This window comes from Rutidosis leptorrhynchoides, chromosome 4, assembly GCF_046630445.1.
Source record: "Rutidosis leptorrhynchoides isolate AG116_Rl617_1_P2 chromosome 4, CSIRO_AGI_Rlap_v1, whole genome shotgun sequence".
Classification (NCBI taxonomy): domain Eukaryota; kingdom Viridiplantae; phylum Streptophyta; class Magnoliopsida; order Asterales; family Asteraceae; genus Rutidosis; species Rutidosis leptorrhynchoides.
Window position 1 is genome coordinate 339,326,041 of NC_092336.1, and position 71,460 is coordinate 339,397,500.

The 71,460-nt window shown below is 35.1% G+C and overlaps 2 protein-coding genes across 2 annotated transcripts; one reads left to right on the plus strand and one right to left on the minus strand.

Annotated features, from left to right (window-relative positions):
• The first annotated feature begins 32,229 nt into the window (after positions 1-32,229).
• Positions 32,230-35,233, plus strand: LOC139843725 (UMP-CMP kinase 4-like). The gene is made up of 9 exons (XM_071833871.1): positions 32,230-32,309; positions 33,364-33,420; positions 33,516-33,570; positions 33,739-33,856; positions 34,052-34,208; positions 34,310-34,390; positions 34,645-34,752; positions 34,837-34,908; positions 35,038-35,233. Exons 2-9 carry the CDS (start codon positions 33,391-33,393, stop codon positions 35,041-35,043), a joined length of 627 nt encoding a protein of 208 aa, XP_071689972.1. The 5' UTR covers positions 32,230-32,309; positions 33,364-33,390; the 3' UTR covers positions 35,044-35,233.
• An 88-nt stretch (positions 35,234-35,321) lies between these two features.
• LOC139841735 (uncharacterized) lies at positions 35,322-38,231 on the minus strand. Its single transcript, XM_071831940.1, has 3 exons — positions 38,222-38,231; positions 37,940-38,121; positions 35,322-35,853 (listed from the first exon to the last, which is right to left on the minus strand). Exons 1-3 carry the CDS (start codon positions 38,229-38,231, stop codon positions 35,458-35,460), a joined length of 588 nt encoding a protein of 195 aa, XP_071688041.1. The 3' UTR covers positions 35,322-35,457.
• Positions 38,232-71,460: the final 33,229 nt, after the last annotated feature.

The window sequence follows — 71,460 nt, forward strand, 5'->3', positions numbered from 1 at the left end:
AACGAACTTTAACGATCGGTATGTTGCTCTGCTTGAGCCGTTTAACTTCACGGTCCATGATCTCGATTGGTTCTTCTATGAATTGTAGTTTCTCGTCAACTTGAATTTCTTCAAGAGGAATGGTGAGGTCTTTCTTTGCAAGACACTTCTTAAGGTTTGAGACGTGAAATGTATTATGTACTCCAGCGAGTTGTTGTGGTAACTCGAGTCGATAAGCTACCGGTCCAATGCGTTCGATAATCTTGAACGGGCCTACGTACCTTGGGTTCAGTTTACCCCTTTTTCCGAAACGTATTACACCTTTCCATGGTGACACCTTTAACATAACCATGTCACCGATCTGAAACTCTAATGGTTTCCTTCGAACATCGGCGTAGCTCTTTTGGCGACTACGGGCTGTTTTTAATCTCTCCTTGATTTGTACTATCTTCTCAGTCGTTTCGTGTATGATCTCGGGACCAGTTAATTGTTGATCTCCTACTTCATTCCAACAAATAGGAGATCTACACTTCCTTCCGTACAATGCTTCGAATGGCGCAGCTTTAATGCTCGCATGATAACTATTATTATACGAGAATTCTGCTAATGGTAGATATTTATCCCATCCGTTTCCAAAATCGATCACACATGCCCTGAGCATGTCTTCAAAAGTCTGAATCGTTCTTTCACTCTGACCGTCGGTTTGCGGATGATATGCGGTGCTCATATCCAAACGAGTTCCTAGGGCCTCCTGTAGTGATTGCCAGAACTTTGAGGTAAATCTACTATCACGATCAGATATAATGGAAATAGGTATTCCATGCCTTGAAACTATTTCCTTTATATATAATCGTAATAATTTCTCCATTCTATCCGTTTCCTTTATAGGCAAGAAATGTGCAGATTTGGTAAGACGATCAACAATCACCCAAATGGTGTCGTATCCCCAGGCAGTCTTTGGTAACTTCGTGATGAAATCCATGGTAATACCATCCTATTTCCATTCTGGGATTTCTGGTTATTGAAGTAACCCTGACGGCTTTTGGTGTTCTGCTTTGACTTTGGAACAAGTTAAACACTCCCCAACATATGTTGCAACGTCTGTCTTTAAATTAGGCCACCAATAATGTGTCTTAAGATCTTGGTACATCTTTCCAACTCCAGGATGTATCGAGTATCTTGTCTTATGTGCCTCGTTCAATATCAACTTCCTTAATCCACCCAACTTCGGTACCCAAATACGATTTGCAAAATATCGAATTCCATCTTCCCGTATAACGAGTTGCTTCTCATACTTCTTCATTATTTCATTTCCTATATTTTCTTTAGTAAGTGCTTCTCGTTGAACTTCTTTGATTTGTGAGTTGAGATTCATACGAATTTTTATGTTCATCGCTCGTACTCGAATTGGTTCTCGTTCCTTTCTGCTTAGTGCGTCAGCCACCACATTCGCTTTCCCAGGATGATAACGAATTTCACAATCATAGTCATTTATTAACTCGACCCACCTACGTTGCCTCATGTTCAGCTGTTTCAGATCAAAAATATGTTGAAGGCTTTTATGATCAGTAAACACAGTGCATTTAACCCCATACAAGTAGTGTCTCCATATCTTCAATGCAAACACGACTGCTCCCAGTTCTAAATCATGCGTCGTATAATTCCGCTCGTGAATCTTCAATTGTCGGGATGCGTATGCAATAACTTTCTTCCGTTGCATAAGAACGCAACCAAAACCTTGTCGCAAAGCGTCACAATATATTTCAAAATCATCGTTCCCTTCTGGTAACGATAAAATAGGCGCCGTAGTTAACTTCTTCTTTAGTAATTGAAATGCACTTTCCTGCTCAGAGGTCCATTCATATTTCTTCCCTTTTTGCGTTAACGCTGTCAACGGCTTAGCTATTCGGGAAAAATCTTGAATAAACCTTCTATAATAACCGGCTAAACCCAAAAATTGGCGTATCTGCGTTGGTGTCTTAGGAGTCTCCCATTTTTCAATGGCTTCAATTTTTGCTGGATCAACCTGAATTCCTTTGCTACTAACAACGTGGCCAAGAAATTGCACTTCTTTCAACCAGAAAGCACATTTAGAAAATTTAGCATATAACTGTTCTTTTCTCAACAACTCTAATATCAACCTTAAATGCTGCCCATGCTCTTGCTCACTCTTGGAATAGATAAGAATATCATCAATGAAAACGATAACAAACTTATCTAAATATGGACTACAAACTCGATTCATGAGGTCCATGAATACAGCTGGCGCATTCGTCAATCCAAACGGCATGACCAAAAATTCGTAATGACCGTAGCGTGTCCGAAAAGCAGTTTTCGGTATATCTTCTTCTTTGACGCGTAATTGATGATAGCCCGATCTTAGGTCAATTTTCGAGTACACACATCATCCTTGGAATTGATCAAATAAGTCATCAATTCTCGGTAGTGGATACCGATTTTTGATAGTTAACTTATTTAATTCACGATAATCTATACACATCCTAAAAGATCCATCTTTCTTTTTAACAAATAGAATCGGAGCTCCCCACGGCGAAGTACTTGGTCGTATGAATCCACGGTCCAGTAATTCTTTTAACTGACTCTCAAGTTCTTTTAACTCGGACGGTGCAAGTCTATATGGAGCACGAGCCACTGGTGCAGCTCCTGGTACTAAATCTATTTGAAATTCTACAGATCTAAATGGAGGTAATCCCGGCAACTCTTCCGGAAAAACTTCAGGAAAATCTCTTGCCACAGGCACGTCGTTGATGCACTTCTCTTTTTCTTTCTTTTCGACTTTATTAACATGTGCTAGAATAGCATAACATCCCTTTTCTAAACACTTCTTAGCTTTCAAACAGCTAATGAGTTTTAGCTTTGAGTTACCCTTCTCTCCATAAATCATCACCGGCATTTTATCCTTACAAGGAATGCGAATTGCCTTCTTGGCACACACAACTTCAGCTCCTACTTTGGACATCCAGTCCATGCCCACTATTACATCAAAACTTCCTAATTCTACGGGTATCAAGTCAATTTTAAACGTTTCTCCGGCTAAATTTATTTTACAATCACGGCAAATTTTATCGGCTTTAATTAGTTTACCATTAGCTAACTCAATCATGTACTTAGCATCTAGAGGTAATGATGAACAATTCAATTTAGCGTAAAAGCCTCTACTCACGTAACTTCTATCGGCACCAGTATCAAATATAATAGATGCGGATAAGTTATTAATGGTAAACGTACCCGTAACAAGCTCCGGGTCTTCACACGCCTCTCTAGCATTAATAACAAATGCTCTTCCACGTGCAGATCCATTATTCTTCTCTGGATTCGGACACTGGCTCTTATAGTGACCTTGTTTTCCACACCCATAACAAGTAATGGTAGCCAAAGCAGTTCTATTTGCATTGGTGGCAGGAGTCTTGGTACCATTTGTATTTGTAACGAGAGCCCTACAATCTTCAGCAAGATGACCCTTTCGATTACATTTGTTGCATACCACATTACAGTCGCCAGAGTGATGTTTGTGGCATCGGTTACATAAAGGATTTTGTCCTTTGTAACCAAAGCTTAAACCACTACCCGCACCTTGCGTGATTTCTTGTTTCTTAAAAGATTGTTGTTGGTTACCTCGATCATAATTTCCATTCCACTTTCTTTTGTTACCTGATACCTTCACATCAGTATTGGATACTTTCTTATCCATGATGACCTGATCCATTAGCTCGTTTGCCATGGTTATAGCTTCATGAATTGTCTTAGGTTTCGATGCTGTAACATTTGCCTTGACCTTTTTGGGCAAACCATCTTTGTACATTTCAATCTTTCGTTCTTCGGTTGGAACCAATTCAGGACATAGCAAAACTAATTCCATGAATCGCTGATTGTAGTTGGTGATTTCAGTACCAATAACCTTCAGACTTCGTAATTCATCTTCCAACTTCCTAACCTCGTTCCTTGGACAATATTCGTTGATTAACATTGTTTTGAATTCTTCCCATGGAGTATCATAAGCTACATCTCCTCCTACAGCCTTCACAAAATTTTTCCACCACGTGAGTGCACTATCTTGTAAAGTGCACGATGCATACTTGGTCATGTCCTTTTCAACACAACCACTGATTTTAAACATAGTCTCCATCTTTTCTATCCACCGGGTTAAACCGATCGGTCCTTCTGTTCCACTGAATGATGAGGGCTTGCAAGCTTGAAAAGTCTTGTAGGTGCATCCTACACGAGGATTTGGGTTAACTGCAGCAGCTCTTGCAGCCTCGACCCATAACATTCTGTCGTTCACTCGCTGGTTGATGAATTCCTCGACTTCTTGTTCCGTCATTCGATTCAATCGCGCCATTTCCTAATGAAAGAAAATAATTATTCACATGGAATATTATAAATGTAGTGTGTATTTATAGTACATTATAGCTTGTTAACAATATGAACCATGTATTATTATAAAAGCCTTTTCTTCTTATTAGCATTTTATAATTATATCTAGGGTAGTACCTACCCGTTAATGTTCATACTTAATAGCTTAGTACAGAACCAATTACTACAATCTAAATAATACTTAACCATGGAAAATTATTGCATTTCATACTTCACTATTTTACATATGCTTATCTTACATCGAACATTAAGCAAACCACACTAATAATATTATACAAAATATTATATGATCCCATGGTTTAATACGGCAGCGCATCGTTTGGTCTATTTTCTAGGACGTTTAGGTTCAAGGAATGGCCTAACGCTTATCCTAGCTGTCTGCCTATATTTTGGCTGTAGGGCTGAAGAACTAGATGCCGGGATAGAACGAATAGGAATAGCGGGAATAGGGGTGGTAGTGTCTAGTGGAGTTGGTGCCACATTATCCTCACTAAACTCGGGATTTGAATTTTCTAATTCATTAGCCTTTCGTTTCTTTCCTAGTTCGAACTCGTCTTTTGTAATTTCCTGTATTTCTTCCTCGGGTTCACTTTCCGGGTTCTCTATAGTCGGTTCATCCGGAATTTGTGAGTCTTCCCCAAAGATATTATTTTCGTCATCGAATAGGTTAATGACTGGAACACCATCTGAAGATTCTGATTCGGAGTCGCTGAATGTGATGACAAGTTTTGAGCCCGACATCTATCACACAACAACTAACCCATTAGTACTACATAATATTTACATATAAATTTTAACCAACAATGATAAGCAATGGTTTTTAAATCAAACCCGGTCAAAGTCCAGACTTACTAATGTATCCTAACGACTTATCAGTTAGACACACTAATGCAAACCTGGTTCGCTAAGACCACCGCTCTGATACCACATGTCATAACCCGTCCTTAACCATAAGAACGAGTTAGATAACGTATGATTTCATTGCGAGGTATTGACCTCTATATGCGACATTTTTAAAAGAACAACTGCATTTATTTTACATTACAAACCATAACTCTTATTTTAATACAAGTTTTAGACAATATAAAGATGATTATCGTTTAGCGATAATCTTAGACTTACAAACTTTACATGTGATGATAACAATACGATTTCCAACATATTTTACATTACAAATCCTCCGATATGCAGTTTTATTTTTGACACAAATATGCATACTCAAGATCTTGATTAAATTCAACATGTTGCAGCGGAAGCTTCTAATTATCACCTGAGAATGAACATGCTTAAAACGTCAACATAAAGTTGGTGAGATATAGGTTTAATGCCGGCAGCAATATATATATATATAGACCACAAGATTTCATATATAAACATTTTAATAAAAATATTCTAAGTGGTTGAGCACTTGATAACCATACTTAACATTTAATCACGTCGCATATTCCCTTTATTACGAAATCTTACTACACCGTACCAAGTGTAGTCACGAAACGAAGTACTGTGCAACCGTTGAATACTGGTCGTCCAGTCCGGTTGGGGTTGTCAGGCCCGATAGATCTATCAACAGGATTCGAGTTTACAATACCGCTGTAAATATTAGTTACCAAGCTACAGGGAAGTATGCCAGTGGTACAACTCAACGTAGAATATATTTTTCAGTTACTTGTGTCCATAACGTAAAACATAAAATACATGTATTCTCATCCCGAAATATTTAGAGTTTAAAAGTGGGACTATATACTCACTTTTGCCTTGAAGATATATATATTTTGACTTGGTCTCCGGTTGATATCACGAACCTATCCATATATAGTTTATCAATATATTTCCATTTTAAACAATCGTCACATATATATACTTATTATACTTTTAATAGTTTTAATAATTTCTTAGTCCGTAGTTAGCAGTCCGATGTTAGTAATTCAATTTTAATGGTTCATATTTAGGTGTTTAATAAATAAAACCCCCATCGAAATAAATAAAACCCCATCGTATTTGTATTGGTCGGGATTAATCTTGACCCACGGTACCGGTGTTGTCAAATGACGTGTTGCGTACATAAAGTACCGGTGTTGTCAAATGACGTGTTGCGTACAATCATGGGATCTTATGATTAATCTTCTCGTATTGTTTACGGGTGATCCTGAAATATATAAAATTAAATTATGAGTACATATATATAAAATATCATGTTATTTTAGAAAGATGTGATTTATTTAATTTTTCTCCAATTATTTTCGTGGCTAAACTAGTTTTGGATATCCGATTTTGTTTTGGTCATAGTTTCTTCGTTACAACTCCGTTTTCGTTGGTTCAACTTGCCAAGTCCTTGGATCGAGTCCCTCTTTAAGAATATAAACTGTAAATACCTTAGTTTGTATTCAAAATTACAGGTCATAGGTCAAACTTTGGTGAAACTTATGAAGTTGATCATTTTCCATCATGTAAACAACCTTAAATGATTATTTTTCTAAAAATACTTATACTTTGAGTTAAATCATGAAATCTTTATGTGTTAACATATTCATAAGAAATATCATTTTTCCAGAATATAAACCTTCAATTCAAAGTTCAAGATGGTTTTTAATTATCCAACCCAAAACCGCCCCCGGTTGCACTCTGACGTCGTAAAAACAGTTTTTAAGGTGTTCTTTGAAAAACCAAGTTATACCTTGTTAAATTAGCATATATTTATGATATATTACAGGTCTTGAAGTATTTTAAAAGTTAAGTTAGAAGGATCTATTTAGTTTGCAAACAAGTTTGAAATCATTCAAACTATGTTCTTGTTGTTAAAATTGTATACCATAAAATAAGATAGTTATATATATATGAATCGAATAAGGTTATGAACAAAGTTACTACCTCAAGTTACTTGGACAAGATTGCTTTAAAAGAAAAATAAAAACCTAGAACCAAAAGAGTGATGGAATTGGATGAAAGGTTGGAAGTAAGCTTGTGTTCTTGGAAGGATTCTTGAAGTGTTTTTGTAAGGGTTTTCTTATGATGATTAAGTGATGTTTTTGGAACTAGATCTTCATGGTTGTGAGCTTAGATGGTTAAGGGGTTTAAGGCTCATGAAAGTGTGTGTGTTTAGCTAGAAAATGGAAGTGAAAATGAATCAAAATGGAGTACTCCTTGCCCTTTAAAAAAACGTGAATGGGGGGAGACAAAGACAAGTTTTCCTTTTGTTATTTTGTATGACTTTCAATGCTAGCATCCAATTTCTAATTACCTTATACATAAGGCATGAACAAGGGCTGGTTGGTGGTGATTTGATGTGTATATACCAATAGTAAATACGTATAGAAGCTAGGTATGATACAGGTACATATACTCTAAATATACGTATAGAAATCTTGTGAAAACGGAACGAGGATTCAAATATAGTTATATTTTGTGAATATACTTATATTGTTTTATGTATTTAAGTCCTTAAAAAGTGGTTAAATACATTACATATACGATATATGTATAAACATTATAGGTCATAAGTTTTTATGTCAAATAACGTTACGTATGGTTATTGTTTTGAAAACTTAAATTAGTAGTTTCAAAATATACTTATAACTTATTGTTATTAATACAAAATGAGATATTAAAACATCCTTAGATCATGTTAAATATGTATATATACATATATGTACACAAACGTATAATTATCATATATTATATAGTTCGTGATATCATCGGTCAAACTAGACGGTCAAACGTTGTGTAAAACTCTTTTCAAAAACATAAATCTCAACAATTTGGATTGCTTATCATGTTGGTAAGGTTTAATTTATGTAAATATTAATCTTATAAGTATAGATCGATCGAAAAAGTCCGGGTCATTACAAAGTAGCATCACATAAGTAGTAGATAAGAAAGCTTGAATCAAACAGCACCTGAGACAAAACATGCTAAAGTGTCAACCAAAAAGGTTGAGTGAAGTTCATAGGTTTAACAAAAGTAGTTATCGTTGTTTTTAGACCACAAGATTTAGTTGTAAAGTTGATCTCCCGCAGGATCAAAAAGTAGATCTCGCATATCCAAAAGTAGTACTGATTCGTGATATTTTAGACTAAACGTTTGTTTTGTTGCCCCGATGATAAGTTGGCAGTACCTTATCACCATGTTTAAATCATTATTAAGTAATACAAAGACATCACGGTCAAATGTATCGGGGACGTTACTCCCGATAGGCCTACCCCCAATAATTAAGAATGCCTTATCCTGAAAGCAATTAAAAAATATCACTGTGGGGTCTTAGTAGCATAAGCTAGTCATAGTACAGTTTAGGTTCGTACTTGTGTCTAAGTTGTTTAAAGTATAAAAGCAGCATGTGTCTCACCCCAGTAAGTATAAAAAGTGCTATAGCAATAAGAGTGGGGCTATGAAAGTCACCTTAGTAAGTAGAGAGAGAGTTATTCCTCGGAATAAAGAGTTGAACGAGTGAGCAGGAAAGTCAACCTATTGACATTTAAGAGTAGTTAAGTGTTTTGCCCATGTTTAAGTTTAAGTATGTGTTTAAGTATAGTTTGTTTTACTAAGTTTCTATTCCTAGTAAGTTACTATTTTTATAAAGTTTCCATTTTTAGAAAGTTTCTTATTTTACTAAGTTTCTATGACTAGAGAGTTTCTACTTTTATGAGTGTTTTTCATTTTAGGATACTTGCCGTATTAGATAAGCTTCCAATCACCCCTTTCCCTTCGAATGGCTAATTTAGATCTAGGGGCTTGAGCCATAGGACCCTTTAAATCGGAAATCCAAACCCTCTGCCTAGAATCTCGTAGAAACCATTCGTCAAGAAAGTTCGAAGATCTATACATCTCTAATACATATCCCAAAATGTTTTTGTGCTACAATATAAGTAGTAGGTTATAGGTGCTAGTAATAGTAATAGTGTATACATGTTAAGTACTAGTATAAGTAGTATTAGGGTTTAAGGTTTTAATATGTATATGTATATATAATTCGTATATATACATAAAAATATTTTTTTTTTACATGTATATTTGTATATATAAATCTAGGAGTGTTTATGTATATACTTATGAATAACAAGTTTATAATATGAATATGAATTAACAAAGATTAAAGTTTATGTAAATAGTTTAGGGTTTATGTTATACCTTTGAAGATTCAAGATAATTAACAAAGAAAAGATGAACACGATGAAGATGGAAGATCAAAGCCTTAAAAATCTTGAAGAACTCCTTGAAGATTCTTGAAGAACACGAAGAACAAGCTTGAAGATCTGAATACCACAAGAGAGGGAGAGGGAGAGATTGTTTTTGAGAGAGGATTTTGGTGTGATTTGTGAATGAGAAACTAGGAGTCTAGGAGTGTTTATATAGTGCAAGTATTAGAGTGTTAGTCAACATAAGGATGTTCTAATTAATGATTTTATTTTGTTTTATAATTTTTAGTCAACAAAAGGTGGTACTAGTTTATAATTAGTCAACATAAGGATGTACTAGTTTATACTTTATTTTTAGTCAACATAAGGATGTAATTGTTTAAGATTCTTTAGTCTCATTATTATTACTATTATTATTATTATTATGTTTATTATTATTTTTACATTTACTACATGATAAGTATTATTTTCTTTTTACTAATTCATGACTTGTATTTATTTTTATTTAGTTCCCAATTGTTTTATTATTTATATAAATGTCACTTTTTATTTATTACTTATAGATTAATAGTTATAAATAATATTATTGAAATGCATAAATTTTAATTAGCAGTGAGTGTCGAATAAAAGTTTATTATTTGGTCAACGTTAAATTGATTGTGTATATAACAACCCTTAAATAATTAATACGTATAGTCAGACAGTAAACCCTAGGGTCATTTCAGTAATTTCAGAAGTCAAAAAGTGAGGGTTGTTATAAAAACTGTCTTTTCAAACTGTCAGACATTTAATGCACATTCAATCGGGAACATGGGTTCATTTTCAAGTTTGATAAAGGTAACCGTTCCGGCTACCATCACCAAACTGGGGGGACTTAATGATACGCATAATGATCCGTCTCAGAAAAGCACACTACTAGTAATACTCCGAGTAGAGTATAGCCGGCATGAAGCACCCCGGGCAAGGAACATCTCCCCGGTTCCACTTTAGTAGCCTGATCATAAAATTACTTACGTGGGCATCTGAGTATAAGCGTACCGGATAAAGGGCTAGCCGGGACACAACATAAAACTTATCTTACCCGGATGTGTGTGCAGGCTACCGGCATCACTCAGTCGGGTGTAAAAGCATTGAGATGCCAAGAACCATATCACATGAAGAAGGCTGACTGGACCATGAACGTCGGGCACCCGACAGCTTTTACAAAGTTTCCCACAAACGGGTCACAATCTTACCCGGTCATAACACTACCGTGAAGAAACACTTGAAATAAACATCAGATGAAACCCCTTTTGTCTGGGCGAGAGCAAGACACTCATCCGTTACACTCTAGCCGGATCTACCACACTCTCGGGATTACCATGTCTTTCCAACCCAAGTGTCCAGTCCAGGGAACAAGGACTTTGTCCCGCGATAAGCACACCGTCCCGGAACAAGCACATGATCCCGGAACAAGCACATGATCCCGAAACAAAGACGCAAATGGGCTGCACGCCACGTCAGCCACGAATCTAGGAAAGTTTGTTAGAACCTGTTTGTTATTCCTATGAAAGGGACAGATGCCACGTCAACCCTTGAGATTAGCGAAGTTTGTTATAACCGTGAAAGAGACATGTGCCACGTCACCATTCCCTCATAACATCTATAAATACGTGGACAAGATCATTCATTCAACAATACTGGATGCATTAACGTTACTCTGCCCAGATCTACTACGATAACATTTCTCCAGTTGCTTAACTCCACTCCGATAAAGATTCCGGTCGATATCGAAACTCATCATCATTCTAAGATATTAACTTATTCAATCTCAATTGAATAAGCTTAATTTCATCGATTGTTTTACGCCCTTGAAATTCAGATTTCAAATCGGGGTTTGCACAGCTATTGGAGCTAAATCATTCGATCCACTCTTTTTCACTAATTTTGCACTCAAACCCGAAATCTATTTCACACATTACTTTTGGTTTGATCAGCGAGTTTATATAATTCTATCTAAACCCCTTCTGGGACCCGAACCCACAAAGAAATTTAAAACCATCCCATACCCGGTTCTCGACCAAATACCCAAACACGACCTAAAAGTATAAGGTTTCAGGTTTACCCATCGAGTTCGGGTGTTTTTGCCATCTCTACGCATAAATCCTCTTACACTTACTTTTCCCTTAATAATCTCTTTCAGACGGTTATTCAGGTCAAAAAACAAACAATAATTATTTATACGGCACTTAATTTTTTCAGACATCACATATTTATTCTTACCAAGCACTCGAAAAAAATAGATGGAGCCTTAAGAGACTTATTTTTCATAAAAAAAACACGGTTAAATGGTTATTTATGTTATAAAATATATCTAGATTGTGTTATAAAATATCTAGATTGGATGTTAATTTTATTATTATTATATTTCTTGCATAGTAATATTTTATACTATAAATAGACATGTATGGTAACCATTTAAGGTGCACCATTTCTCTTGAAATAAGAATATCAATATTTCTTCTCTCCTTATTCTCTCTTTTTCTCTCTTTGTTCTTATAACCATTAAAGGTAGTTATAAGCCTACTGAATTATAACACGTTATCAGCACGAAAAGCTTAGTGTAATTAAAAGATATCTCAAACGATCACGAATCACTAATCAAGGTATGAAATTATTAATAATTTTCAGACTCGAATATATTAAATTTTGGACTACTAACATTTATATTTATGTTATTTAAGTTATATATGGTCGGTTATACCACCTGAATTATATTTCTGTAATCTAACTTTTACTAACTTCACTAACATTTATATTTATGTTATTTAAGTTATATATGGTCGGTTATACCACCTGAATTATATTTCTGTAATCTAACTTTTACTAACTTCACTAACATTTATATTTATGTTATTTAAGTTATATATGGTCGGTTATACCACCTGAATTATATTTTCTGTAATTTAACTCTTATTAACTTCACTAACATTTATATTTATGTTAATAAGACCTCATGATTGTATGCAACACGTCATTTGACAACACGGTACTTTATGTACGCAACACGTCATTTGACAACACGGTACCATGGGTCGAGATTAATTCCGATCAATACGAATACGACGGGGTCTTTATATGTTATCTAACATTTATGATTACTTATGCAATTAATCATTATTTATTTCATGCATACTAATGTTTATTCTTAAATTTATAATTTTAAAAGTTAAAATAAAAAAAATAGTTTGTATTTTTATTAAAAGTAAATCTTAAAAGTTAAAATAAGAAAAAGTAGTTTGTACTTTTATTAAAAGTAAATCTTAAAAGTTAAAATACAAAAAGTAGTTTGTATTTTTATTAAAAGTAAATCTTAAAAGTTAAAATAAGAAATAATAGTTTGTATTTTTATTAAAAGTATATCTTAAAAGTTAAAGTAAGAAAAAAAGGGGATGGTAAAATGGAATAGTTTTTTTGTCAAAAATGAAGTATTAAAAATGAAGTGGTCTCCTTCTATAACTAAAAAAAATATATACTTTTATCAAATGAATTTTTTTGTGGCCGACAATTTCAAACACGAGTCCGTGTTTAGTTTATCAAGAATATCTCTTGCTTTGGTGAAAGATCACGATCACGATATCAGGTGTTGTGAAAGAATTAAAAAATTGGTCAAGTGGCCTTTTAAAAACTAGAAAAAAAATTTTAAACAAAAAGTTTTTTTTTATAATTTACGGGTAACGTAAAAAAAAAAAGTTTTTTTATGGAACAACAGTCGTTAATTATTACTCGGTTACTTCTCAAATTAAAGTACGGAGTACATTTGTTTATGTTAAAAAAAAAAAAAAAAAACTTTTTCCAAACTTGTCAAATGTTTTGTTAAAAACGTGACCGTTGAAAAAAAAGGGAGGTTGAATAATAAAACTTAAAAAAAAAAAACAAATTATTTTTTTAAGGGTGTGCATCAAAATGGCCCGTTTAATAATGGGGAGTTAAAAAATATAGTCAAATTGTTTCAACGAACAAGAGTTCAATTGGATGTCTCTTAAAATATATATATCTAAAGCTTCTACTATGACTCTATTTCCGGAGAGGGAAGGAAATGAGATTTTTTCAATTTTAAAGGAATGATTGAATGAAAAATATCAACGGCTTTCGTTCCTTTGTTTTCTAATACTAATAAATTAAATCTATTTTCATTTCATTTCTCCTCAATAATTTGGTAAGGCATACTAAATCTTTTGAATATAGGGAGATGGATGAGTGGTTGTAGTACTCCACAAAACCCATGATATACAAACAAACAAATAATTAACCAAGATTTATTCGATATGCATAGTTTCGGAAATTACAAACCATTATATGTGAAAATAATATTTTCAGATTAATTACATGAATATTGAATGATATGATATGTTTAAACACATTATACTACTCGTATATCACTGTCAAATATTAGAAATCACATCATCTAAAAATTCAAATGAGTCCTTGAACATGGATGTCAATTAAAACATCAGTGAATGCAATTATGCAAACATAATTGGTGTTTAAAAATGGAAATGCAGCGCATATGATAAAAAGCGAATATGATGAAAAGCGCAGCGTATATGATGAAAATCGCATATGATTAAAAGCGCATATGGTGAAAAACACAGCGCATATGATTAAAAGCGTATATGGTGAAAAGGATATATGATAAAAAAAAAAAAAAAAACACATATGGTGATTTATAAAAAAAAAAAAAAAAAAAACACATATGGTGATTAATGGAAAGCACATATGGTGATTAATGAAAAGTATATTGTGAAAAAGAATCACAAATGTTTCTTGAAAGAATTCAAGGTAAGATATATGAACCAATTCATCCATCATGTGAACCATTTTGATATTTCATGGTTCTAATAGACGCATCTAGCGGATGGTCTCATATTTGTATGTTATCAAGCCGTAATATGGCATTTGCAAAGTTTCTTGCACAAATTATTAAATTGAGAACACATTATTCTGATTACACCATTAAAAGGATGAGACTTGATAATGCTGGTGAGTTAACATCTCAAGCATTTAATGATCATTATATATCTACAGGGATTGTTGTTGAACATCCAGTTGCTCATGTGCATACACAAAATTGGTTTAGCTAAATCAATAGATAAACGCTTGCAACTAATAACTAGACAATGATAATGAGTACAAAACTCTCAATATTTATATGTGGACATGTAAATTTACATGCTGCGACATTAATTCGCATTATACCATGTGGAAGTCATAAATATTTTCACTTACTACTTCATTTTGGCCAAGAGCCAAATATTTTCCACCTTAGAACATTGGTTGTGCAGTGTATGTTCAAATTGTATCACCACAACACAATAAAATGGTTCTTCAAAGAAATATGGCAATATATTTTGGATATAAAACATCTTCAATCATAAGATATATATTGAACCCATGATGGGTGATATTTTTACAGCACGTTTTTGCTGATTGTCATTTTAATAAAACATTGTTCCCTAGATTAGGGGGAGAAATAAAAAAAAAATGATGCTTCATGATGTGAACATCAATTAAGGTATATTGAACTCGCACAAAAGAATGTGAAACGAAAGTTCAAAAATAATGCATATGCAAGAACTTGCAAATTAATTACTTTATGCACTTACAGATATAAAAAAAGGTGACTAAATCATATATACCAGCGATAAATGCTCCAGCTCGAATTGAAATTCCAAAAGTTGGCAATAATGTCACTATTGAGTCTTTGCCACGCATCAAACGTGGAAGATCAATTGGTTCCGAAGATAAAAAATCCTCGAAAAAGAAAATCAGCTGATAATGAGGTAAAAGAAAGTGTTCAAGAAGAACCACAAATCAATATTCCTTCTGCAGAGGATATTGATAAATGTAAATACTAAAATTGCGATAAATTATGCAATATTATGGAACCGAAATGAAACTAAAATCTCTATGAGATATTTTCATATAATGTTACAATGACATCATGAATAAAGATGATGATCTGGAACTAAAATCTGTCATTGAATATACAAAATGGACATGATTGAGCTCAATGGAAAGGAGCAATAAGAGGTGAATTAGAATCGCTCGATAAAAGTAAAGTTTTCGGATCAATCGTTATCACTTTTAAAGATGTGAAACGTATGGGATACAAATGAATTTTTATCCGAAAAGAAATGTGCAAATGAAGTTACAAGGCAAAACTAGACTTGTAACTCAATATTTCCCACAAAGACCAGAAATGAATTAGGAAGAAAAATTATCCTTCTGTAATGGATACAATTACTTATTAGATACTTAATCAACCTGGTAGTTATTTAAATGCATCTCATGAATGTTGTTACTACTTATCTGTATGGATCACTTAATAGTGATATATATGAATATACCTAAAGGGTTAAGGTATCATAAGCATCTAATGTAAAACCCAAGGGAATATATTCCATTAAATCACAAAGATTTCTAAGTGGGTTTATACAAACTGGACGTATGTGGTATAACCGATTAAATGACTACTTGATAAAAAAAAAGGTATAAATATAAACTTATTTTGCACGTATGTTTTATAAAAACAATGTTCGGATATGAGATCGTAGTTGTTTATGTCAATGTTCTTAACATCATATGAACAAATAAAGAGATCTATGAAATCATTCAACTTCTAAAGAATTATTTTGAAATGAAAGATCTTGAAAAAACCAAGTATTACCTTGGATTGCAAATTGAGCATATGCCTAATGGTTTACTTGTACATCAAACAACTTATACCGAAAAGATTTTAAAACATTTTTTTTAAAGACAAACTCATTGTTGTTAGATCACTCAATATTGACACTGATCTATTTCATCCCTGCGAAGATCATGAAAATTTTAACAGATCGGAAGTTCTATATTTTAGTGCAATTGAGGTTCTTATGTGTAGTGACCCGAACTTTTCCATGTTTATATATATTAATTGAGATTGATATTTACATGATTAAATGTTTCCAACATGTTAAGCAATCAAACTTGTTAAGACTTGATTAATTGAAATAGGTTTCATATAGACAATTGACCACCCAAGTTGACCGGTGATTCACGAACGTTAAAACTTGTAAAAACTATATGATGACATATATATGGTTATATATATAGTTAACATTATATTATTATAATTAAACATATCATTAAGTATATTAACAATGAACTACATATGTAAAAACAAGACTACTAACTTAATGATTTTGAAACGAGACATATGTGTAACGATTATCGTTGTAACGACATTTAATGTATATATATTATATTAAGAGATATTCGTACATCATAATATCATGATAATATAATAATTTAAAATCTCTTTTGATATTATAAACATTGGGTTAACAACATTTAACAAGATCGTTAACCTAAAGGTTTCAAAACAACATTTACATGTAACGACTAACGATGACTTAACGACTCAGTTAAAATGTATATACATGTAGTGTTTTAATATGTATTTATACACTTTTGAAAGACTTCAATACACTTATCAAAATACTTCTACTTAAAAAAAATGCTTACAATTACATCCTCGTTCAGTTTCATCAACAATTCTACTCGTATGCACCCGTATTCGTACTCGTACAATACACAGCTTTTAGATGTATGTACTATTGGTATATACACTCCAATGATCAGCTCTTAGCAGCCCATGTGAGTCACCTAACACATGTGGGAACCATCATTTGGCAACTAGCATGAAATATCTCATAAAATTACAAAAATATGAGTAATCATTCATGACTTATTTACATGAAAACAAAATTACATATCCTTTATATCTAATCCATACACCAACGACCAAAAATACCTAAAAACACTTTCATTCTTCAATTTTCTTCATCTAATTGATCTCTCTCAAGTTCTATCTTCAAGTTCTAAGTGTTCTTCATAAATTCCAAAAGTTCTAGTTTCATAAAATCAAGAATACTTTCAAGTTTGCTAGCTCACTTCCAATCTTGTAAGGTGATCATCCAACCTCAAGAAATCTTTGTTTCTTACAGTAGGTTATCATTCTAATACAAGGTAATAATCATATTCAAAATTTGGTTCAATTTCTATAACTATAACAATCTTATTTCAAGTGATGATCTTACTTGAACTTGTTTTCGTGTCATGATTCTGCTTCAAGAACTTCGAGCCATCTAAGGATCCATTGAAGCTAGATCCATTTTTCTCTTTTCCATTAGGTTTATCCAAGGAAATTAAGGTAGTAATGATGTTCATAACATCATTCGATTCATACATATAAAGCTATCTTATTCGAAGGTTTAAACTTGTAATCACTAGAACATAGTTTAGTTAATTCTAAACTTGTTCGCAAACAAAAGTTAATCCTTCTAACTTGACTTTTAAAATCAACTAAACACATGTTCTATATCTATATGATATGCTAACTTAATGATTTAAAACCTGGAAACACGAAAAACACCGTAAAACCGGATTTACGCCGTCGTAGTAACACCGCGGGCTGTTTTGGGTTAGTTAATTAAAAACTATGATAAACTTTGATTTAAAAGTTGTTATTCTGAGAAAATTATTTTTATTATGAACATGAAACTATATCCAAAAATTATGGTTAAACTCAAAGTGGAAGTATGTTTTCTAAAATGGTCATCTAGACGTCGTTCTTTCGACTGAAATGACTACCTTTACAAAAACGACTTGTAACTTATTTTTCCGACTATAAACCTATACTTTTTCTGTTTAGATTCATAAAATAGAGTTCAATATGAAACCATAGCAATTTGATTCACTCAAAACGGATTTAAAATGAAGAAGTTATGGGTAAAACAAGATTGGATAATTTTTCTCATTTTAGCTACGTGAAAATTGGTAACAAATCTATTCCAACCATAACTTAATCAACTTGTATTGTATATTATGTAATCTTGAGATACCATAGACACGTATACAATGTTTCGACCTATCATGTCGACACATCTATATATATTTCGGAACAACCATAGACACTCTATATGTGAATGTTGGAGTTAGCTATACAGGGTTGAGGTTGATTCCAAAATATATATAGTTTGAGTTGTGATCAATACTGAGATACGTATACACTGGGTCGTGGATTGATTCAAGATAATATTTATCGATTTATTTCTGTACATCTAACTGTGGACAACTAGTTGTAGGTTACTAACGAGGACAGCTGACTTAATAAACTTAAAACATCAAAATATATTAAAAGTGTTGTAAATATATTTTGAACATACTTTGATATATATGTATATATTATTATAGGTTCGTGAATCAACCAGTGGCCAAGTCTTACTTCCCGACGAAGTAAAAAATCTGTGAAAGTGAGTTATAGTCCCACTTTTAAAATCTAATATTTTTGGGATGAGAATACATGCAAGTTTTATAAATGATTTACAAAATAGACACAAGTACGTGAAACTACATTCTATGGTTGAATTATCGAAATCGAATATGCCCCTTTTTATTAAGTCTGGTAATCTGAGAATTAGGGAACAGACACCCTAATTGACGCGAATCCTAAAGATAGATCTATTGGGCCTAACAAACCCCATCCAAAGTACCGGATGCTTTAGTACTTCGAAATTTATATCATATCCGAAGGGTGTCCCGGAATGATGGGGATATTCTTATATATGCATCTTGTTAATGTCGGTTACCAGGTGTTCACCATATGAATGATTTTTATCTCTATGTATGGGATGTGTATTGAAATATGAAATCTTGTGGTCTATTATTATGATTTGATATATATAGGTTAAACCTATAACTCACCAACATTTTTGTTGACGTTTTAAGCATGTTTATTCTCAGGTGATTATTAAGAGCTTCCGCTGTCGCATACTTAAATAAGGACGAGATTTGGAGTCCATGCTTGTATGATATTGTGTAAAAACTGCATTCAAGAAACTTATTTTGTTGTAACATATTTGTATTGTAAACCATTATGTAATGGTCGTGTGTAAACAGGATATTTTAGATTATCATTATTTGATAATCTACTTAAAGCTTTTTAAACCTTTATTGATGAAATAAAGGTTATGGTTTGTTTTAAAATGAATGCAGTCTTTGAAAAACGTCTCATATAGAGGTCAAAACCTCGCAACGAAATCAATTAATATGGACCGTTTTTAATCAATAAGAACGGGACATTTCAGTTGGTATCAGAGCTGGTATAACGCCGTCCATGTGTGGCGGGTTAGTCGTAAAGGAGGTTCTCACAGTGTTACCTGTGACGAAGCATTGGCTCTTACTCCTTGCGATCCTTTACGAGGGTTGGCAGTAGCCGAGAGGCAGGCCCTAAAATCAGTGTCTGAGGTACACTCAGTGGTCACCAGGCGGTTAGCTGGGAAGGCACTGGGTGGGACGGTGGTTGTCCCCAACTGTATTTCAGTTGGTATCCGAGCGTTGGTCTTAGAGAACCAGAAAATTGCATTAGTGTGTCTTATCGAGTTTGTTAGGATGCATTAGTGAGTCTGGACTTCGACCGTGTTTTCTTTAAAAATGATTGCTTAACATTTTTGTTGGAAACTATATATTTTTAACATATGAATATTATGTGATATATTAATCTCTTAACGTGTTTGATATTATGTGATAGATGTCTACCTCTAGAACAAGTCCCATTGACTCACCTAATAATAATGAAGAGTCAAATGTAAATTGGAATGATTCGTGAACTGATTCACAAGTTCCCGAAGAGGAACCGGAAGAAGAGTCGGAACCGGAAGAAGAATCGGAACCGGAAGAAGAATCGGAACCGGAAGAAGAAATAGAACCGGTGGGGGAAATAATAAAACGGTTAAGTAAAAGAGAATCCTCAACCAACCGACCAAGGTTAATTATGGTCAATGGTGTTTCCGCCAAGGAAGCAAAATATTGGGAGGATTACCAATTCTCCGATGAATCGGATTCCGACGAAAATTCCGATGATGTTATAGAAATAACCCCAACTGAATTTAAAAAGGCAAAAGAAAATAATAAGGGAAAGGGCATAAAAATAGAGAAATCTAATTCCAACCCCGATGAACTTTATATGTATCGTCAACCCCCGAAGTCCTTAAGTTGTAACAATGACCCGGGAACCTCTAAACCACCAGGTTTTTCTAAACCAATGTGGACAACGACGGCTCGTATTAGGGGAACATCATATATCCCTAGAAACTTGGCAAAACGAACCAAAACCCAACAAGAAGAAACGAGCGAGTCGGAATAAGATAGTTGTATTCGTGTGGTGTAATATATGTAATATAGTGTGCTTATGCTTTATGATATATGTAAAAATTGCTTGTATTAATAAGTATTTTTTTTTTTATGAATCTAACTCTTGTCTATTTTACAGTTTAAAAACACAAAATGGATAGACAACCCAATATTTTAAGAGACCTACCCGGAGACATGATTGATGAAATCTTGTCTAGAGTCGGCCAGAATTCTTCGGCACAACTATTTAAGGCGAGATCAGTTTGTAAGACATTCGAAGAACGTTCCAAGAATGTCTTGGTTTATAAGAGACTTTCGTTTGAAAGATGGGGGATATCACATTGGGAAACCCATAAGTTACGATGTGTTTACTTTGACGCATATATTGCGGGGAACCCAAATGCTATTTTACGCAACGGGTTAAGAAATTATTTTGACTCAATATATCCGAATATTGGACTTCGTGATTTAGAAAAAGCGGCTAACATGCAACATAAAGAAGCATGTTATGCTTACGGATTAGTAATGTTCGCTTCTCACCAAAGTGAGAACAAGAACATCGGGCTACAACTATTAAACAAAACGTTTCCACAAGTGACGGAGTCGGTAATTGGGGTAAGAAATGAGGTTTTTAGATTATTACGGGACTGTTGGACATTACGTAACCCTCGTCCCTTTGATGATGTTACAACACGCTGTCTTATCAACGGCCATAACGGTTATGTTGCACAAGACCAAGGATGGGAAGTAGTCCTAGTAAAACCAGAATGCATGACTTGTTTCTGGACGTATGAATTACGTGTCTTTATTGCCTTTGCTGAACGACTTGTGTACTAGCTAGAATTATCTTCACAACTATCTTGTATCAAAGTTATTGTGTGCTATATTTCATGCTTTATGTAAAATAAGCGGTATTGTAAGTTTGTAAAATATTGTATAAAAGCTTGAACGCGAAATATTATTACAATCAGTTTTTCATATAGAATTGTAGTAGTTGAATTGTATATTAGCTACTAAGTATGAACTTAACGGGTAGGTACTACCCGAATTTAAACTTATAAAACGCTAATATGAAGAAAAAGCTTTTATAAATGAGTTCATATTATGCTACGAAATACTATTAACTACTCTTAACATTCTGTATGATTAACTTGTTCCATTTGACTATTTTGAAGGAAATGGCACCGACTACTCGACACACCGTGAATATGAATGAAGAGGAATTCCGTACTTTTCTAGCTTCAAACATAGCCGCAGTACAGGCTGCGCTACATACCAACAATAACCTTGGATCTAGCAGTACAGGAAATCGTGTAGGATGCACCTACAAAGAATTCACTGCCTGCAAACCTTTGGAATTTGATGGAACCGAAGGACCGATCGGATTGAAACGGTGGACCGAGAAGGTCGAATCGGTGTTTGCCATAAGTAAGTGTACTGAAGAGGACAAAGTGAAGTACGCTACGCATACCTTCACAGGTTCTGCGTTAACATGGTGGAATACCTATCTAGAGCAAGTGGGACAAGATGATGCGTACGCACTACCTTGGTCAGCATTCAAGCACTTGATGAACGAGAAGTACCGTCCCAGAACTGAGGTCAATAAGCTCAAGACAGAACTTAGAGGGTTACGAACCCAAGGATTTGATATTACCACATACGAAAGATGATTCACAGAATTGTGCCTATTGTGTCCGGGAGCATTCGAAGATGAGGAAGAGAAGATTGACGCGTTTGTGAAAGGATTACCAGAAAGAATCCAAGAAGATATAAGTTCACACGAGCCCGCCTCCATACAACAGGCATGTAGAATGGCTCACAAACTCGTGAACCAAATTGAAGAAAGAATTAAAGAACAGACTGCTGAAGAGGCCAATGTGAAGCAAGTCAAAAGAAAGTGGGAGGAAAACGGTGATAAGAATCACCAATACAACAACAACAATAATTACAACAATAATCGCAACAATTATCCCAACAATCGCAACATCAATCGCAACTACAACAAACGGCCCAACAACAACAACAACAACAGCAACTACAACAATCATCCCAACAACAATAATAACCGCAACAACAACAACAATCAGAAGCAGCTATGCCAAAGGTGTGAAAAGAATCACTCGGGGTTCTGCACCAAATTTTGCAACAAGTGTAAAAGAAATGGTCATAGCGCGGCGAAGTGTGAGGTCTACGGACCAGGGGTTAATAGAACGAAAGGAACAAATGGTGTCGGAACGAGTAATGGCGGAGCAAGTAGTGTCGGAGCAAGTTATGCCAATGTAGTTTGTTATAAATGTGGAAAACCAGGCCACATTATTAGAAATTGCCCGAACCAGGAGAACACGAATGGACAAGGCCGTGGAAGAGTTTTCAATATTAATGCGGCAGAGGCACAGGAAGACCCGGAGCTTGTTACGGGTACGTTTCTTATTGACAATAAATCTGCTTACGTTTTATTTGATTCGGGTGCGGATAGAAGCTATATGAGTAGAGATTTTTGTGCTAAATTAAGTTGTCCATTGACGCCTTTGGATAGTAAATTTTTACTCGAATTAGCAAATGGTAAATTAATTTCAGCAGATAATATATGTCGGAATCGAGAAATTAAACTGGTTAGCGAAACATTTAAGATTGATTTGATACCAGTAGAGTTAGGGAGTTTTGATGTGATAATCGGTATGGACTGGTTGAAAGAAGTGAAAGCGGAGATCGTTTGTTACAAAAATGCAATTCGCATTATACGAGAAAAAGGAAAACCCTTAATGGTGTACGGAGAAAAGGGCAACACGAAGCTACATCTTATTAGTAATTTGAAGGCACAAAAACTAATAAGAAAAGGTTGCTATGCTGTTCTAGCACACGTCGAGAAAGTACAAACTGAAGAAAAGAGCATCAATGATGTTCCCGTCGCAAAAGAATTTCCTGATGTATTTCCGAAAGAATTACGTGGATTACCCCCACATCGATCCGTTGAATTTCAAATAGATCTTGTACCAGGAGCTGCACCAATAGCTCGTGCTCCTTACAGACTCGCACCCAGCGAGATGAAAGAACTACAAAGCCAATTACAAGAACTTTTAGAGCGTGGTTTCATTCGACCTAGCACATCACCGTGGGGAGCTCCTGTTTTGTTTGTCAAGAAGAAAGATGGTACATTCAGGTTGTGTATCGACTACCGAGAGTTGAACAAACTTACCATCAAGAACCGCTACCCACTACCGAGAATCGATGACTTATTTGATCAACTACAAGGCTCGTCTGTTTATTCAAAGATTGACTTACGTTCCGGGTATCATCAAATGCGGGTGAAAGAAGATGATATTCCAAAGACTGCTTTCAGAACACGTTACGGTCATTACGAGTTTATGGTCATGCCGTTTGGTTTAACTAATGCACCAGCTGTGTTCATGGACCTTATGAACCGAGTGTGTGGACCATACCTTGACAAGTTTGTCATTGTTTTCATTGATGACATACTTATTTACTCAAAGAATGACCAAGAGCACGGTGAACATTTGAGAAAGGTGTTAGAAGTATTGAGGAAGGAAGAATTGTACGCTAAGTTTTCAAAGTGTGCATTTTGGTTGGAAGAAGTTCAATTCCTCGGTCACATAGTGAACAAAGAAGGTATTAAGGTGGATCCGGCAAAGATAGAAACTGTTGAAAAGTGGGAAACCCCGAAAACTCCGAAACACATACTCCAGTTTTTAGGACTAGCTGGTTACTACAGAAGGTTCATCCAAGACTTTTCCAGAATAGCAAAACCCTTGACTGCATTAACGCATAAAGGGAAGAAATTTGAATGGAATGATGAACAAGAGAAAGCGTTTCAGTTATTGAAGAAAAAGCTAACTACGGCACCTATATTGTCATTGCCTGAAGGGAATGATGATTTTGTGATTTATTGTGACGCATCAAAGCAAGGTCTCGGTTGTGTATTAATGCAACGAACGAAGGTGATTGCTTATGCGTCTAGACAATTGAAGATTCACGAACAAAATTATACGACGCATGATTTGGAATTAGGCGCGGTTGTTTTTGCATTAAAGACTTGGAGGCACTACTTATATGGGGTCAAAAGTATTATATATACCGACCACAAAAGTCTTCAACACATATTTAATCAGAAACAACTGAATATGAGGCAGCGTAGGTGGATTGAATTATTGAATGATTACGACTTTGAGATTCGTTACCACCCGGGGAAGGCAAATGTGGTAGCCGATGCCTTGAGCAGGAAGGACAGAGAACCCATTCGAGTAAAATCTATGAATATAATGATTCATAATAACCTTACTACTCAAATAAAGGAGGCGCAACAAGGAGTTTTAAAAGAGGGAAATTTAAAGGATGAAATACCCAAAGGATCGGAGAAGCATCTAAATATTCGGGAAGACGGAACCCGGTATAGGGCTGAAAGGATTTGGGTACCAAAATTTGGAGATATGAGAGAAATGGTACTTAGAGAAGCTCATAAAACCAGATACTCAATACATCCTGGAACGGGGAAGATGTACAAGGATCTCAAGAAACATTTTTGGTGGCCGGGTATGAAAGCCGATGTTGCTAAATACGTAGGAGAATGTTTGACGTGTTCTAAAGTCAAAGCTGAGCATCAGAAACCATCAGGTCTACTTCAACAACCCGAAATCCCAGAATGGAAATGGGAAAACATTACCATGGATTTCATCACTAAATTGCCAAGGACTGCAAGTGGTTTTGATACTATTTGGGTAATAGTTGATCGTCTCACCAAATCAGCACACTTCCTGCCAATAAGAGAAGATGACAAGATGGAGAAGTTAGCACGACTGTATTTGAAGGAAGTCATCTCCAGACATGGAATACCAATCTCTATTATCTCTGATAGGGATGGCAGATTTATTTCAAGATTCTGGCAGACATTACAGCAAGCATTAGGAACTCGTCTAGACATGAGTACTGCCTATCATCCACAAACTGATGGGCAGAGCGAAAGGACGATACAAACGCTTGAAGACATGCTACGAGCATGTGTTATTGATTTCGGAAACAGTTGGGATCGACATCTACCGTTAGCAGAATTTTCCTACAACAACAGCTACCATTCAAGCATTGAGATGGCGCCGTTTGAAGCACTTTATGGTAGAAAGTGCAGGTCTCCGATTTGTTGGAGTGAAGTGGGGGATAGACAGATTACGGGTCCGGAGATTATACAAGAAACTACCGAGAAGATCATCCAAATTCAACAACGGTTGAAAACCGCCCAAAGTCGACAAAAGAGCTACGCTGACATTAAAAGAAAAGATATAGAATTTGAAATTGGAGAGATGGTCATGCTTAAAGTTGCACCTTGGAAAGGCGTTGTTCGATTTGGTAAACGAGGGAAATTAAATCCAAGGTATATTGGACCATTCAAGATTATTGATCGTGTCGGACCAGTAGCTTACCGACTTGAGTTACCTCAACAACTCGCGGCTGTACATAACACTTTCCACGTCTCGAATTTGAAGAAATGTTTTGCTAAAGAAGATCTCACTATTCCGTTAGATGAAATCCAAATCAACGAAAAACTCCAATTCATCGAAGAACCCGTCGAAATAATGGATCGTGAGGTTAAAAGACTTAAGCAAAACAAGATACCAATTGTTAAGGTTCGATGGAATGCTCGTAGAGGACCCGAGTTCACCTGGGAGCGTGAAGATCAGATGAAGAAGAAATACCCGCATCTATTTCCAGAAGATTCGTCAACACCTTCAACAGCTTAAAATTTCGGGACGAAATTTATTTAACGGGTAGGTACTGTAGTGACCCGAACTTTTCCATGTTTATATATATTAATTGAGATTGATATTTACATGATTAAATGTTTCCAACATGTTAAGCAATCAAACTTGTTAAGACTTGATTAATTGAAATAGGTTTCATATAGACAATTGACCACCCAAGTTGACCGGTGATTCACGAACGTTAAAACTTGTAAAAACTATATGATGACATATATATGGTTATATATATAGTTAACATTATATTATTATAATTAAACATATCATTAAGTATATTAACAATGAACTACATATGTAAAAACAAGACTACTAACTTAATGATTTTGAAACGAGACATATGTGTAACGATTATCGTTGTAACGACATTTAATGTATATATATTATATTAAGAGATATTCGTACATCATAATATCATGATAATATAATAATTTAAAATCTCTTTTGATATTATAAACATTGGGTTAACAACATTTAACAAGATCGTTAACCTAAAGGTTTCAAAACAACATTTACATGTAACGACTAACGATGACTTAACGACTCAGTTAAAATGTATATACATGTAGTGTTTTAATATGTATTTATACACTTTTGAAAGACTTCAATACACTTATCAAAATACTTCTACTTAACAAAAATGCTTACAATTACATCCTCGTTCAGTTTCATCAACAATTCTACTCGTATGCACCCGTATTCGTACTCGTACAATACACAGCTTTTAGATGTATGTACTATTGGTATATACACTCCAATGATCAGCTCTTAGCAGCCCATGTGAGTCACCTAACACATGTGGGAACCATCATTTGGCAACTAGCATGAAATATCTCATAAAATTACAAAAATATGAGTAATCATTCATGACTTATTTACATGAAAACAAAATTACATATCCTTTATATCTAATCCATACACCAACGACCAAAAATACCTAAAAACACTTTCATTCTTCAATTTTCTTCATCTAATTGATCTCTCTCAAGTTCTATCTTCAAGTTCTAAGTGTTCTTCATAAATTCCAAAAGTTCTAGTTTCATAAAATCAAGAATACTTTCAAGTTTGCTAGCTCACTTCCAATCTTGTAAGGTGATCATCCAACCTCAAGAAATCTTTGTTTCTTACAGTAGGTTATCATTCTAATACAAGGTAATAATCATATTCAAACTTTGGTTCAATTTCTATAACTATAACAATCTTATTTCAAGTGATGATCTTACTTGAACTTGTTTTCGTGTCATGATTCTGCTTCAAGAACTTCGAGCCATCTAAGGATCCATTGAAGCTAGATCCATTTTTCTCTTTTCCAGTAGGTTTATCCAAGGAAATTAAGGTAGTAATGATGTTCATAACATCATTCGATTCATACATATAAAGCTATCTTATTCGAAGGTTTAAACTTGTAATCACTAGAACATAGTTTAGTTAATTCTAAACTTGTTCGCAAACAAAAGTTAATCCTTCTAACTTGACTTTTAAAATCAACTAAACACATGTTCTATATCTATATGATATGCTAACTTAATGATTTAAAACCTGGAAACACGAAAAACACCGTAAAACCGGATTTACGCCGTCGTAGTAACACCGCGGGCTGTTTTGGGTTAGTTAATTAAAAACTATGATAAACTTTGATTTAAAAGTTGTTATTCTGAGAAAATTATTTTTATTATGAACATGAAACTATATCCAAAAATTATGGTTAAACTCAAAGTGGAAGTATGTTTTCTAAAATGGTCATCTAGACGTCGTTCTTTCGACTGAAATGACTACCTTTACAAAAACGACTTGTAACTTATTTTTCCGACTATAAACCTATACTTTTTCTGTTTAGATTCATAAAATAGAGTTCAATATGAAACCATAGCAATTTGATTCACTCAAAACGGATTTAAAATGAAGAAGTTATGGGTAAAACAAGATTGGATAATTTTTCTCATTTTAGCTACGTGAAAATTGGTAACAAATCTATTCCAACCATAACTTAATCAACTTGTATTGTATATTATGTAATCTTGAGATACCATAGACACGTATACAATGTTTCGACCTATCATGTCTACACATCTATATATATTTCGGAACAACCATAGACACTCTATATGTGAATGTTGGAGTTAGCTATACAGGGTTGAGGTTGATTCCAAAATATATATAGTTTGAGTTGTGATCAATACTGAGATACGTATACACTGGGTCGTGGATTGATTCAAGATAATATTTATCGATTTATTTCTGTACATCTAACTGTGGACAACTAGTTGTAGGTTACTAACGAGGACAGCTGACTTAATAAACTTAAAACATCAAAATATATTAAAAGTGTTGTAAATATATTTTGAACATACTTTGATATATATGTATATATTGTTATAGGTTCGTGAATCAACCAGTGGCCAAGTCTTACTTCCCGACGAAGTAAAAAATCTGTGAAAGTGAGTTATAGTCCCACTTTTAAAATCTAATATTTTTGGGATGAGAATACATGCAAGTTTTATAAATGATTTACAAAATAGACACAAGTACGTGAAACTACATTCTATGGTTGAATTATCGAAATCGAATATGCCCCTTTTTATTAAGTCTGGTAATCTGAGAATTAGGGAACAGACACCCTAATTGACGCGAATCCTAAAGATAGATCTATTGGGCCTAACAAACCCCATCCAAAGTACCGGATGCTTTAGTACTTCGAAATTTATATCATATCCGAAGGGTGTCCCGGAATGATGGGGATATTCTTATATATGCATCTTGTTAATGTCGGTTACCAGGTGTTCACCATATGAATGATTTTTATCTCTATGTATGGGATGTGTATTGAAATATGAAATCTTGTGGTCTATTATTATGATTTGATATATATAGGTTAAACCTATAACTCACCAACATTTTTGTTGACGTTTTAAGCATGTTTATTCTCAGGTGATTATTAAGAGCTTCCGCTGTCGCATACTTAAATAAGGACGAGATTTGGAGTCCATGCTTGTATGATATTGTGTAAAAACTGCATTCAAGAAACTTATTTTGTTGTAACATATTTGTATTGTAAACCATTATGTAATGGTCGTGTGTAAACAGGATATTTTAGATTATCATTATTTGATAATCTACTTAAAGCTTTTTAAACCTTTATTGATGAAATAAAGGTTATGGTTTGTTTTAAAATGAATGCAGTCTTTGAAAAACGTCTCATATAGAGGTCAAAACCTCGCAACGAAATCAATTAATATGGACCGTTTTTAATCAATAAGAACGGGACATTTCATTATGTATCTTATAGATTATACAAGATCTGACATTTCTTTTGCAGTTAATTTGTTGACAAGGTTCAGCTCAGCCCCTACCAAAAGACATTGGAATGGGATCAAACAAATAGTTTGATACCTTCGGGGAACTACTGATTTATAATTATTTTATTCTAACAACTCGAAACAAGATTTGTTTGGTTATACAGATGCAGATTATTTATCCGATCTACATAAAGCTAAATCTCAAACTGGATATGTATTCCTAAATGGAGGCACCGCAATATCATGACGTTCTCAAAACAAACACTTTTTGCGACATCATCAAATCATGCCGAAGTGATTGCATTACATGAAGCTACTCGGGAATGATTTTAGTTAAGATCAATGATACAAATCATTATTGATTCTTGTGGACTAGAACGCTATAAAAGCGTAACAACTATCTATGAAGATAATACAGCTTACATAATACAAATGAAAGAAGAGTATCAAAAATGACAGAACAAAACATAAATGCTGACGAGGCGCTAAAGCTATAAACGGTCTTAACGGTCATAAGTTTGATGGAAAAGAATGGTATATTGGTAAGGCTCAGAAAAAGACTGAAAGGGAATAGGAACTGAAACAACGGTTTGAACAAACCATGAAGGAGACTGTAGACAAATCACGAGGGCCAAACTTGTACATAAAAGATTTAGATGATACAGTTTCAGATGAAAACCTCAGATTTTTCTCATATACTCAAGATATCGTAAAAGACAACCAGATTAAAATGAGATATGTTCAATCAACAACTCTGCTGATCTTTATACCAAAGCACTGCTAACTGCTATTTTCAGAACACACGTTCATAATATTGGCATGAGGCATGTTCAGAAGATGTAACAACTCAGGCGTTGCCTACTTGAGGGGGAGTCAACTTTATGCTGCACTCTTTTTCCCTTAGCTAAAGTTTTATCCCAATGAGTTTTCTTTAGCAAGGTTTTTAACGAGGCAGTACTAGTTATTCTCTAATAAAATTGTCATCCAAGGGGGAGTGTTATAAAATATATCTAGATTGTGTTATAAAATATCTAGATTGGATGTTAATTTTATTATTATTATATTTCTTGCATAGTAATATTTTATACTATAAATAGACATGTATGGTAACCATTTAAGGTGCACCATTTCTCTTGAAATAAGAATATCAATATTTCTTCTCTCCTTATTCTCTCTTTTTCTCTCTTTGTTCTTATAACCATTAAAGGTAGTTATAAGCCTACTGAATTATAACAATTTATATAATATTCGTGATTATTATATAGACGATAAAAGAAATTTTGGTACATCATCTTTCACACAACCTAAATACTAAATACCTACACTCAAATGGGGTTGCAACACGATAAAACTGTAAAGTTTTTAATTTTTATATCGACTTCAATGATCTGTTCTATCTAATACATATATTCTACGTTGTATACTACTCTTATTATAATCGATTTATAGCGTTAGAAAATCTTTTTCTATACATAATACAGTAACATTTAAAAACATAAAGTCGATACCAAGGAGGTGGGTCATCATGTGGTCTGCCATGATTCGATCTTGGTAACACGTATGTGTGTATACGTGTACACATTATGACTTTTATGCTCGAATCACAAATTATATATTATGATTTCGAATCGCTAGATTTATAATTTCTAATCACGTAGACCATTGAGTGACGTTTCTTTTGGTGTCATTTGTCTTTTTGTACTTTTTGGATGACTAGGTCGTGTTACTTGTTTGGGTGGAGTAGTGGTGGTGTTACTTTTTGGTGTTAGTTAGGAGTATTGTGGTGATGTGTTATAATATAATTGGGTTAAGTATTAAAAAGGGGTAAAAATAATATTTTTAAATTAATAAAAAATAAAAAAATGCAAGTGACATGCGTTTCTTGCTCCGTTGGAATGAAACAGAAACCATGGAAACGTCGGGAAGTGACACACCGCTACGCCATATGGTGGCGTTTCTTGTCCTCCAGCTAAGCAATTTGTGGCGTTTCTTCCTCCCGATACAAACAGTCTTATGGACAAGTATAGTCCAACGATAACTCTCTAATTATATTTAGAGAAAATAGCTCAAATATATTTAATTTTTAATTTTATTTTAAATACTTCTATAAAGAATTGTCTGAATACAGTGTCCGTTCAAACAAGAAGTTGTTCTAACTTAATATGTTTGAACTTCAAAACTGTCGAGTTCAAACAAATATTTGATCTAACTCTCAATATTTACATTGAGCTCGAACTAGTTCGAACATATTTGTATTTTAACTCTCGTTTATTTTGATTAATAGCTTCAAATTTGTCACCTTACTTTTAAATAAAAATAAAAATTAAAATCATCAAAAAACAAAAATAAGTATAAAGTAAAAAAGAGAAGGCGACATAGATCCTAAAATACGGAGAGAAACTTTAGTTATAAAATAAGAAAGAAAAGAAATAAAAAAAAAACGCGGTCGAAATGAAGAAGCCTATAAAACCCCTAAAATTTAGATCTCATTTCTCCTCAAATTTCTTCAAATCGCCTACGTCGTCTTTGAATCTGTAAGATTCATATATTTGAATATTTCATTTCGTAAATAATGCTTTTGATCTATGATCTGTTACTTTCAATTTCATTTCACCTTCATATATTGTTTAAGGGAATAAGGGTTTTATATCTTGTTGAACCTCGATCCTCAATTCTCATTTAACGCTCAAATTTTTTAATCATCCTTGTTTTTTAGATTAACATAAATTGTTTACGTCATGATCTGACTAACTAATTATGGATTTAACACACAATTTTGCATATGCGTTTCAGTTTGATCGTTATAGAGATGTATTTCCTACATCTTTTAATTATTGAGATAGGTGTTGTGTTGGTATATTCATTCATTTGATCTTACTACAAACGTTTTGAGTTATTTGACGGCCATTATTATTGATTTTCCGTGATTTGGATTTTCATATTGGATCTGACCAGTACCCTTTAAAGTTTGTGTTTTGATTCTGATCTGATGATTTACTTATTTTTTGTGATTCAATTATTTATATTTACATATATACATGAATGTGGATCTGTTATTAAGGACTTTTAACTGTCATACTTAGCTTACTTATTGAAGGATTTGACCCTGTTTTTGATATAACATTGCTATACAAATCCAATATATAACTAAACGTAGAACCAGGATCAAAAATAAATATCTTTTAATTATACTATTTATATTAATATTTTTAGTTATGTTTATATATATTTTTACCGCGAGAAAACATTGCATTGCAATTTTTTGTAACTTTGATTTAAAAGATTTATACATACATGGTGATTTTTATAGTTGATCACGGTCTCATATACTACCAGAAGTTGATTTCAGTTTTGTGAATCTGCTCAAAATCTGAATTCTGAATCAAAGTTACATATTAATATATTATTGAACCAATGTTTTCTCATCTTGCTCATAAATAAGAATCTGCTATCCTTATATGGATCATCTATATATAATCATGATCAGTTTTCACATTTGGATTAGATTATTATTGAATTGAAACCAATGAGTATTATTATAAGCCTTCCATTTGCAAGTTTTAATTTATTGTTTTTGATTGGGTGCAGAAGTAAGCTAAACACACTTTAGGACTCATGGGGACTGTTGTTGATGCTGAAAATAAGGTAGCAATATTAGCATTATTGTGTTATTCTTTTTCTTTCCGGTCTTCGAATAATTATTGTTGACAACCAAATTAAATGTGTATATTTGATTTCAGGAAGGAACCATGAGTGCTCTTAGTTTAACGAAGCCCAAAGTTGTGTTCGTCCTAGGTGAGGATTTCGATTCTAAGTTGTTTATACATCATATAAACAATTAAACATGTTTACAAAAATAATACTAATAAGAACTAAGCTCTTTTTGTAACTAAGATCTTCATAGCAACTTATGGAATTAAAAGGGAACTTGCTTCTAATTGTTGCTAAATTAACATTGAGCAGGAGGCCCGGGCAGTGGTAAGGGCACACAATGTGCAAATATTGTAGAGCACTTTGGGTATACTCATTTAAGTGCTGGAGATCTTCTCCGGGCAGAAATTAAATCCGGTTCTGAAAACGGGTATGATTTATTTTTGACTCATATGACTACTTGAATTAACTTAGAATTGCTTGTTCTTTTTATATTTTAAAGCTGCATACTTTGATCTTTTTAAGATCAGAATTTTCCAAATATTTTGGTTTGTAACAATTGTAGGTTAGAGAATTATATTGTGTCCACGCCTTGTATGTTAATTATTATTTTGATACTTTATAGGACCATGATTCAGAATATGATTTCTGAAGGAATCATTGTTCCTTCAGAAGTAACAATCAAGCTTCTTGAAAAGGCAATTATGGAAATTGACAATGACAAATTTCTCATCGATGGGTTTCCTCGTAACGAGGAAAATCGGGCAGCCTTTGAGTCAGTTGTGAGTTTCTTAATTCAAAATATTTATTAAAATTAAAATTAGTATGATATTAGATACAATCATTTGACATTAAGAGTTCAAAACCTTTTTGGTTTATATAGACTGGAATTGTACCCAAGTTTGTTCTTTTCTTCGATTGTTCTGAGGAAGAGATGGAGAAGCGCCTATTAGGCCGCAACCAGGTTCGATATATGTATTTTGTAATATGACTATTTATTTATTTATAGATTAATTACCGAAAAAACATTATATCAAACATTTGCCAAATTGACAAATGAGCTTGATATTTAACCATTTTGACAAGTATTTTGTTTATAACAATTTTTTATGTGAACAATCTGATGATAAATGTATATATATGATATCTGCTTAATATCGTAAGATAGTTAATGCATATGACTAATGATATTAATGTTGCCTTTTGGGTTATATGCAGGGGAGAGTAGATGATAACATCGAAACAATAAGGAAGCGTTTTAAGGTTTTTGTTGAATCTAGTCTTGCTGTTATCGAGTACTACAACTCCAAGGGGAAGGTCAAAAAGGTAATTACACAAGTTTTTTATTTACTACTCTCATTTGTAATAATGTCATTTGTGATATTAGTAACTGGTAATTTTTGGACTCAGATTGATGCTGGTAAGCCTGTTGGAGAAGTTTTTGAAGCAGTTAAAGCTATTTTCACCCCTGTTGCTGACAAGGTAAAATACTCGCTAAATGTTTGATGACATATTATTGAAAAAGTAAGACTGAAAATGTATTTTTTTAAAAACTAATTATTTGAATTCATAAATTTTATTAACTTTAAGATATGATTGTTATGTTTGCAGGCATAGGGGATACTTCATATACAACCTCTGAATAGGTTTTATACATTTGATGAGCTTTATATGTAATATGATTTTTTTTTTTTTTTTTTAATTTGATGAGCTTTATATGTATTATGATTATATTTTATTTGCTGAAACGATAACATGATGACCTGTAACAGTAATATTGTTATTATCATAGATTGTTTTCATTACTTTTGAAATTTTTATGTCGCCGCGACTACTTTAGAAACACTCCTTGTCTCTGAATCTTAAGTTGGTGAAGACAAATGTAACTTCATCATTACACAGTTGCACTTTATATGAAAAACTAAAATTCGGATAACAAAAAAGCATCTGGCTAGAACTTTTGGATATAGCTAGTTTGAACATAAAATGTTACCGCAACTAATCATGCCAACTATGTAATTACTAAAAAGTTCATACAAATATGATACCATTATCCTTTATAGTATCAAGAACAATTGCCAGTCTCCCTTCAATTCTTTCGTTCTTTTTCGGTTCGAAGGCTACTGCAAACACATCCGCTTCCTTTGATCTTTCGGCTATTAAAGTTCCAATCACTCTGCAAGCCTCGTTATCAATGAGTGAAGGCAATGCGTTCCTTAAATCCTTTGAATTTGTGGTGGCAACCGATATCACTTTGCTAGTACCCCGATGCATTACTTTTGCATGAATGAATCTTTTAGAAAAGAAAATGTTTAGTTGAAATGGTCTCATGTACATATCCGTCCTTTGTTTCCATGATTTCTTGTTCGGTCTTTTTTCTGCTTCGCTTCGTGATCTTCTTGTCCATGCTGCTTGAACAACAAATCCCTGCAAAACAAAAATTAACAAAATTAATTAATTAATAAATAAAAATGTAATATATATTTAGGAAACAGGGAAGAGGAAACAATGCACAAGGTTTGTTTATCCTTATCATTAAGCGAACAACGATTTCAGATTATTTACATGCAATTTGCATTCTTGTCACTTTACTGTCTTATTATTTTGTTCTTACAACAGTGTATAGATTGTAATTTACAAAAAAAATATATAGCAATGATGTGTATACACGTAAAATGTTGACACTGTGTATATACCATTTCTTTGTCTCATTTCTACCAACAAGACAGTCTTAATAAAATATTAGGTCAAGCTTATTATACCTAAAAAAAAAAAAAAAAAAAAGGAAAAAAAGGAAAACTGGCAAGATGATAGTCTTGTACAATCAAATAATGTGAGATAAGATGACCTCGTCCGAAATTAAGTGTGTATATACTACATACTGCATACATATATGCATATACAAATGAACAAAGCCAGTATAGAAGTCAAACAAAAAAGTGCCAAAATTAGGTCTAAAGTCATATTTGTGTAAAGCAGTGAAGGATGTTATCACAGTTAAGGAGGCCTCAAATCTTCAATTATGTTACGTTTCTCAAACAACCTCCTAAAATACTCCCGTAACAATTTCATTGTTTACAGATTTTGATTTCATTATTTACGATTTGGTTTTTGATGTTTCAATAGATTATACCTAACTTTCGGTATTTTTATTTAAGTCTTAATATGTGACTTCTGACTGGTAAAAGGTGGGTCAATACAATCTTTGGGTACATGAAGATCTGAAAGTTTGTTGCTTAGTTTCTATTTCTATACAGAATGTTAGTCTTCATGATAGGTAATCTGCTAAGTACATTTTAAGACGAATACATTTACAAATACTTATGTAAACTATCTACCTTTCATGCTGTCTATGATGCTTTTATTGGCTTCTCAAAAAATGTACAACAGGAAATTTTAGTTTTATTACTCCCTCCTCTTCTTCTTGTCTTCATTTTACTATACTTCGTAAAACAATACATGAATATTAATGTTACATTAATGTTTTTAGTACTAATTTATTTATCTCACTTGGGTTTCTGTCTAACGTAGACGACCCTCAAGTTATAAATAAAGCTAGTTGAGGCTATGTCCACATCACAAGTCACTTGGTTTTTTAGAGTTTAGTTTTGATCCCTTTTCAAAATATATGTCCGTTACATACATTCTTATTCTAATTCTCATACTAATAAACTTTCAACTTATAAAATGGAACATTTGTTTTTCTGCACTAAATTTCTAAATATATATATACATTCTCTATTGGACTTATCCGTTTAGCCGTTTACGTTTATTCTCTACCTAACTTAAACGCATATACAATTTCTACATACTTGACACCCTCCTATACAAAACTTACAAACTATCTAATTTATCACAACCAGAAATGAGCTAGTAGTATATAAGAAACTAGTATAAAAACAACAACAACAACAACAACAAAACCCAATACCACATAAGTGGTGTATGGGGGAGGTGAGATGTAGACAATCCTTCCCCTATCCGAGAATAAAGACAAGTCATTTCTCCACCCAGAGTGAAAACACTCTCAAAAGTAGAGAAAGTCATCCCTCTCTCTATTCGACGGATAGAGAGATTGCTTCCGAGTGGACCTCCGGCCAATAAGTAGTATAAAACTGAAACTTAATTTCTTTGATTCCATGAGTGATACTTTGTTTGGGCAGCAGGGAGGGTGCTTTGACTTTCATAGTCAAACTAACTTCTTAATTTCAATTTAAAATAAACCTCAGAAAGCTTTCCAATATTATTTAAAACCACATCAAGTTTCATACTTTACAATAAGTGTAACAAAAACAAACTTCATAGTTTTACCATCTAACAAAATTACATAAATTTTCATATCAAAATGTAGTTCATTTGACTTCATAAGTCACAGCATAAGCCCCAAATAAGTACTCTGTAATTAAACAGCTCATAAAACTAAAAAGTGCTAAACTTTGCCGTCCAAATATATAGATAAACATATAAACCCAATCATATACATATTTTATTTTACAAATACACAAAAACATACCTGATTTCTAAGATTACGATTTGGAGAAACTGAATTGAACGAAATATTTAATTGGGGAAATGAAGAACACCATGATAATGAAATTGGTTTGTGGGATTTAATTTTTAAGAATTCTGGTTGGAGAATGAATGATAACGATGATGAGGATGAACAAGATATACAAGAAGCGGCCATTGAAGTGTCTGAAGAACAAAAACTGAGAACCAGAATTGGATAACATATGGGTTGAAAATATCATGATTTGGCAAATATACCCCTTATACTTTAACATATCGTACATACCTAAACTCATGTTTTTAGTTAAACGGATAATGTTTCATGTAGGATGGCGATGTATGCCTATTCCATAACTGTTTTCTAACTCTTTTCCTACATGATGCTAGTGACACTTAGAATTTGACGCCTCTTGTAAGGAAATAGGAACTCAATCACGACGTTATCTTGGGATTGTTCGGATAAAAAGATAAGTGTTTTTTTTTTTTTTTTGAACTATCCGCAGAGTGAGATATTTAACTCTAATATACGAGGTCTAATCGGATTATTTTATGACAGTCGTGAGCTTTTCCTGGTAACCCAAGATATACTACTAGTGAAGCTTGAACTTGAGAGTTTTTTGTTAGAATATCATGACCTAAAGTACTAGGATATTTTGTGATGGTTGATCGGAGAATTATGGAAAAAAAAAATCCCTTAATATTAACGCTACTCATAATAAGGTTGATTGAAGAATTGAAAAGACAGAATGATACATTTGTGTCATGTCATTATTTTTTTTACAAGACAAAAAAATGATGCAATCATATGACTAATGAATTGAACGAGGATAAAAGAATCCGCGCTTCACTACAGGATGACTTTGGTCGGTTAACGGTCGGATAATTAAGCATTAAAAGAAAATGGTTAACGGCTGGTTAATTGAACGTTTAAAGTTAAAGGAACGAAAAAGGAAGGTGAAAAAGGAACTGTTTGGTCGGTTAACGGTCGCTTAATTAAGCGGCTTAAAAAAATGGTTGATGGTCGGTTAATTGAATTCTAAAAGAACGGTTGGTTAAAAAAACAGTTAACAGTTGGTTAGTTGAACGTTAAAAATAAAAAAAATAAAAAAGGAAGTTAAAAAATCTTTTCTATTCACTACAAGTAAACTGACTTTATAGGACCCTTTGTCCGGGACCCTGCTGAAAAAACGTCATAAGAAACCATAAATTGGGACGGGGCAATTCTGGGGGTCCCATTAGATATATCGAAAAGTATTGGTGTCCTAAGACGTGTTACGCTTATAAAGTGGGGTCCTAAAAAGTTATAGAATAGAACACATGATTTTTGAGTCATATTATTAGATATGCTTATAATCTTGGTCCTAAAAAGTTCTTTAATATGACACATTATTTGTTGGGGTCCTATTATTGAAATGTCCCGTTCATATCGATTATAAAAGTTCATATTAATTGATCTCTTTGCGAGGTTTTGACCTCTATATGAGACGTTTTTCAAAGACTGCATTCGTTTTTAAAACAAACCATAACCTTTATTTTATCGGCAAGGTTAAAAAGACACCACCTAGATTATCAAGAAATGATAATCTAAAAATATCACACTTACACACTACCAATACATATTAGTTTACAATATTAATATGTTACAACAAAGTAAATCTCGAATGCAGTTTTAAACAATATTATACCATCATGCTGACACCGAATCTTGTCCATATTTTAGCATGCAACAGCGGAAGCTCTTAATAATCACCTGAGAATAAACATGCTTTAAACGTCAACAAAAATGTTGGTGAGTTATAGGTTTAACCTATATATTTATCAAATCGTAATAATAGACCACAAGATTTCATATTTCAATATACATCCCATACATAGAGTTAAAAATCTTTCATATGGTGAACACCTGGTAACCGACATTAACAAGATGCATATAAGAATATACCCTATCATTCCAGAAAATCCATCGGACATGATAAAAAAACGAATTCGAAGTACTAAAGCATCCGGTATTTTGGATGGGGTTCGTTAGGCCCAATAGATCTATCTTTAGGATTCACGTCAATTAGTAGATCGGTTTTTACTAATTCTTAGGCTACCAAGCAAAAGGGGCATATTCGGCTTCGATCATTCACCCATATAATGTAGTTTCAATTACTTGTGTCTATTTCGTAAAACATTTATAAAACTGCATGTATTCTCATCCCAAAAATATTAGATTTTAAAAGTGGGACTATAACTCACTTTCACAGATTTTTACTTCGTCGGGAAGTAAGACTTGGCCACTGGTCGATTCACGAACCTATAACAAATATGTACATATATATCAAAGTATGTTCAAAATATATTTACAACATTTTTATTACGTTTTAATGATTTGAGTTTATTAAGTCAGCTGTCCTCGTTAGTAACCTATAACTAGTTGTCCACAGTTAGATGTACAGAAATAAATTGATATATATTATCTTGAATCAATCCACGACCCAGTGTATACACGTCTCAGGCTAGATCACAACTCAAAGTATATATATATTTGGAATCAACCTCAACCCTGTATAGCTAACTCAAACATTACTGCATATAGAGTGTCTATGGTTGTTTCAAATAATATATATACATGGGTTGATATGATATGTCAAAACATTTGTATACGTGTCTATGGTATCCCAAGATCACATAATATATTAGAATATATGTATTATACAATATAAGTTAGCTAGGATATGATTAATATAGATTTGTTACCAATTTTCACGTAGCTACAACAAGCAAAATTATCCAATCTTGTTTTATCCATAACTTCTTCGTTTTAAATCCTTTTTGAGTGTTTCAAGTTGATATGGTTTCATATTGAACTTAAGTTTATGAATCTAAACAGAAAAATTATAAGTTTATAGTCGGAAATACAGGTTACAATTCAATATTATAAGAGGTAGTCATTTCAGTCGAAAGAACGACGTCTTGATGACCATTTTGAAAAACATACTTCCACTTTGAGTTTATCCATGATTTTTGGATATAGTTTCATGTTCATAAGAAAAATTATTTTCCCAGAAGAAAAACTTTTAAATCAAATTTTATCATAGTTTTTAATTAACTAACCCAAAACAGCCCGCGGTGTTACTACGACGGCATATATCCGGTTTTACGGTGTTTTTCATGTTTTCAGGTTTTAAATCATTAAGTTAGCATATCATATAGATATAGAACATGTGTCAAGTTAGAAGGATTAACTTTTGTTTGCAAACAAGTTTAGAATTAACTAAACTATGTTCTAGTGATTACAAGTTTAAACCTTCGAATAAGATAGTTTTATATATATGATTCGAATGATGTTATGAACAACATTACTACCTCAAGTTTTGTGGATAAACATACTGGAAATGAGAAAAATAGATCTAGCTTCAAAGGATCCTTGAATGGCTTGAATGTTCTTGAAGCAAAATCATGACATGAAAACAAGTTCAAGTAAGATTTTCACTCGAAATAAGATTGTTATAGTTATAGAAATTGAATCAAAGTTTGAGTATGAGTATTAGCTTGAATTAGAAAGATATCTTACTGTAAATAATAAAGATTTCTTGAGTTTGGATGATCACTTGAAATGGATTTGCAAGATTGAAAGTAAGCTAGCAAACTAGAAGTGTTGTTGGTGTGTTCTTGAGTAGTTGTTTTGTAACTTGGTTTATGTATGGATTTATTAACTAGATTGAGCTAGATTTTAATGAAGATGATGAAGAACACTTAGAACAATGGAAGAACACTTGAGATAGTTTAGTTTGATGCATAAAAATTGAAAAATGAAAGTGTTTATGGTGATGATTGAAAATGTTATGTATGTACTCCATATAAGGTCACATTAGTTTGTAATTTTGTGTAATCATTCATGCTAGTTGCCAAATTATGATTCCCACATGGTTAGGTGACTCACATGGGCTGCTAAGTGCTGATCATTGGAGTGTATATACCAATAGTACATACATTTAGAAGATGGGTATTGTACGAGTACGAATACGGGTGCATACGTGTAGAATTGTTGATGAAAATGAACGAGGATGTAATTGTAAGCATTTTTGTTAAGTAGAAGTACTTTGAAAAGTGTCTTGAAATCTTTCAAAAGTGTATGAATACATATTAAAACACTACATATATATACATTTTAACTGAGACGTTAAGTCATCGTTAGTCGTTACATGTAAGTGTTGCTTTGAAACCTTTAAGTTAACGATCTTGTTAAATGTTGTTAACCCATTGTTTATTATATCTAATGAGATGTTAAATTATTACATTATCATGATATTATGATGTATTAATATATCTTAATATGATATATATATATATATATATATATACATTTAAATGTCGTTACAACGATAATCGTTACATATATGTCTCGTTTCGAAATCCTTAAGTTAGTAGTCTTGTTTTTACATATGTAGTTCATTGTTAATACACTTAATGATATGTTTACTTATCATTTATCATGTTTAAATATAGTGTATCAATATCTTAATATGATTCATATGTATTTAATAAGACGTTGTTATAACAATAATCGTTATATATATCGTTTTTGAGTTTCTTAATTCAATAGTCTCATTTTTTTGTATATAACTCATTGTTAAAATACCTAATGAGATACTTAATTATCATAATATCATGTTAACTATATATATATATATATATATATATATATATATATATATATATATATATATATATATATATATATATATATATATATATATATATATATATATATATATATATATATATATATATATATATATCATCATATATTTTTTACAAATTTTAACGTTCGTGAATCGCTGGTCAACTTGGGTGGTCAATTGTCTATATGAAACCTATTTCAATTAATCAAGTCTTAACAAGTTTTATTGCTTAACATGTTGGAAACACTAAATCATGTAAATATCAATTTTATTTAATATATATATATATATATATATATGGAAAAGTTCGGGTCACTACAGTACGTACCCGTTAAATAAATTTCGTCCCGAAATTTTAAGCAGTTGGAGGTGTTGACGTATCTTCTGGAAATAAGTGCGGGTATTTCTTCTTCATATGATCTTCTCGTTCCCAGGTGAACTCGGGTCCTCTACGAGCATTCCATCGAACCTTAACAATTGGTATCTTGTTTTGCTTAAGTCTTTTAACCTCACGATCCATTATTTCGTCGGGTTCTTCGACGAATTGAAGTTTTTCGTTGATTTGGATTTCGTCTACCGAAATAGTGAGATCTTCTTTAGCAAAATATTTCTTCAAATTCGAGACATGGAAAGTGTTATGTACAGCCGTAAGTTGTTGAGGTAACTCAAGTCGGTAAGCTAATGGTCTGACACGATCAATAATCTTGAATGGTCCAATATACCTTGGATTTAATTTCCCTCGTTTACCAAATTGAACAATGCCTTTCGAAGGTGCAACTTTAAGCATGAACATCTCCCCAATTTCAAATTCTATATCTTTTCTTTTAATGTCAGCGTAGCTCTTTTGTCGACTTTGGGCGGTTTTCAACCGTTGTTGAATTTGGATGATCTTCTCGGTAGTTTCTTGTATTATCTCCGGACCCGTAATCTGTCTATCCCCCACTTCACTCCAACAAATCGGAGACCTGCACTTTCTACCATAAAGTGCTTCAAACGGCGCCATCTCAATGCTTGAATGGTAGCTGTTGTTGTAGAAAAATTCTGCTAACGGTAGGTATCGATCCCAACTGTTTCCGAAATCAATAACACATGCTCGTAGCATGTCTTCAAGCGTTTGTATCGTCCTTTCACTCTACCCATCGGTTTGTGGATGTTAGGCAGTACTCATGTCTAGACGAGTTCCTAATGCTTGCTGTAATGTCTGCCAGAATCTTGAAATAAATCTGCCATCCTTATCAGAGATAATAGAGATTGGTATTCCATGTCTAGAGATGACTTCCTTCAAATACAGTCGTGCTAACTTCTCCATCTTGTCAACTTCTCTTATTGGCAGGAAATGTGCTGATTTGGTGAGACAATCAACTATTACCCAAATAGTATCAAAACCACTTGCAGTCCTTGGCAATTTAGTGATGAAATCTATGGTAATGTTTTCCCATTTCCATTCCGGGATTTCGGGTTATTGAAGTAGACCTGATGGTTTCTGATGCTCAGCTTTGACCTTAGAACATGTCAAACATTCTCCTACGTATTTAGCAACATCGGCTTTCATACCCGGCCACCAAAAATGTTTCTTGAGATCCTTGTACATCTTCCCCGCTCCAGGATGTATTGAGTATCTGGTTTTATGAGCTTCTCTAAGTACCATTTCTCTCATATCTCCAAATTTTGGTACACAAATTCTTTCAGCCCTATACCGGGTTCCGTCTTCCCGAATATTAAGATGCTTCTCCGATCTTTTGGGTATTTCATCCTTTAAATTTCCCTCTTTTAAAACTTCTTGTTACGCCTCCTTTATTTGAGTAGTAAGGTTAATGTGAATCATTATATTCATAGCTTTTACTCGAATGGGTTCTCTGTCTTTTCTGCTCAAGGCGTCAGCTACCACATTTGCCTTCCCCGGGTGGTAACGAATCTCAAAGTCGTAATCATTCAACAATTCAATCCACCTGCACTGCCTCATGTTCAGTTGTTTCTGATTAAATATGTGTTGAAGACTTTTGTGGTCGGTATATATAATACTTTTGACCCCATAAAAGTAGTGCCTCCAAGTCTTTAATGCAAAAACAACCGCGCCTAATTCTAAATCATGCATCGTATAATTCTGCTCGTGAATCTTCAATTGTCTAGACGCATAAGCAATTACCTTCGTGTAACATCCCAACCCGTTATCCAACCGACAACGCTTAATTTTTTTTTTTTTTAAAATCAGTCCAGTTTCAGGCATATGGAGCGCCGCTCCAAATAGGGGCGCGCCGCTCCAAAGTGGCCTGTCCACTTTCTTTTTATGCTTGTTCGTAAAACACGTTCCACAACACTTTTAAATGAAACAATTTATCATAACACGTCAATATGAGTAAAACTAAGAGTTTTCCACAATAAAATCGAGTTTTACAGCACCGGGCCCGCATCGACCCAAATTACGACAAAGTGACCATTTTGACCCATTTTAGTTTAACACAAAACATAGACCGGGCATGGCGATTGGGAATACGCTACCCAATCCTAATCAAATCCAACGGCACGTCTTCTAAAGCAAACTACGCAAGTCCACTAGTCCCCACACTTACCCGAGCCATCCTCTTCGCAAATCTATAAAAAAAATGTAAACAATGAGAGGGTAAGATAATGCTTAGTGAATGCAATAATTATACACATACATATATAATATACCTACTTGCAACCACTTACTCACATACGTCATACATGCTAGCAACACAATTAGCTTATCATCACAAGTACAAAACTATAACCTTTAATATCACAAGCTAGCACAACAATAGCATATATATAACCCGAACAATATAATATGCTACACTACAACACAATAACCATGGTTAACCAATCGAACGAGGGAACGGTGTTTAAAGACCGTCGGAGTTCATAACAACCATTAGTGCACTTAACACTTCGTACACTAACCCCACGGGTGGCATCTTAACACGTTGATACTTCACCCTGGGTGGCGTCTTAACACGTCGACACTTCACCCCGAGTGGTGTCTTAACACTTCGACACTTCACTCTTCATTTTACTTGAGGTGGCATCTTAACACGTCGATACTTCACCTCGAGTGGCGCCTTAACTCATCGGCACTTCACCCTTCAACTTACTTGGAGTGGCATCTTAGCACATCGATACTTCACTCCGGGTGGTGTCTTAACACATCGACACTTCACCCCGGGTGGCGTCTTAACACATCGACACTTCACCCGTCATATTACTTTGAGTGGTGTCTTAGCACATCGACACTTCACTCGTCACGTGAAATGTGGTGTCTTAGCACATCGACACTTCACATCTCACGCTACAACAAATAAATACATTATATACCTACGCATATAATTATTCCACTCACCTCGTGAACTCGAGCATTACAAACCATGCGCGAAATCCCCACCACACGCGACCGAGCAAGATTTTACCTATAATACACATATAGGCATACACACAATCAACATACAACCTCATTTGGACTCTCGACCCGCCCGAATGAACAACAAGTGCAAAATATACCCTTTTGCACTTTTAACGCTACCCGAAGGTTCAAAACTAACGAGACTAGTTCCCGCGTTCTCGAAATACCCAAATATGTCAACTTTAACCTTTAAACTCATACTAGCTCGTATTTTACACAAAACCCATTCCATGGTTCACAAAGTTTGACTTTATTGCTAAAACACCAAATTTTAACCTAAAATCACTTCTCGCGAGTAATTACATCAAAAGCATCATTTAACACTTAACAAAGCGTTTAACATCCAATTAATCCCAATTAGTGTCATCCTCAATTTTGACCCAATTCAAATTGCTCATTTTGACCAAAGTCATAAAACACCCCAAAATCACTAACGACTAGTGATTATATTTCCAAGACAACCACTAACACTTAAATCAAGTATTTACCTACTTGATTTACCAAAACTTGACTTAAAACTTAATTTGACATCGAATCAAGCTTACTTGTCCCGAAATACCCATTTGACCCGTTTTGACCTAAATTAGGGTTTACACCCAAAAACCAAGTCAACACAAGTGTTCTAACGTTTAACCAACACACGCAAGACACAAACTCATAATTTCATCATTCGAAACCCTAAGTCACCCATTTAGGCTTACTTACTTGAATCTTACCCAAAACCCCCAAATTTCAAAATAAAAATGAGTTTATAACACTAACTAACACATACCCTAACTAAAACAATAATCTTAACAATGAAATTCGGATTTAGAATTTACCATAACAATCAAAATGTAGCCGAGAACGAATGGAACAACTTTAACATTCGAGCTTTCGATCGATTCAAGCTTCTTCTTCTTCAAAACCCCAAATCTCTCCCTAGAAATCTCTCTCTCTCTCTAAGATAAGATGAGAGAGATGTGTGGATGCCAAAATGATCCAAAAGTGGATCTAAAACTGCTCTAAGAGCCACAAATTCATCCACAAGTGAAAGGACCAAAGTACCCCTCATTTAACCCTTTAAAAATGCTGAAGATTGCATTAGACGCGATCGGAGCGCCGCTCCAACCTTCAGATCAGTTTTCAGTAATTTGTTTTGGCCATAACTTCTTGACCGTAGCTCCGTTTTCGATGAATCAAATATCGTTGGAAACGTAATAAGATTTTCTTTCCAATGGTAAGGCTTTGAAACATCAACTCAAACTTTATTTGGGGTCGAAAAAGTACGTACACACCTTGTGACTCAAACAACGTCCAGTTTTCCTTCGACGTTCGAGCAAGAAATACGTACATGCTTCGTACACTTCATACACACATCGTACACCATAATTACATTATGTACAATAAATATTGGGTCTTACAACTCTCCCCCACTTAAACTCGATCACGTCCTCGTGATATTCGTCACTTAACCCATCCGGACCTACATCCTATGGTCCTTCGACGTACTTTCGAACTCGAAGTCTACGAAATTTCCCGCAACGCGAAGATCTTACACCGCACTTAAGAGACCCTTCCGATGAATCACCCCCTTTCAACTTAAATCTCCATCCGCGATTTACTAAATCCACGAATCCGAGCACTAGAAACTTGCTCAATCCCTCACATCGGGAAGAACTCAACCAATCTCGTACCGAGATATCACCCCTTTGGTGTACCCTTCACAAGTACAATGCCAAGAGTAACCACGTCCCACAATAAGGTCAACATCCAAAATGACGAAGACCGAGTAAAAGTAAAGCCTTACGGATAACACTTACCACTTAACATCCCTTCAAGTTCTCCCGTCTACAACTCGCAACAAGCTACATCCTTAACTATATCACCCAACGCGATCTACTAGGTCCACTACGCTGTGACCCAAGTCTTGCATTAATCCAAATCGAGAAGGATTCATGCCGCGTTAAAACTTCGTGCTTCACCGGTTCATAAACGTACACTCAACCGTTCAATCACCAATGTTCTCCGATTCAAGAACCAACTTTCCTCGTCTCCACAACCGGGCCATTCCTTCAACAAAGAAATTTTGGTAACCAACTAATCACACTAGGGATACAAACTTCCCATGAATGGATCTGCACACGACCTTCCATCTCTGAATTAATCCAGGACTACAATAATACACCACAAGTTAGACAAAACATCAGCACTCGACACAGGGTTTCTCCCCTAAACCCAACAACACATCAATACAATACAGCTTCCTAGCACTAGCATGGAAACTATTTGTGTACTAGAATCCTGTCAATAGCGAATTATCATCCCAACAATTCACAATTCGTCACGCGACCTTCAAAAGTATTCACCAATGTCAGGTGAATCCTCCAACCTAGACCGTCCGTTAAGGATGGTTTCGACATTTCAATGCGGCTAACGGGTCGCATCTCTAGGGAATGCACCCTCGCAAACAAACAAAACCCGCGTGTCTATATGTGAGACAATTAGAAATAGAACTCCCCGCCTTACAATCATCCATAAAGTGGAATAATCTACTGACAATATCCACAATCACGTTTCCCGAAAGGGAAAATACAGTATCCATACCGAAATCGAACTCGTACCTACTCAACAGCACTATCCGGGTTTCGCACCAACCTAATTTTACATCACGAGAGCACCCGCAACGACAGTTACATTCTCTCACGTCCGTGATCTCAAACTTCACACTTGGTCTCATACCGCACTTGGTACTGCACGACCACCTTATACAAGAAGACTTACGCTTCACTTGATCTAACACCACCGGAGATTCCTCGGGCGGCAGTAAAAACTCCCCCACTTAGGATTTATCTCTCCATTCTCACCACCAAGATGATAACATGCCGCGGAATTGTAATTCCACGCCACACTTGATCATTCTCACCGTTGGTTATAAACATCAAATCACCGCAAATTCACTTTAGGCTCTCAGAGCCAACATGTACAATCACTTGAGACATCGTATACGCTACGACATTGCACCGTCATACCACAAATCATAATTAACATCTCTTCATCGTTCGCAAAGCTAACTCCACCAAAGTCCCACATACGCCTCTATGACTAGGCATATGCCACTCCGCTTAATCAGTCATGCATCACAGTCGAGATCACCCGACCTTCTACGCAACGAACCATTATCAACAATTGCTCACTCTCATGGGGAAGAGTGACCAATCTGACACAATAATTGCATCGACGGCAATATCAACGCTTCATCATAACCTTCGACCTAATCGACCATTAAGTCCATCACCGGCTCACCGGTCATCCTTACTCGTCCATCACATAAGAGCAACAAGATTCGCTCATCCCTCACTTCATAAGAAGTATTTCTGCAATGCTCTTAAATTTCGACCTTCGCAACCTTCGAATTACTATCACCCGTCGATCACTATTTAGATGCTTCAAGGGTATCTCACGGGCACCCTAAGCACAAAGTGATCACACCATCACCGGAGTTGAACATTACACTATCAGGTATAAGAAGGCACCTGATGCTGTGTCATGCAGACTCCCACCACAATCAACCGAATTTTAGAACTCGATCTTTAGGTTCCATACACCCGATGTCACCCATCTCTCTATAATAGTGACCCGCAGTCATACCTACCCGACAAACCTCACGGTTTATTTTCTTATCAAAAGTTCCTAGCGATCACACGCTACCCGCAAATTTCCACAAGGCCAATCGATATAGCCTAACGAAACTTTTCATCCAACACTAAGGTGATGCTTGGCAAAACCAAGTCTTACATCCTTCCACACCTCAATAAAACCACTACTACAAGGGATATTCCATTAGGAATGTTACCCTATAACCCACAACACACTAACATAAACAACATTATACGGGTCTCACTCCCATGAGTTTAACGACCCGAAGACTCCTCGATCTCGCCAATTCTAAGGCGACTCACAACAAGAATCCTAACACGATTCTCTAACCACACACTCTACCGAGTGTAACTCAAAACTACAATCATTAGACTTATTGCATTCCATTACGGAATTCAAGTCTTCGCCGCACACACGCAAACGTAAATCGGTCATCCTAGTTACGATAGGTAACTGAAACTAATAACAATCTCAACAGTGCACCCACTACTTAGGGTGACTAAGCACGCACCAAACTCGTGAGTTGGCTCGCTCACTTAACTAATCGAATCCATCGTATACTTCCCGACTCGTAAAGAACTCGATGTGACAACAAGCACATCACTCAAGACCACTATATTCTAGGAACCAATAAAATATTCCTAATTCGTCCCGTTCTACCCCAACCATGCCACGTTTCCTCCGTTCGGTACTTGTCATGTCATGCTTGGTGTCAAGATACACTTTCGTAATAATGGTGATCAATCACTATTACAAATGCGTACCTTACCATTTCCACATGGTCATGCAAAGTACTTTACCCAGACTGACGCAACATTCACACAAAATAACTCGCGATAACTCCTAGTACCCGAATGACCCAAGTCCTTACCGTGAACTTGATCACTCAAACCGCCAAACATGCAAATCTCTCTAATAGATTCGTCCCTAGGACACCGCACCAAAAGATACCTGTATATATACACCAATATACAATAATAATAAACGTATACAAGTACACCACAACAACAAGTCAACCTACAACCTAGGTGACTATCACTAAAACAACGTCCAAGTTCGCCTACTTACATTAGGCACTAGCGATCTAAGGCACTAATTTACACACGAAATAGGGCCCCACAAAATTTCACATTGGACAAGCACAAGTCCTAGTTAGTCACCTACTCTAAGGCACTAACAAATCTCAAACCGACCCGTAATCCTACAAGTCCCGCAATTAACGCACCACTGTCAATAAGTCTAAGACTAGGCACCTATTCCAAGGTCACCTAATTCCCTTAGACCATGCTCTGATACCACTTGTAACATCCCAACCCGTTATCCAACCGACAACGCTTAAATTTTTTTTTTTTTTAAATCAGTCCAGTTTCAGGCATATAGAGCGCCGCTCCAAATAGGGGCGCGCCGCTCCAAAGTGGCATGTCCACTTTCTTTTTATGCTTCTTCGTAAAACACGTTCCACAACACTTTTAAATGAAACAATTTATCATAACACGTCAATATGAGTAAAACTAAGAGTTTCCCACAATAAAATCGAGTTTTACAGCACCGGGCCTACATCGACCCAAATTACGACAAAGTGACCATTTCGACCCATTTTAGTTTAATACAAAACATAGACCGAGCATGGCGATTGGGAATACGCTACCCAATCCTAGTCAAATCCAACGGCACGTCTTCTAAAGTAAACTACGCAAGTCCACTAGTCCCCACACTTACCCGAGCCATCCTCCTCGCAAATCTATAAAAAAATATAAACAACGAGAGGGTAAGCTAACGCTTATGAATGCAATAATTATACACATACATATATAATATACCTACTTGCAACCACTTACTCACATACCGCATACATGCTAGCAACACAATTAGCTTATCATCACATGTACAAAACTATAACCTTTAATATCACAAGCTAGCACAACAATAGCATATATATAACCCGAACAATATAATATGCTACACTACAACACAATAACCATGGTTAACCAATCGAACGAGGGAACAGTGTTTAAAGACCGTCGGAGTTCATAACAACCATTAGTGCACTTAACACTTCGTACACTAACCCCACGGGTGGCATCTTAACACGTCGATACTTCACCCTGGGTGGCGTCTTAACACGTCGACACTTCACCCCGAGTGGTGTCTTAACACTTCGACACTTCACTCTTCATTTTACTTGAGGTGGCATCTGAACACGTCGATACTTCACCTCGAGTGGCGCCTTAACCCATCGGCACTTCACCCTTCAACTTACTTGGAGTGGCATCTTAGCACATCGATACTTCACTCCAGGTGGTGTCTTAACACATCGACACTTCACCCCGGGTGGCGTCTTAACACATCGACACTTCACCCGTCATATTACTTTGAATGGTGTCTTAGCACATCGACACTTCACTCGTCACGTGAAATGTGGTGTCTTAGCACATCGACACTTCACATCTCATGCTACAACAAATAAATACATCATATACCTACGAATCTAATTATTCCACTCACCTCGTGAACTCGAGCATTACAAACCATGCGCGAAATCCCCACCACACGCGATCGAGCAAGATTTTACCTATAATACGCATATAGGTATACACATAATCAACATACAACCTCATTTGGACTCTCGACTCGCTCGAATGAACAACAAGTGCAAAATATACCCTTTTGCACTTTTAACGCTACCTGAAGGTCTAAAACTAACGAGACTAGTTCTCGCGTTCTCGAAATACCCAAATATGTCAACTTTAACCTTTAAACTCATACTAGCTCGTATTTTACACAAATCCCATTCCATGGTTGACCAAGTTTGACTTTATTGCTAAAACACCAAATTTTAACCTAAAATCACTTCTCGCGAGTAATTACATCAAAAGCATCATTTAACACTTAACAAAAGCGTTTAACATCCAATTAATCCCAATTAGTGTCATCCTCAATTTTGATCCAATTCAAATTGCTCATTTTGACCAAAGTCATAAAACACCCCAAAATCACTAACGACTAGTGATTATATTTCCAAGACAACCACTAACACTTAAATCAAGTATTTACCTACTTGATTTAAAACTTAATTTGACACCGAATCAAGCTTACTTGTCCCGAAATACCCATTTGACCCGTTTTGACCTAAATTAGGGTTTACACCCAAAAACCAAGTCAACACAAGTGTTTTAACGTTTAACCAACACACGCAAGACCCAAACTCATAATTTCATCATTCGAAATCCTAAGTCACCCATTTATGCTTACTTACTTGAATCTTATCCAAAACCCCCAAATTTCACAATAAAAATGGGTTTATAACACTAACTAACACAAACCCTAACTCAAACAATAATCTTAACAATGAAATTCGGATGTAGAATTTACCATAACAATCAAAACGTAGCCAAGAACGAAAGGAACAACTTTAACACTCGAGCTTTCGATCGATTCAAGCTTCTTCTTCTTCAAAACCCCAAATCTCTCCCTAGAAATCTCTCTCTCTCTCTCTCTCTAAGATAAGATGAGAGAGATGTGTGGATGCCAAAATGATCCAAAAGTGGATCTAAAACTGCTCTAAGTGCCACAAATCCGTCCATAAGTGAAAGGACCAAAGTACCCCTCATTTAACCCTTTAAAAATACTGAAAATTGCATCAGACGCGATCGAAGCGCCGCTCCAAATGGTGGAGCGCCGCTCCAACCTTCAGGTCAGTTTTCAGTAATTTGTTTTGGCCATAACTTCTTGATCGTAGCTCCGTTTTCGATGAATCAAATATCGTTGGAAACGTAATAAGATTTTCTTTCCAATGGTAAGGCTTTGAAACATCAACTCAAACTTTATTTGGGGTCGAAAAGGTACGTACACACCTTGTGACTCAAACAACGTCCAGTTTTCCTTCGACGTTCGAGCAAGCAACACGTACATGCTTCGTACACTTCATACATGCATCGTACACCATAATTACATTATGTACAATAAATATTGGGTCTTACACTTCGTTCGTTGGATTAATACACAATCGATACCTTGCTTTGAGGCGTCACAATATATCACAAAATCATCATTCCCTTCAGGTAATGACAATATAGGTGCCGTTGTTAACTTTTTCTTTAACAATTGTAATGCTTTCTCTTGTTCATCCTTCCAATCAAATTTCTTCTCTTTATGCGTTAATGCAGTCAAGGATTTTGCTATTTTGGAAAAATCTTTGATGAATCTCCTGTAATAACCAGCCAGCCCTAAAAATTAGCGTATGTGTTTCGGAGTTTTCGGGGTTTTCCACTTTTCAACGGTTTCAATCTTTGCTGGATCCACCTGAATACCTTCTTTGTTCACTATGTGACCGAGGAATTGAACTTCTTCCAACCAAAATGCACACTTTGAAAACTTAGCGTACAGTTTTTCTTTTCTCAGCAACTCTAGCACATTTCTCAAATGTTCTTCATGCTCTTGATCATTCTTCGAGTAAATAAGTATGTCATCGATGAAAACAATGACAAACTTATCAGGATATGGCTCACACACTCGGTTCCTGAGGCCCATGAACACAGCGGGTGCGTTAGTCAATCCAAACGGCATAACCATAAACTCGTAATGATCGTAACGCGTCCTAAAAGCAGTCTTCGGAATGTCATCCTCCTTCACCCACATTTGGTGATATCCAGAACGTAAATCGATCTTAAAATAAACCGACGAGCCTTGTAGTTGATCAAATAAGTCATCGATTCTTGTTAATGGGTAACGGTTCTTGATGGTAAGTTTGTTCAACTCTCGGTAGTCGATACATAACCTGAATGTACCATCTTTCTTCTTGACAAACAGAATAGGAGCTCCCCATGGTGATGTACTTGGTCGAATGAAACCACGCTCTAAAAGTTCCTGTAACTGACTTTGTAATTCTTTCATTTCACTGGGTGTGAGTCTGTATGGAGCACGAGCTATTGGTGCAGCTCTTCGTACAAGGTCTATTTGAAATTCAACGGATCGATGTGTGGGTAATCCCGGTAATTATTTCGGAAATACATCGGGAAATTCTTTTGCGACGGGAACATCACTGATCTTCTTTTCTTCAGGTTTAACTTCCTCGATGTGTGCTAGAATGACGTAACAACCTTTTCTTATTAGTTTTTGCGCCTTCAAACTACTAATAAGATTTAATTTCGCGTTGTTCTTTTCTCCGTACACCATTCAAGGTTTTCCTTTTTCACTCATAATGCGAATCGCATTTTTGTAACAAACGACCTCTGCTCTCACCTTTTTCAACCAGTCCATGCCAATTATTACATCAAAACTCCTTAACTCGACTGGTATGAAATCAGTCTTAAACATTTCATCCCCCAGTTTAATTTCTCTATCCCTACATATATTATCTGCTGAAATTAATTTACCGTTTGCTAATTCGAGTAAAAATTTATTATCCAAAGGCGTCAATGAGCAATTTAATTTAGCATAAAAATCTCTACTCATATAGCTTCTATCCGCACCCGAATCAAATAAAACATAAGCAGATTTATCGTCAATAAGAAACGTACCCGTAACAAGCTCCGGGTATTCCTGTGCTTCTGCCGCATTAATATTGAAAACTCTTCCACGGCCCTGCCCATTAGTATTCCCCTGATTCGGGCAATGTCTAATAATGTGGCCCAATTTTTCACATTTATAACAAACAGCATTGGTATTACTTGCTCCGACACTATTCGTTCCGGCATTACTTGTTCCGACACTATTTATTCCTTTAGTTCTGTTAAACCTTGGTCCGTAGACCTCACACTTTGTCACGCTATGAACATTTCTTTTACACCTGTTGCAAAATGTCGTGCAAAACCCCGGGTGATTTTCTTCACACCTATGACATGGCTAATTTTGGTTTTTATTGCCGTTGTTGTTATTGAGGTTGTTGTTGGGATTGTTATTGTTATTGAAACAATTGTTGTAGTTGTTGTTGTTGTCGGGACATTTTTTGTAGTTATTGTTAGGATTGCGGTTATTGTTGCGATTGTTGTTGCGGTTGTTGGGATAGTTGTTGCGATTGTAGTTGTAATTGTTATTGTTGTTGTACTGGTGACTCTTGTCACCATTTTTCTCCCACTTCCTCTTGAGTTGTTTCATGTTGGCTTCTTCGGCCGCCTGCTCTTTAATTCTTCCCTCAATCTGATTTATGAGTTTATGATCCATTCGAATTGCCTTTTGTATGGAAGCGAGCTCGTGTGAACTCACATCTTCTTGAATCCTTACTGGTAACCCTTTTACAAACGTTTTGATTTTCTCTTCTTCATCTTCGAACGCTCCCGGACACAATAGGCACAACTCTGTGAATCGTCGTTCATACGTGGTAATGTCGAACCCTTGTGTTCGTAACTCTCTAAGCTCTACCTTGAGCTTATTGACCTCATTTCTAGGACGGTATTGCTCGTTCATCAATTGTTTAAATGCCAACCACGGTAGTGCGTAAGCAGCATTTTGTCCTACCTGTTCCAGATAGGTGTTCCACCACGTTAACGCAGTACCTGTGCTGGTATGCGTAGCATACTTAACTTTGTCCTCTTCAGTACACTTACTTATGGAAAACACTGATTCGACCTTCTCGGTCCACCGTTTCAATCCAATTGGTCCTTCGGTTCCATCAAATTCCAAAGGTTTGCAGGCAGTAAATTCTTTGTAGGAGCATCCTACACGATTTCTTACGCCGTTAGCTGCATTGCTAGATTTAGAGTTATTGTTGGTATCTAGTACAGCCTGTACTGCGGCTATGTTTGCAGCAAGCAAGGTACGAAATTCCTCTTCACTCATATTCATGGTGTGTCGAGTAGTCGGTGCCATTTCCTTCAAAATAGCCAACTGAATTGAGTTAATCATACAGAATATTAAGAGTAGTCAATAGTATTTCGTAGCATAATATGAACTCATTTATAAAAGCTTTTTATTCATATTAGCGTTTTATAAGTTTAAATTCGGGTACTACCTACCCGTTAAGTTCATACTTAGTAGCTAATATACAATTCAACTACTACAATTCCATATGAAAAACTGATTATAATAATATATCACATTCAAATATTCTTCAAACTTACAATTCTGATATATTACATATAACATGAAATATAGCACACTTTGATACAAGACAGTTTTGAAGATAAATCTAGTTAATACGCAAGTCGTTCAGCAAAGGCAATAAAAACACGCAATTCATAGGTCCAGAAACAAGTCATGCATTCTGGTTTTACTAAGACGACTTCCCATCCTTGGTCTTGTGGGAAGTAACCGTTATGACCGTTGGCTAGACAACATGTTGTAATGTCGTCAAAAGGACGAGGGTTACGTAATGCCCAACAGCCTCGTAACAATCTAAAAACCTTATTTCTTACCCCAACTACTGAGTCTGTCACTTGTGGGAATGTTTTATTTAATAGTTCTAATCCGATGTTCTTTTTCTCACTTTGGTGAGAAGCGAACAGAACTAACCCGTAAGCATAACATGCTTCTTTATGTTGCATGTTAGAAGCTCTTTCTAATTCACGAAATCCTATGTTAGGATATGTTGAGTCAAAATAGGTTCTTAACCCGTAGCGAAAAATTGCATTTGGGTTCCCCGCATTTAACGCTTTAAAGAAAATATGGCATAACTTACGGTCTCCCCAATGTGATATACCCCACCTATCAAAGGAAAGCCTTTTATAAACTAAGGCATTTCTGGAAAGTCTTTCAAATGTTTGACAAGTTAATTTCGCCATAACTAATTGTGCCGATGAATTCTGACCGACTCTAGATAAGATTTCATCAATCATATCCCCTGGTAAGTCTTCTAAAATATTTGGTCGTCCATCCTTAACGTCCATTTTGTGTTTTTATACTGTAAAAATAGACGTGGGTTAGATTCATAAAAGATAATTAACAAACAATACAAGCAATTTTTACATTTATCATAAAAGCACAAGCACACTATATTACATATATTACACAACATGATTACAACTCTTTAATCCGACTCACTCGTTTCTTCTTCTTCAGACTTGGTTCGTTTTGCTAATTTCCTAGGGATATATGGTGCTCCCCTAATACGAGCTGTCGTTTTCCACAAAGGTTTAGAAAAACCTGGTGGTTTAGAGGTTCCCGGGTTATTGTTACAATTTAGGAAATACGGATGTTGCCGATACATATAAAGTTCATCGGAGTTGGAATCAGGTTTCTCTATTTTTACACCTTTTTCCTTATTATTTTCTTTTGGTTTATTAAATTGGGTCGAGGTAATTTCTATAACATCATCAGAATCCTCATCGGGATCCGATTCATCGAAAAATTGGTAATTTTCCCAATATTTTGCTTCCTCGGTGGAAACACCATTGACCATTATTAACTTTGGTCCGTTGGTTGAGGATTTTCTTTTATTTAATCAATTTACTACAGGTATCAATATTTCTTCCTCCGGAACCTCTTCTTCTTCCGGTTCCTCCTCTTCTGGTTCCTCTTCTTCCGGTTCCTCCTCTTCCGGTTCCTCTTCGGGAATTTGTGAATCTTCCCAAAATATATTCGACTCTTCATTATTATTAGGTGAGTCGATGGGATTTGTACTAGAGGTAGACATCTATCACACAATATCAAACACGTTAAGAGATTAATATATCACATAATATTTACATGTTATAATTTGTAGTTTCCAACAAAAAATATTAAGCAATCATTTTTAAAGAAAACACGATCGAAGTCCAGACTCACTAATGCATCCTAACAAACTCGATAAGACACACTAATGAAAATTTTCTAGTTCTCTAAGACCAACGCTCTGATACCAACTGAAATATCCCGTTCATATCGATTATAAACGTTTCATATTAATTGATCTCTTTGCGAGGTTTTGACCTCTATATGAGACGTTTTTCAAAGACTGCATTCGTTTTTAAAACAAACCATAACCTTTATTTTATCGATAAGGTTAAAAAGACACCACCTAGATTATCAAGAAATGATAATCTAAAAATATCACACTTACACATTACCAATACATATTGGTTTACAATATTAATATGTTACAACAAAGTAAATCTCGAATGCAGTTTTAAACAATATTATACAATCATGCTGACACTGAATCTTGTCCATATTTTAGCATGCAACAGCGGAAGCTCTTAATATTCACCTGAGAATAAACATGCTTTAAACGTCAACAAAAATGTTGGTGAGTTATAGGTTTAACCTATATATTTATCAAATCGTAATAATAGACCACAAGATTTCATATTTCAATATACATCCCATACATAGAGAAAAAAATCATTCATTTGGTGAACACATGGTAACCGACATTAACAAGATGCATATAAGAATATCCCCTATCATTCCGGGAAATCCATCGAACATGATAAAAAAACGAATTCGAAGTACTAAAGCATCCGGTACTTTGGATGGGGTTCGTTAGGCCCAATAGATCTATCTTTAGGATTCGCGTCAATTAGTATATTGGTTTACTAATTCTTAGGCTACCAAGCAAAAGGGGCATATTCGGCTTCGATCATTCACCCATATAATGTAGTTTCAATTACTTGTATCTATTTCGTAAAATATTTATAAAACTGCATGTATTCTCATTTCAAAAATATTAGATTTTAAAAGTGGGACTATAACTCACTTTCACAGATTTTTACTTCATCGGGAAGTAAGACTTGGCCACTGGTCGATTCATGAACCTATAACAAATATGTACATATATATCAAAGTATGTTCAAAATATATTTACAACATTTTTATTACGTTTTAATGATTTGAGTTTATTAAGTCAGCTGTCCTCGTTAGTAACCTATAACTAGTTGTCCACAGTTAGATGTACAGAAATAAATCGATATATATATTATCTTGAATCAATCCACGACCCAGTGTACACACGTCTCAGGCTAGATCACAACTCAAAGTATATATATATTTGGAATCAACCTCAACCCTGTATAGCTAACTCAAACATTACTGCATATAGAGTGTCTATGGTTGTTCCAAATAATATATATACATGGGTCGATATGATATGTCAAAACATTTGTATACGTGTCTATGGTATCCCAAGATTACATAATATATTAGAATATATATATTATACAATATACGTTAGCTAGAATATGATTAATATAGATTTGTTACCAATTTTCACGTAGCTACAACAAGCAAAATTATCCAATCTTGTTTTACCCAAAACTTCTTCGTTTTAAATCCGTTTTGAGTGATTAAAGTTGCTATGGTTTCATATTGAACTTAAGTTTATGAATCTAAACAGAAAAAGTATAAGTTTATAGTCAAAAATACAGGTTACAATTCAATATTATAAGAGGTAGTCATTTCAGTCAAAAGAACGACGTCTTGATGACCATTTTGAAAAACATACTTCAACTTTGAGTTTAACCATGATTTTTGGATATAGTTTCATGTTCATAAGAAAAATTATTTTCCCAGAAGAACAACTTTTAAATCAAATTTTATCATAGTTTTTAATTAACTAACCCAAAAGAGCCCGCGGTGTTACTACGACGGCGTATATCCGGTTTTACGGTGTTTTCCGTGTTTTCAGGTTTTAAATCATTAAGTTAGCATATCATATAGATATAGAACATATGTCTAGTTGATTTTAAAAGTCAAGTTAGAAGGATTAACTTTTGTTTGCGAATAAGTTTAGAATTAACTAAACTATGTTCTAGTGATTACAAGTTTAAACCTTCGAATAAGATAGTTTTATATATATGATTTGAATGATGTTATGAACATCATTACTACCTCAAGTTTTGTGGATAAATCTAATGGAAATGAGAAAAATAGATCTAGCTTCAAAGGATCCTTGAATGGCTTGAAAGTTCTTGAAGTAAAATCATGACACGAAAACAAGTTCAAGTAAGATTTCCACTCGAAATAAGATTGTTATAGTTATAGAAATTGAATCAAAGTTTGAGTATGAGTATTACCTTGAATTATAAAGATATATTACTGTAAATAAGAAAGATTTCTTGAGATTGGATGATCACTTGAAATGGATTTGCAAGATTGAAAGTAAGCTAGCAAACTTGGAAGTGTTGTTGGTGTGTTCTTGAGTAGTTGTTTTGTAACTTGGTTTATGTATGGATTGATGAACTAGATTGAGCTAGATTTTGATGAAGATGATGAAGAACACTTAGAACAATGGAAGAACACTTGAGAGAGTTTAGTTTGATGCATAAAAATTGAAAAATAAAAGTGTTTATGGTAATGATTGAAAATGTGATGTAGGTACTCCATATAAGGTCACATTAGTTTGTAATTTTGTGTAATCATTCATGCTAGTTGCCAAATGATGGTTGCCACATGGTTAGGTGATTCACATGGGCTGCTAAGAGCTGATCATTAGAGTGTATATACCAATAGTACATACATTTAGAAGCTGGGTATTGTACGAGTACGAATACGGGTGCATACGAGTAGAATTGTTGATGAAAATGAACGAGGATGTAATTGTAAGCATTTTTGTTAAGTAGAAGTACTTTGATAAGTCTCTTAAAGTCTTTCAAAAGTGTATGAATACATATTAAAACACTACATGTATATACATTTTAACTGAGTCGTTAAGTCATCGTTAGTCGTTACATGTAAGTGTTGTTTTGAAACCTTTAAGTTAACGATCTTGTTAAATGTTGTTAACCCATTGTTTATTATATCTAATGAGATGTTAAATTATTACATTATCATGATATTATGATGTATTAATATATCTTAATATGATATATATACATTTAAATGTCATTACAACGATAATCGTTACATATATGTCTCGTTTGGAAATCCTTAAGTTAGTAGTCTTGTTTTTATATATGTAGTTCATTGTTAATACACTTAATGATATGTTTACTTATCATTTATCATGTTTAAATATAGTGTATCAATATCTTAATATTATTCATATGTATTTAATAAGACGTTGTTATAACGATAATCGTTATATATATCGTTTTCGAGTGTCTTAATTCAATAGTCTCATTTTTATGTATATAACTCATTGTTAAAATACCTAATAAGATATATAGTCTCATTTTTATGTATATAACTCATTGTTAAAATACCTAATGAGATACTTACTTATCATAATATCATGTTAACTATATATATATATATCCATATATATGTCATCATATAGTTTTTACAAATTTTAACATTCGTGAATCGTTGGTCAACTTGGGTGGTCAATTGTCTATATGAAACCTATTTCAATTAATCAAGTTTTAACAAGTTTGATTGCTTAACATTTTGAAAACACTTAATCATGTAAATATCAATTTCATTTAATATATATAAACATGGAAAAGTTTGGGTCACTACAGTTATTCTATATTTTTATAGGACACTTAGAAGGTGAGTCACACTATGATATGATTGTATAAACTGGTGTAATCAAATCTATATAATAGGACACATAATTTTTTTGTCATATTATCATAGGACACTTGAGTCATATATTTGATACACATGTTCATAATAATAGGACGCTCGGGTATTTAAGGTCCTAATTATCATAGGACCCTTAAATTATGGTTGCATAAAAATGGACTTATTAGGACATTATCTTGTTGGCGTCTCATAATGAGTGACCAACAAGATAATAAGGTCATAACAATAGGACACTTGGGTATTTAAGGTACTACTGATCATAGGACCCTTAATATGTGGTTGCATAAAAATGGACTTCTTAGGACATTATCTTTTTGGTGTCATATAATGAGTGACCAACAAGATAATAAGGTCATAACAATAGGACGCTTGGGTATTTAAGGTCCTAATTATCATAGGACCCTTAAATTGTGGTTGCATAAAAATGGACTTATTAGGACATTATCTTGTTGGTGTCTCAAAATGAGTTACCAACAAGATATAAGGTCATAAAAATAGGACGCTTGGGTATTTAAGGTTTTAATTATCACAGGACCCCTAAATTGTGGTTGCATAAAAATGAACTTATTAGGACATTATCTTGTTGGTGTCTCATAATGAGTGACCAACAAGATATAAAGTTATAACAATAGGACGCTTGGGTATCTAAGATCCTAATTATCATAGGAACCTTAAATTGTGGTTGCGAAAAAATGGACGTATTAGGACATTATCTTGTTGGTGTCTCATAATGAGTGACTAACAAGATAATAAGGTCATAAAAATAGGATGTTTGGGTATTTAAGGTCTAAATTATCATAGGACCCTTAAATTGTGGTTGCGAAAAAATAGACTTATTATGACATTATCGTGTTGGTGTCTCATAATGAGTGACCAACAAGATAATAAGGTCATAAAAATAGGACGCTTGGGTATTTAAGGTCCTAATTATCATATGACCCTTAAATTGTGGTTGAGAAAAATTGCACTTATGACATTTACTATTTAAGTCCTATTATTTCACTTTTGTTACAAAAATGATTCAACTATTATATAATTGAACTTCCATTCAATATTCAAAAGCATTGATAGTCTAGTGGTTTATGTGTGACCTTTTCAACTGATTTACCTGGGTTCATATCTGAAATGCCCCGTTCATATCGATTATAAACGTTACATAATAATTGATTTTATTGTGAGGTATATGACCTCTATATGATACATTTTACAAACATTGCATTCGTTTTTAAAAGACAAACTTTCATCACATCGAAAGTTGACGGCATTGCATACCATTTTCATAATATATCCAACTATAAATGACTTAATAATATTCTTGATGAACTCAACAACTCGAATGCAACGTATTTTAAAATATGTCATGAATGACTCCATGTAATATCTCTAAAATGAGCAAATGCACAGCGGAAGATTTCTTTCATACCTGAGAATTGTTAACACCTATTTCCTTACGAGGTAAGGCTTAGTGTGCCAACATGATACTAGAAGTAATCTAGCTTTAGGTGGACGAGTGTTGCCGATTAATGTTTGCCCTTGGGAAATTATCCATGCAAACCCGGTTCACAAGTATAGAAACTTGTGGGGTGGCTTAACCAATCTGTCATCCGTAGAGCGTAGAATTGCTAGCCGGATGACTTCTAGTGAGAGAAAGTGTTAGAGAGAGAAAGAGATGAAGTATCTGCTCTCAAGTTTATCAGAGTGTCTGAATTGTGTAAATGACGACCCAAGGGGTCTATTTATAGTGACAGATCCACCGGATTGTTCGGGGACACGTGTCAGATGATGATACGTTCTGTTATTCATAATCTAAAATTTACGCTGAATAGGGCATTCTCCGTTCAGGGCTTATGCGCTAGGCAGTCTTCAGGGCTTACGCATGATGGAAACAGCCCGCACAGCGGAGAACGCTTGATGGATACTTTCACAAAACCATTATTCTCAGTGTTCCTGATGCTACTTTCATGCAAATATTGTGCCTTTATGCGTGTATACAATAGGATACACCATTTAGTCCCCCTAGTTTAATGACTTAAGCATTTAAATAAAGGATTAAGTAGTTAAACTTCTGCCAACGCATGCCAAACTAGTCTTCACATTTGCCATTTGCATCGGGAAATACGTTACATGCATTAATTGCAGACGAAATTTTCTGACGCTGTGATGATTAATTTTAAATGGTTAAGAATCTCCACGCACCTCCAGCTGTAAAAAAGTGTCATTTCGTACCCCACGTTTAAACTTGCCTGTACACGTGTCACAATCGTGTCCATAAAAATTGCATCAATGAGCTCCTATATAAACCATCATAACCCTTTTATCTTCACTTTTTTACCTTTGTCAAGATCTAAAAAGTACATTTCTTCTCAAATCTTCATCGCTTTCTTCAACCATCAACTCTTTATGGTTTACCGTCTTCCAAGGTCAGTTACACTTCATCTTACTGCTATTTCTTTCCTGTTGATATCTTTTTACTTTATTACCATGGCTTCTGCACCGAGTACTGGCCAAGAACACGTTGAGGCTTCTTCTTCAACAAACATTGACCTGCCTGAGGTTAGAATAATGGCATCATCATTAACGGCGAGCCATTTAGACTGCTTGAAGATTGCTTTTCACCATCTTAACCAATACAACTCTGTTCTTCCTACCAACAGGCAAACTGCCAACGATCCTCCCACTGGAAAAATTTCTTTATATGCTTTGCAAATTACTCACGGCAATCTCCGTGTTCCGCTTACTACATTTCTCCTCCTCATCCTTAGATATTATAAGGCTTGCCTTAGTCAAATGCATCCCCATGGCCTTCAAAAAATTATCCTTTTTGAAATGTACTGCAATGCTGTCAATATTAAGCCTCGCATTAAAGTTTTTATCTCTTTGTTTAGAATTCGTACAATTAGCGACTGCTGGCTTACTATTGATAGTAAACGAAATACTCATTTTGTTGGTACTAATAGAGTATCAAACTTAAAGGACTGGAAGAGTCCGTTTTTCTTTGTTGATGAGACTGTTATTCCGGAGGAGTATTCCGTTGTCCGGAAATGGGGTGCTATTGATGCTGGTGTAGGAAAGGGTGTTAAGATTTCTTCCGCAGAGCAGTGGATAGTAAATAGTTTGAAAGAGCTCTGTGTTCCGCCCAGATCATACGAGAAGTATGAGGGGATTCTTGTGCTGTGTAGAGTGAGTCAAGAATGGCCAAGCACTTCTATGCCAGTACTCCGTGAGAAGAATCAGGGTAGGATGTGATATGATCATCCTAATATATATATATAAATGCTTGTCTAATGTTTACCATGTTTGCTTATATTGCTGTCCATGTTTAATTTTTGCAGCCAAATCCGAGATGTTGTGCTCTGCTCTTTTATCCCTCGATCTTGAGGATGAAGTGGAGATCACTGACCGTGCTAAAATTGCTGAAGAACTAGAGGCAGAGAGGGCTGCAGCTGAGGCTAAGGCTACTGCTGATGCTGCTGCTGCTGAAAAGGGTGAAGAAATCATTGTTAGCAGTTCTGACAGTGAGTCCGGGTCTGAACAGATAGACACTGAACGGACAGCGGATGACACCACCATCGCCGAGCAGCAGACATCAAGCTCGGTTGACATCACGGGTGAAACAAACACCACTCCTCCTTCAATCAAAAAGACAAGGAAGAAGTGCATAGGCTCCAAGAGGGCAAAAAGTACTGAGGGGAGCCAAAAGCAGAAACGCAGAAGAAGTATGTCCATTCTGCTCTTTCTTGATAATGCACATATTTTTGCTTATAACTGCTATATTTGTTCATAATGCTAATTTGTTTATGTTAGTGATTTTAACAGGTTCTGATGATAGCCAAGGAAAGGCTACTGAAGGCGGTGAGCAGAGGTCGGAAGAACCTTGAGAGTGAAGGAGATAAAATACTGAAAACTCCTGACCAAAACTTTGCTCGATTTGAGGAATCTGAATTCCATTAAGAGAGGCCGGAAGACGACGCCTCCTTTCATTCTCCTCCGCCTAATACCACTAACCCTGCTATCACCTCATCCAATGTTCAAGCGATGTCCCTTCCTGCTCATGTTAGCACGCTGAAAGCATTTATTGAGAGTCCTGCCACTAAGGATAAAGAATTTTTAACTCTTCTTCAGGTATGAATGATAAAACCTCCTGCATGTATATGCTTGCAATTTATTTATGTGAGTTGCTTGAAATTAACCATAAAATTTTTATTCTACAGGGTTATGCTATCCCTGAGCTAAAACCCCATTTCACCGTTCTTCGATCGGAGCAGCTCAGGGAATCAACTGCTACAGCTCTTGTATTACTGACCAACCATCTGGATTCCATGCTGCAACTGCAGAAGCAACAGGAGTCCATACTTTCCTTGGCCCGTACTAAGATTGCTCAAGGTGCAAATGCTTGCAAAAGAGCAATTGATGCTGAACGTGCCTTGACTGATGCTCAGAATACAATGAAGGATAGAGAAGCTGAGCTGAAAAGTGCTTAGGATGCCGCTGTTGCTCTGCAAGAGGAGAAGGACAGGTTGGTGGATGCTGAAAAGAAAAAGTTTGAGGAGAAGTAGGTGAAAGTGAGTGAGCTAGAGAAGGAGTTGAGTGCGGAAAGGGAAAAATCTGCTGATCTTCTCCGGAGGGCGGAGAAGGGTGAGAGTAACTTTGCTAAGCTTAAGAAGGGGATACCGGGTGTGATAGCGAAGGTGCTTAGATCCAATTTTGTGGGGAATCCCTACAATGATTATGTTGAAGCTGTTCGCACCCACTTCATTTCTGATGTTACCAACAAAATTACCAAATGCCTAGCTCCAAACCAAACTCTTCCTGCTGGTATTGCAAATCTGATGCTTCTTGGAACTCTGGAGAAGGTCAATGAAGCAAAGAACAAGTTGGTTAACCTGAAGATAGACGTGTATGATGAAGTATGCAGCAGGGAGGAGTCATCTGCTCAGGATGTGCTTAGTGTCTAATTTTCATAAATTTGTAACTATTTGATGAACAATCATTTGTAATAAACTTTGATAATTTGGATGCCATAAATATATGCTATTGTAGTGATTATGCTTGTTTGTATGCTTGCACCAAATACTTTGATGTTTGTTATTTATGACCGATTTACTATGCACTAAGCATACAATAAATTCTCTATGTTCAATTGTATATTGTATATCCGAGCAAAGTATTTTGAAAAGTGTTTAAGGTAATTCATTTTTGGATGTCTTGCATTGTTAACTTCAGTTGAATGAGCAACATATCAAAAATTTACTTTGCAAACATTATGCCTTCAAATATTCAGTAGGACATTCGTAGTCTGTTATACGCTTTCCGTTATCAAATTGATGAGGAATATTTATGAAGTGTTTTTGAAGAGTGATTATAAAATAATCGGTCTGCCATACACCTTCCGTCATAAAGTTTATGAGGAATTTTTTTTTTTAAATATTGTGTGAAGATTAGTTATGAGTTAGTGACCTGTCCTTCATACGCCTTCCGTCATAAAATATATGAGGAAGAATTGTGTAATATATTTGGCCTTCATAAAATATAAACTTCTTTCGTTTTGTGAAGTAAGTTTTTTATAATGTTTGTCATGACAAGTATTTGATTTTTGTATTTTGCCTCGGTGCATTGTAGTAAAACTTTAACGTTTTCTAGACGATCCCTTGTGCCTTTGCTGGCCAGCACAAAAGCTTCTGCCATCGAAGGTATAAAAATACTCTCCTTCTATGGGCAGGATATAAATGCAATGTTTTACATTTGTCACAGACAGCACTTTGCATAAGAAAAATATAAAATTTTATTGATCAGTACTGTGCAATACATAAACAATTGATGACGATTTTAGGTGGATCAAGCCTAATTAGTACATCATGAACGTTTAGTGTATGCAATTGAAAACATAGGCACTGTAAAGATGACCACAATGGTCTACAGTAAATTGATAGATTTTGTTCTTCAGAAATGCTAATAAACTGCTCTTATTGAAATGATAAATTTTGTTCTTGATAAAATGCTGGAATTTGTTTCTTCAAATGCCAAGCGCCTAACGCTGTCTGGCCTGAACACTTGATCATGGTATAAAGAACTCCTGAACCTCATCCTCCCTAAACAACCGATTACGCCTCCTCTGATTCATATTGCCTTCTGGTAAGTTTGCAAATGTGGATCGTTCCCTTGTTGGTGCCACATACTGTGAGTGTATGGTGGCTACTCCGTTCGGAGTTGGGAATCTGATCTCTGCATGAGCCATTGATGTTATCGCTCCAAATTTAGCTAACGCTGCCCGTCCAAAAAGGATATTAAATCGAGAGTTGCCATCCAGAATAGTGAAATCGATTATTTCGGTTCTCAATAGTGGAAATGTTCCCAAAACGACCTCCAAACTAATTCACCCCATGGCATTCACCGGTGCTCCTGTCAAGCCTGAAACCTTCAAACTCGTCCGCCTAGCCCTATCCTGCACATGCTTTGGAAAAGTCTTCAAACAATGCCAATAAATGATATAAGCTTCATTACCAGTATCCGTAAGATATGGCTGATGAACTTGTTTGCAATTTCTGCTGAAATGACCACTGACTGAACGGACAAGGCCCAATTTTGAATTGGTTAAAAAATGATTGGAGAATATCTCCAGCTATCAACATTGTTATTCGACTGCTCACTGCCCTCATAGTGACTACCATTCAACCACACCATCTTGATTACAACATCTGGAGTTGGCTCACGCTTCGTGATTCGATCTCTGTACTGGTTTCTGTTATCTCTTCCGCCATGCTCTTCCCTTCTTCTGTTATCACCTTGATGACCTCTTCCACTATCCTTCTTCTGCCATCCAAATTTCCTGCGAGGATCATTTCTCCTATATTGTTTTCTTGGCAACAAGTGGTTTAACTCTCCTGCTTTGATCTTTGTGATGATTTCTCTCATAAGAGATTTGCAATTATCTGTATCATGACCCCATGCCTCATGAAAGTCACACCATAGTTCACTTTTTGGACCCTCTCTTTCCTCCATGGGTGCTGGAGGATTGAAAGTAGTCCGGATTGGCTCAGTGAAAAGAATCTCTTTTGGAGTTTTAGTCAGCGCCATTATCAACGGATGTCTCTCTATTGGCCTTCTGTTGTGATGAAAATCATTGGGATGATTGTTGCCTCTCCATCCACCATTGGAATTGTCATTCCTCCTATGATTTCTGTCAAAGTACCGCCCTCCGTTGTGCGGTTTGCTACTGCCTCTTCCATCAAACTTGCTTAGTCCTCGCTCACCAGCTCGAACATGTTTTTGCGCAACTTCCAACGCTTGATGCAGAGTTTTTGGCAAGTCATACCTTAATGTATGAACAAGTGCACTAAACCTTCGCTGATCCAAACAAAAAATGAAACTGGACACTAGCTGCGATTCTGGACAATCAGGTATCTTTTGTGCTTCAAGCGTGTATCGCTTTATGAAATTACTCAAGGACTCATTATGATGCATCGTTATCTCATGTGCATCAAGGTGTGTCAAAGTACAGCTACGAAGATTTTGATATTGCATAACAAACTTTGCACGAAGATCCAAATAACTTGTAATACTCCTTGACGGTAAGCTTGCAAACCATTCCCTTGCCATTTTCTGCAACACCATTGGAAACATATGACAAGCTACCTCGTCATCCCAATGTTTTAACCTCATTGCACCTTCAAACATGGTAAGAAAATCTTCAGGATCCCTTGTACCATCATAAACTCCAATTGCCGGTATGCCAAGATTTCTAGGCAACGAATAGTTAGCAATTCGATCAATAAAACATTGAGTAGATTCTGCCATTGCCAGTGGCTTTGTAGCTTGCTCTCCAGTAATTAGTGCGAAAAAATTATCCACAGCCACAGCACGGACGGTGGGCTGCGCTAAGCGTTGCTTATACTTTGCCGGAGCTGTCTGCTTAAGGATGTCATTTAAAAGCAACACTGCCTGCTTCTCAAACATGAACTCATCTTTATCATCAATTTCATCGCCAGAATCATTATTAATATAGCTCAAGTCATTATCATCCTCAGAGTCATCAATAAGACTGCCCAGCTTGTCAAGTAGTCTGGATAACCTGTACTTTGATATAGATCGCCTTTTCATGATTTGCTTGTATTTGCCATCCGCCATCCGTCGAAAAGGTATAAATGATGGACATTGCCGTGGTTGCATAAATGGTCACCTCTCTGGATTAGTGACAAGGTTTGGAAGCCTTTCTGCACTTTTGGTTGTTGTTTCTTCGATTACAGGCATTTTCTCTGAATTAGTTTCCAAACGCTTAAGCCTTTCTGCAGTTTCAGCAACTGTTTCTTCAATCGTACCATCCGGTGGTGGAACAGGTACATCTTCAATAGTTATCATGTCTTTAGTTAATAGATTGTTGACTGCTTCAAGTACATTCATGAATGGAGCTTCAGTTGTTTTCGTTCCTTTTCCGTTTCGCGGGTTCTTTGCATTAGTGGATGGCGCCATTGTTAACACCTATTTCCTTACGAGGTAAGGCTTAGTGTGCCAACACGATACTAGAAGTAATCTAGCTTTAGGTGGACGAGTGTTGCCGATTGATGTTTGCCCTTGGGAAATTATCCCTGCAGACCCGGTTCACAAGTATAGATACTTGTGGGGTGGCTTAACCAATCTGTCGTCCGTAGAGCGTAGAATTGCAAGCCGGATGACTTCTAGTGAGAGAAAGTGTTAGAGAGAGAAAGAGATGAAGTCTCTGCTCTCAAGTTTATCAGAGTGTCTGAATTGTGTAAAATGACGACCCAAGGGGTCTATTTATAGTGACAGATCCACTGGATTGTTCGGGGACACGTGTCAGATGATGATACGTTCTGTTATTCGTAATCCGAAATTTACGCTGAATAGGGCGTTCTCTGTTCAGGGCTTATGCGCTTGGCAGTCTTCAGGGCTTACGTATGACGAAAACAGCCCGCACAGTGGAGAACGCTTGACGAATACTTTCACAAAACCATTATTCTCAGTGTTCCTGATGCTACTTTCATGCAAATATTGTGCCTTTATGCGTGTATACGATAGGATACACCATTAAGAATAAACATGCTTAAAAGTGTCAACCAAAAGGTTGGTGAGTTCATAAATTTATCATAAAATAATAAAATTCTGTAATTTTGATAGACCACAAGATTTAAATGTGCATGGTACAAATGGACCCGAATCCTATACCCACCTGTAATGTACATGCGATTTATTTTAAATACAGTACACATATCTCGTTTACGAAACCATTTTTCAACAATTCTTTGTAACCGTACACATATCTCGTGTACAAAATATCATACACATAACCTGTGTATAAAATCATTCTCTCAATACATAACATTCGCTTTTCTTTGCTTGCTTTCGTTGCTTGGTAACCGACCTTAACATTTAATGCGCATCATAAATATCCCCAAAATAGAACAT

Coding starts and splice junctions, on each gene's coding strand:
- LOC139843725 (XM_071833871.1), top strand. CDS start 33,391: ATGGGGACTGTTGTTGATGCTGAAAATAAG. Junction 34,209..34,309: donor GGGCAGCCTTTGAGTCAGTT/GTGAGTTTCTTA, acceptor TGGTTTATATAG/ACTGGAATTGTACCCAAGTT. Junction 34,753..34,836: donor CCAAGGGGAAGGTCAAAAAG/GTAATTACACAA, acceptor TTTTGGACTCAG/ATTGATGCTGGTAAGCCTGT.
- LOC139841735 (XM_071831940.1), bottom strand. Junction 35,854..37,939: donor ATCGTAATCTTAGAAATCAG/GTATGTTTTTGT, acceptor TTTGTTTTGCAG/GGATTTGTTGTTCAAGCAGC.